General features: G+C 44.7%; 1 protein-coding gene across 1 annotated transcript; it reads right to left on the reverse strand.

The window, feature by feature from the left end:
* Positions 1 to 2,133: 2,133 nt before the first annotated feature.
* Positions 2,134 to 49,872, reverse strand: ATP6V0A4 (ATPase H+ transporting V0 subunit a4). Its single transcript, XM_049774419.1, is given in 27 exon segments — positions 2,134 to 2,351; positions 3,632 to 3,780; positions 3,782 to 3,804; positions 5,284 to 5,389; positions 5,391 to 5,432; positions 8,792 to 8,859; positions 8,862 to 8,922; positions 10,495 to 10,596; positions 15,357 to 15,383; positions 15,385 to 15,527; positions 15,530 to 15,579; positions 16,110 to 16,231; positions 21,749 to 21,766; positions 21,768 to 21,843; positions 22,369 to 22,526; positions 25,675 to 25,814; positions 26,760 to 26,787; positions 26,789 to 26,911; positions 31,094 to 31,306; positions 35,457 to 35,550; positions 36,595 to 36,677; positions 40,407 to 40,533; positions 42,779 to 42,873; positions 43,723 to 43,848; positions 48,381 to 48,475; positions 48,719 to 48,797; positions 49,756 to 49,872. Coding segments are annotated over 27 exon segments (2,562 nt in total). The 3' UTR covers positions 2,134 to 2,254.
* Positions 49,873 to 55,717: the final 5,845 nt, after the last annotated feature.

Raw genomic sequence — 55,717 nt, forward strand, 5'->3', positions numbered from 1 at the left:
AACCACTTAGAGGCCTGTGAATGTGAATTATTTTGAAGATCAAACAGTGTATACTGATAAAGCTTCTGTTAACAAGAGAGGTATGTTTTACTTTGCAAAGAAACAAATGTGAGAATTTTTTACATACCATAAAAAACTGTGACTGACAAAAACCCTCCATATATACCCAATATTTGTGTAATAAACCAGAATGTTGTTCTCCTGCACAACTGTGTATGGCTCTTGTTATTCATTATCTGATGATTCCGTGCACACACTTTCCTGAGAGAATTCCGAGAAATTCTTGAACCCTTCTGGACTAACACAGCCATAGCAGATGGAGACCAGAAATGCTCTAGGGTAAGAACAGGAATGCTTTCCTGAGCACCCCTTGACTTGGGAATCTCTAAGGGACTCTGAGTGATTTGCTACTGCTAACTAAATTTTTACCTCAGATATAATATCCAAAGTTTGGCCTGGAAATAGCAATGGATTGTTAAGAAAACTTTTACCAAGTATAAATTTGCAACTCTTTCATATAAATTTGTCTTTGTTTGTTTGTTTTTGTTTTGGGGTCACACCTGGCAGTGCTCAGGGGTTACTCCTGGCTCTGTGCTCAAAAATCACCCCTGGCAGGCTCGGGGGACCATATGAGATGTAGGGATTCGAACTGCCATCTGTCCTGTGTTGGTTGTGAGAAACAAGGAAGACCTGCCCAAAACATCCCTTTGATTTTGATCAGATCTTTTGGAATCTTCTTGAGAACAAGATACATGTGAAAATGCTTGGTAAACTATAAAGTACTACACTGATGAGATCAACAACTTCATTCCACCAGTGAGGTTTGCCTAAGCGATTATAAGTAAGATGGATGAAGGGGCCGGAGAGATAGCATGGAGGTAAGGCGTTTGTCTTTCATGCAGAAGGATGGTGGTTCAAATCCCGCCATCCCATATGGTCCCCTGTGCCTGCCAGGGGCGATTTCTGAGCATAGAGCCAGAAGTAACCTCTGAGAGCTGCCAGGTATGACTCAAAAGACAAAAAAAAAAAAAAAAAAAAAGATGGATAAAGTTTCTTCAGGTAGTCACGGCCTATAGTTGGCCAACTCAGGTGCTGTGAGACAAAACTTTGGGCAGAGTAGTTCAGAATTTCTGAGGGTAGACTGTAGTGATCTCCTTTCTGAAACTCATTCCTGGGACTATTTTCCAGAACTTTCTCATGTCAACAAAACTTTCTTCAGTGCCTTCCATCTACTGTGCAGTGACAGAAAACAGACACCATGAGCGGGTGGAGGAGGAGGAAGACAGGGGTGGGGGGGGTGGTATTGGTGGTAGGAAGATTGCACTGGTGAAGGGGGCTGTTCTTTTCTATAACTGAAACTCAACTACAAACATGTTTGTGTTCATGATGCTTAAATAAAGATATTATAAAAAATAAAAAAATAAAAGGGGCCGAGAGATAAAACAGCGGTAAGGCGTTTGCCTTGTGTACAGAAGGACAGTAGTTCGAATCCCCACATCCCATATGGTCCCCCAAGCCTGCAGGGGGCGATTTCTGGACATAGAGGCAGGACTAGCCCCTGAGTGCGGCCAGGTGTGACCAAAAAACCAAAAAAAAAAAAAAAAAACAAAACAACAAAAAAGGCACCATGAAACTAAACTGACATTCTGTGGAGCTGAACGATACAGACACACCTTCAGAGCCAGCCCATTTCACAACAGGGCCCATTCTCCATTCTTCCCTCACCTGGGGTACAAATCCCTGAGAAAGTTCTAATGTGTCTAATTTAGCCCCCTGACAAGGAAAGGAGGTGTATGAGGAAGGAGGAAATGAACACAAAGAGCATGAGCCTCCCCCAAGATTAGTTTCAGTAACTCTATTGTTCAGCCTTGACCAGCCATTATACGTGCTAAATTTCACAAAAAGCAATTTTGAAGAAAGGTGGCTTGAAAACACACACAAAGAATCCAGAAGTTTATTTACTTAAATACTGCAAGAGATTACAGAAAACATCAGTTCAGCCTCCCCCTCCTTAAACCCTCCCCCCAATTTTTCAATCCAGTTTAGAATAGACTCTGAAGGACCCCCCTCCCATGGCTGAAATGAGTAACTGGCCAACATATCTCGACATAGTTTCTCCATGACATAAATAAGTCCTATCAAATCCTCCGGCTTATTCTAGTAAGACGTGACTTCCTGCCTCCAGTCCACGGAGAACAATCATTCATTGATGAGCAGGCATAAAAGGCAAGACTGACCACTCCTCTCCGTGCAGCTATTCCTCCTCCTCAGTCTTATCCAGGATGAGTTTGAAGGAGAAGGGAGAAAACTTGTAGCCAGCTCCAGCATAGAACTTGTTCTGGAACTCTACCCTGTTGTTGGAGGGCAAGAAAAAGCAAGTGAACACATATCAGCTGGAGGTTGCTGCCAGAAGGAAGTAGCAGAGCAATGGGTGGGTTCAAACACAGGCCTGGAAAGTGTCGGGAAATTTTCTAACAATACCTCTTCCCTCCTGACTTCCTCCCAACCCTCTGCCAGTGGCTCCACAAACCACAGAAGAGTCCACCCCAACAGCAAAAAAGCCCTAAATGCAGAACTATCTGATGAGCTGGGGAGGAACAGAGCCATGCTGGACCTGGTTTCTCATGTCCACTTGACCTCACATTGGGGCATTAACATGTCTGCAGCTGAACCTTGGCTTCAGACCCAAGAATCACGGATGCTCATTTGTGTTTGCTGGGTGATGGGCTTCCTTTGATGCCAGGAAGATGAGGACGATGTGATAATTCAAGGTAGCAGAGGCTGAAAGTTCCTCAATATGATGTGGAACTTGTGATTCAGAGAGAGGGGGACACGACAGTGTAAATGGACACAATTTGCATAGCTGCAAGCTCATGTCAGCCCCAGTGGAAATCTGCAGCTGAAAGTTGACTTGGATCAGAAACAGAAACTTTGATGGCCCACAGTGGACTGACATGAGTGTTCCATCACTGGGGGAGCTTTCTCCATATTCCATGTCCATTTTCCTATGCTATTGGTAGAATGTCCTGCACTCAGCAACAATGGTCAGAAACTCTAACTGGGGCTAGCATGTCCTCTGTAAACCAATTTCAGAGTAAGTTTTCCTGCCAGCAATGGTCCCGGTCCATTATTTGGGGCCAGTTGTAACAACAAATGAACAGATGCAAAATGGGAAAATGGGAGAAGGGACATGAGAGGTCAGAGAAACAGTAAGTACATGGGTGAAGGCACTTGCCATGCATGTAGATGACCCTTGTTTAATCCTTAGCATGCATATTGTCCCTTGTCACCTCTAGTGTGAACCCCCAAATCATATTCTGGAACTTTTTTTCCCCTCTAATATCAATGACATCCTTTGTAGCTAATCAATGTGAAAAAGAAGATGTGGAAAAAAGAGATGCTATTAAGGACCTACTGCATATATGTATATCCATAGACATGTGTGTATGCATATGTATATCCAATCATTTAATAATGCACCGACAGCTGACTAAACTAAGGTTCAAAAAAAAAAAGAGTACATTGCTGCTATCACACCACACCACAGGGGAATGGAAACCAGCTGGCTGGCCCTGCAACCCAGATTCCCTCTCCCAAGCACATGGAGTGTCTCTTGGAGAGTTTGACTTACCAGTGCAACCGCAGAGCATGCAGGAATGCAGAGAGACCCTCCATGACAAGAAGGATGGCCACTGTTAACACAGCAAAGATGGCAAAAATAATGAAGACCCAACGAGTCCTCCCCCAACCCCGCTGGCTGAGGCCAATGTTCATCACCACTGGTCCAGAGCACTTCAGACAGTTCTGCAAGAGGCAAGAGACACATTCTCAAACCGGGACTTCTCTTGCCAGTACAGATGATCCTCTAGGACTCTAACTCTGAATCTATACATCCAATAAGAGAACAACTCTCACTCCAGGTGAAAGATGCAGGCATGTAGACCTGAATCACTTGCACAAAATGTCCCCTGGCAGCTTTCTTCACAATGTAGGAGTTTCCCACAAGGGGACAGAGACATGGTAACATAATTAGTCACCGATGTAAGTGAACCAACTGTAACTATATTGGTGGCAAGGAGAATATATTCAATTAACATAATATTTTTTTCAAAGAAAAAGCATGTAAAATGACCTTAAATGAATTCAACATTTACGTTAACTTCCACATCTCAAATTCACATGTCAAAGACCTGAACCTCCAAAGCATTAGTGTTTGGAGATGGAACTCCTGGGAGGTGATAGATTTAGATGAATATCTGAAGGCAGAGTCCTCAGAATGAAAATGATGGCCAACAGATACCCAGATAGTTGGTCTATCTTGGTGAAAATTTCCTCCCACTTGGTAGGTCTTTCAACATGTATCAAAAGTAGAGCACACTATAGACTGGGCAAGCAGGGTTGACCAGCCAAGCAGAGCTCACCCTGAACTGAGCACAGGGCTGAGGGCAAGACTCTGGGGCTTGGTGTAGCACCAATGAAACAGATGTGACTAAATTGTGCATTTACGTTGTTTTTAAGCAGCTGGGATTTTAGGGGATGGTTGTTTCAGCAACATTTTTAGCCGACACTGACTAATACACCAAGCAAAGTGCTAGAAACACAAAGCCAAGGCACACATGTGTTAAGTGAACGACTAGTCTCTCAGCTAAAGTAGCAGAACAGAAGCAAAATGAAAATCAATCTATGGTTTTCCACATAAACTACCTTTATGTTTGGGGCTTAGGAGGGAGTCTAGTCAACCCCTCTCCCTGCAATGTCCCCATTAAAGCAGGCCTATAATCAAAGAATCAGCACATTTTGATATAAACCAAAGATAGAAAGAGATTGTGTTGGATTAATCTGGGTAGTTTACATGCTCAAACCCACTAGTGTCTTTATAAAATGAAGGACAGAGTATTAGAGAAAAAGAAGATGTGATGATGGATGCTAGCAAAGATGGCCAAGGAGACTCCCAGCTAAGGAAGGTAGCGCAAGCTCATAGAAATCAAAAGAGGCAAGAACTGACTTTCCCCTGGAGCTTTTGAAAGGTTCACAGCCCTTCTTACTCCCTTGGGTTTTGTACACATTGTAAGATGGTAAATTTTGTGCAATTTTAAGCTGCTGAGTTTGTGGCAACTGGTTATAGGAACACTACACAAAGAAAAAACATTTGCAGCAATATAAAGCCAGACACACTGAAAAAATAAGTCTTTCCTGAGAAAGAGAAATGCCATTCTCTTTCACGCAAACAGGACAGAAGGAACTTTAAGAAGGCACTTTCCCTACAAGTACGATGCATCTGACTTGGACCCCCCAGGGGCAGCTTCACTCCGTGCATGGGGCCAGGCTGAGGGCCCCAAAGCCGCAGGTAAGAAGCTGTGTGTGAAATACAGCCCAGACTGTACTCAACTTGTGTGGATAGCTTGATGCACAAGACGTCTCCAAAGGTTGAACTGCAGAAAATAATTTTAAGTGTTATTTTCATTAGATCCTTTCATGCAAGAGACATGAAAAACCGATTCCCGATGATAAGATCTAGATTTTCAACTTCTAGTTGAAAATAATAATATACTGCTAAAAGTGAATGGCTAGTACATAGATTCACATCTTTTGGTGTTTTCCCTGGGAAGAGTTGGAAGTGCCAAAGAGCCAGCCATGACATTCTAGCTCCTATACTTTCTCTTCTCTCTTTCATGAATGCCCCACCCTCCATCTTTCCCCAACCCCCCCTAACTCAATAAAACTTTGTTTGGAAGAGAGAGTCCTGGCCTCTCATGAATTTCTCTTCTCTTGAGAGTCACAATGAACCTGAGTATGAGAATATATTGGCGAGCCAGCAGGAAAAAAGGACCCCCTAAGGAAGAGGAAAAAGGAAAAGGAGGGGGTGGAAGCAGAGAAGGAGCTGTAGAGAAGTAGCAGGAAAAATCAAAATGGGGGTGAATAATAATCAGCTAGCAAAACTGCATGGCCAAAGGGATAAGCAAACACAGCTAATCAGTTGGTAACTCTGAATCCAGGCATGATGGAAAGAAAACATGCCAAGATCACAACTGATTCTCTTTGTCCCCCATGCACTTGGTGCTGCCCTGCCACTCCTGTCCTACAATATAGGCCAAGGAGTCCACAACAAAAATTGAGAAGGCAGCAGTGGGCAGTGGTGGTGGTGGTGGTGTAAGAGAGGGATTTCTTACCTTAGGGATACAGTCACCCCAGGCTTCTTGAGTCTGAGCAGGGGAACAAAGTCCAGGGGACCCAAAATGGACAAAATGGGAGTCAGGACAGTATGGCCATCTCTCAGATGTGCCTACTCATATATATATGTATATATATATGTATGTAAGTATCTATCTACACAAGCACGCCCCATGACTCAGGCTAGGAGAAGTGGAACAGGCGAAGAAGCCAAAGACCAGGAAAAAAATGGAACTGGGAACTCCCAGTAGGAGAAAGTGATGAGTCCCAGAAGATATCCTGTATCCCCGGAGCACCTTAGGAGAAACTCAAGAAAGAAAGGGCAAGAATTTGCAGAGAAAAGAATGGGGGGGGTGTACTGGGGGAATAAGAGGGGCACTCAAGCTCCATGAAAGAAGAAGCCCAGCACTGGCTGTTTATCTTCTGGGCAAAGCCCAGTCCTCTGTCTCTCAAAGGGGTGGTGGGAGAGCAAGGACGGGAAGCAGGGCCAATGTGGGGGAAGAGCCTTTTCCCAATGAGGCGTCCTGGCTTTGTCCTGACTCTTGGGAGGCCCATTTAATCCCTCAGTATTCTCCCACAGGAAAGAAATGTCCCCATGATTCCTGACTATTACCCCCACTCACCCAGCCCACCCCACACACACACCACACACACACACACCTGCTCCTTCGTGCCCAATGTGGTGACTCATGGCAGACACCTGATATCCAATGGGGGCTGGTCACCCCCAAGAGAGAGCAACCATGTGGTAAGAAAAGGGAGCCATGGGACCAGAGAGCGAGCTGGAGTCCAGCCCATCTGGGGGACACTGGATCCAGCCCTCGCCCACACAAGACCCACCAGTCTCTTGGAGGACAGCATAAGAGAGTTCTAATTGAGTTTGCCTTAATCCTGATGATGAGAAAACCCTGAGGGTAAGCAGGTTCAGCCTGTATCTTATTCTGGTGCGAGGATCAGGGCAGGGCTATTGCTGGGAAGAATAAGAGCATCTAGAACATGGCAGGGCAGCAAAGGAAGGGATTTACAGGAGAAAGTGGGCAGGATAGATTCCAGATGATTCTGGAAGATCCTCAGTACCAAAGATATGAGGACAGCTGCCACTGTACAGGGTGGGCCTTGAGTCCAACAGATACATGGTTGCTTCTAGATAACCCCCCTCCATTCCAGTAAGGTCTACTGGTTAAGTCAATAACTACAGTTGGGAATGCAAAGAAAAACTTTTCCCACCTGGAATGAGCTGAAATTTCATGATTTTTCAGTAATTCAATTGCCCCCCCATCTCCCCATCAGCATACATGGAACTATCAGAGCTTAATCAGGGCTTCATGGGAGCTTCTCCTGTCCCCACCCCAGAATTAGCATGGGCCACATCTGGGCCCATACTCCTGTGGGGTCCTCCTCTAGGGGGGTTTAAAAAAACAGCTGCCAGGGCTGGGCAAGGACCACAAGGGGAGGAGCTACTTCCGGAAAGAAAAGAAAACAGAAACAAACCCAGAATTAGGGGAGAAGCAGATAAAGTTACAAAGAAGGTGAGACAACAAACCCCAGTGGCTGGGTGTGTGTGTGTGTGTGTGTGTGTGTTGTGTGTTTGTATATATATTTCATGTGTTTGATGTGTGGTTTTCTCTCTCCTTTTTGTTTTTGTTTTTGGGTCACCACCCGGCAATGCTCAGGGGCTACATCTGGCTCTACGCTCAGAATTCACTCTGGCAGGCTTGGGGGACCATATGGGATGCCGGGGATTCAAACTTCATCCTTCTGCATGCACGGCAAATGCCTTATCTTCATAATCTCTCCAGCCCCTCTTGTGTGTGGTTTTCACTTGTTTTACTCTGTATTTGTATGTCTATGGTGTGTGTGTTTGTGTATTTTGTTGTTGTTGTTTTTTGGGGGGGCACATGCAGCTTCTTGGTGGCACGAAGGGGTTATCTGGCTTTCTGTGCTCAGAAATCGCTCCTGGCAGGCTGAGGGGAACATATAGGATACCGAAGATCCAAACCTGGTCTGTCCCAGGTCAGCTGCATACAAGGCAAATGCCTCTGCTGCTGTGCTTGTGTCTGGCCCCGTGTTGTTTATATATTGAGTGTGTTCTGTGGTATGTTTGTGTGTGTGTGCTATTTGTGTACAAGTTTAATGTGTTTGTGTGAAATTTGCATTTGTTTTCTGTGTATTTGTGCCTGTGTGTGTGTGTGTGTGTGTGTGTGTGTGTGTGTGTGTGTGTGTGTGTGTGTAGTTTGGTGTGGGGGAGGGGGCTGGGCCCCAACCAAACCCATCCTTTCAGCTTCTTCCCCCTAGACTGTTATTTTGTTGCTTTTAGAATCACTACTGGAAAGGACCTGAGGTTCTTCTGTGTCACTGGCACCACGGCTCACTTCTCTATACTGATCAGTGAGGATGGGGCCTTCAGGGACACTCCCAAGGGCAATGTAAGTAGCTGCTGTTCTAATCCCTGAAGGTGGTCCCCAACCCTGGGACTTCCTCACTTCCCAAGACATAACCAGAAGAAGACTTTCCTCAACTGTGTCACCCAACCCTCCTGACCCCAGTCCATGTTCACTGACAGTCTCCATGAACCATCCACAGACCAGTCTCTGCCTGGAACTTGCACAGTCCCAAATACCTCTCCTTCGTGCTCGTTGTCCTGGTCCCTGTGGGCATCTGCTGAGGTTTTCTGAGCTGAGTTCATGGTGGGCTGGAATGGTCGCTCTCCCTGCCCTCCGTGGTATCCTCCTCCATCACAGATGCTTGTAGCTGTGGGCAGGAAATGCTACAGTCATCCCCTGCATTATAGAAATTGATGGGAAAGGCCACATTCACTAGAACACTGGCTCCCTTCTCTAGAGCCACAGACCCTTCACTAGCAGCACTGTGATCAACTCTTTTTGTTTGTTTGTTTGTTTTTGGGTCACACCTCGCAGTGCTCAGGGGTTACTCCTGGCTCTGTGCTCAGAAGTCACTTTAGGCAAGCATAGGGGACCTTATGGGATGCCGGGATTTGAACCACCATCTGTTCAAATCATCTGCATGCAAGATAAATGCCCTACGGCTGTGCTCTCTCTCCAGCCCATACTGTTTTTTTTTTTTTCTTAGCAGTTCTACACCTAAACTTTGAAGCATCCTGGCTTCGTATATAAGGTGAAGTCACATGCTTGACAATCTTAAGTTATATACCATTCTATAAAATTCCTAAGAGGCCAGAGAGATAGCATGGAGATAGGGCATTTGCCTTGCATGCAGAAGGATGGAGTTCAAATCCCAGCATCCCATATGGTCCCAAGCCTGCCATTTCTGAGTGTAAAGCCAGGAGTAACCCCTGAGAACTGCTGGGTGTGACCCCCCCAAAAAAACAAAAAATCCTAAATAAAATTTGTCCTACTCTCCTGTCTTAATAAATAAATCTTCAGCAGAACTTGTAAAAATGTATGTTTAAATTCAGAGTCCAATGCTAGGACATAGTAGCATAGGGCAGCTTGCGGTAGTCTATAGATCTGTGTTTTTAGCAGACCCTCGTCATCAAGACCCTATTCAACAGTCTCAAAAACCAACCAATGGTCACACATTCCACAGCCAAGGAGGTGGCCCTCCACACAAGCTTTGGAGTTCCTCTTACCCAGAGTTCATTTAAGAGATCTCATCCAAGATGGCAGCCTAAGAAAACCCTCTTGATTTCTTTTCACCCCAAATAAGCCATCAGGGGGAAAGAAGAAATCTACCGTTTTGAAATAAGCAATTATTGAAACAGTTCTTGTATGTAATGCAAAGAGCAAGGCAAGCCACTGTTCTAGAATCCTGGGTTTCAGGTGAGTCAGCAGTGCCCTAGCCTTTGAAGTAAGGACAGGCCGAGTTTCTAAAGACAAAGAATCCTATCAGTGCTACAAAGGCTTGTACCAGTTTGGAAACACCTGAGAAACACAGGTGGGGGAGTCATTTCCCACACTGGGCAGAACAAGTGGAAGCCAGGTGTCGTTTGATGGCTGCCTCATGTGGCTGTGAGACATGAGGTTCTGAATGGTGCAGGTCCTCGTAGCACATTTATTTAAGTCCTAAATTTCCCCCAGGCACTTCCCTAAGAGAACAAGGTGGGAGAAAGAGAAGCAATAGACTTTCAGTCTTTCTCAAGGCTCCTGCCTCTTCCCTACCCCACTTCCCTTCTCAAGGTTGCCCTCCTCTCTCTCCACTTCATAGTGGAGACTCCTAGTAGTAATCACACCTTTCTCCAGCAACAAGACTCTTATGTGTCCAAAATTCTCTTCATGTTCTACATTTCTCCACAAGGAGCCCCAATCCTGCCCACAAGAGCAAATTGAAATGAATGTTCCTTACCTGGGATTTCCGATGATTGGCTCTAAGAATAAAAGGCTTGATCAAAAGCATCCAGGGCACCGAAATCAAAGCCATAACAACTAAGAAACTTTGGACTTCTTGCTGCAAGATCAAAATGTCAGATACTGTTAGTTAAGGCCTTGATGCTGCTTATCTTAAGTGTAAAAAGATCAATGTGTGCTCTTCTGACTTTGTACCATGGTGAGAGAGCTAACACATGACAGAGTTCATTCCACCATCACCATTTAAATATTTTTACTGCTGAAATACCAGGCGTAATGCCACCAATACTGTGATGGGGCTCTAGAAACTCACTTTTTTTTATTCTTTTTCCTCCCCTTAAGCAACTCCACCCATAGTCCTTTGAAAGAGAAGCATTCCCGAGACACACCATAAGGCAAACTAGATCTGTCCCATGGGGGTCATTACACCCTCCATGAACCCAACTGGTCACTGTATAAATCCAAAGTCACTATCAGTAGGGGCACCTTTAAACCACAAACAATATCTCCAATTCTAGATCATTATCAGAGCTCTCTTGCTCTCTCTCTCTCTTAAAAACAAAAACTACTCAGGGTCCGGGCGGTGGTGCGCCTAAAGGTTAAGGTGCCTGCCTTGCCTGCCGCTAGCCTTGGACGGACCGCGGTTCGATCCCCCGTTGTCCCCATATGGTCCCCAAGCCAGGAGCAAATTCTGAGCGCATAGCCAGGAGTAACCCCTGAGCCGTCACAAGGTGTGGCCCAAAAACAAATCAAAACAAAACAAACAAAAAAAAACCCTACTCAAACAAAACAAAAACCACGCACACAAGAATGAAAAAAAAAAACAAAACTACTCACACTGTCCCCCCTCATACACTATACTACAGAGTGAATGGCCCTATAGATATATTCTTCTCAGGTCTACTCTCCTGCATGTGGGCTGCAAGTGTACACTTTTTTTTTGGTAGGATTTTTTAAATTATGATAATGCATGATTTACCATATTGTTCCTAATACAGTTGTTTCAGGCATTTAATGTTTCAACACTAATCCCACCACCCAATTGTGACACTTCCTTCCATCCACTGCTCCCCAGTTTCTCACCCACCACTCCAGCTGGCCTCCTTGCAGGCACAAATTTACTTCAAATTGTTTTGGTATATCACAAAGGCAAATGAGATTATCAAAAATTATCAAAATTTAGACAGAGTGAGAGGGCCAAGCATATATATTCAATTCATTTGGAGATATAAAAAATAGTTAAAAAATAGTGTGAAAACTGGGGCCAGAGATGATAGCATGGAAGATGGAAGCTAGGGTGTTTGCCTGGCATGCAGAAGGATGGTGGGTTCGAATCCCCAGCATCCCATATGGTCCCCCCGAGTCTTGCCAAGACAATTTCTGAGTGTAGAGCAGAAGTAATTCCTGAGCGCTGCCTGGGTGTGACCCAAAAAACCAATAATAATAATAATAATAATAATAATAATAATAATAATAATAATACCCAAAGGACAAAGAAAATGAGGGCCAGAATGACTGGTCCAAATTCTTACTGCTGAAATGCCAGGTCCATGTTTAATATACTGAGGGCTCTGGGAACTCACTTTCTTGATTCATTCCTTTCTAAGAAAGTTAACTGTAGTAAGTAAGAAACTTGTAGGGGAATGCAGGGTAGGGGTGCTATAGAGACCTTGCTTATACATCTTGGCATTATAATAATAAACCTGTGATGACTCCAGTTGAGGCAGGGGAGGAAGAATGGAAGGAGAGTGACCAGGAGGCACATACCTCTAGAACTAAGTCCCGTTGGATGTCATATATAATGGGGACATTATATAATGGAACATCATATATAATGGGACAGCCACCTAACAAAGATGAATGATAGATAGGAAAGTTGCTCTCTAGAAGAATAAATCTTGGGGAATCATAAGGAAAATACAGTGGGTAAGGTGTTTGTACTTCCGCTCGCCACAAACCGGTTCTATTCCCAGTACCACATTGGTCCCCTGAGTCCTATGAAAGAGTGGTCCCTGAGTGAAGAGCCAGCAGCAAGGCTGAGCACCATCGAGTGTAACCCCCACAAACAAAACAATGACTCTTATGGGTTCTCAGCATCAGGTGATTTCCCCCCCACCTTTATTTACTTCTTATGATTGTAACTTTCTTTTGGGAGCAGGGACTATAGGGATGGTTCCACACCCCTGTGATGATGCTCAGGGTTTAATCCTGGCTCTGTACTCACGGAAATCACTCTTCTTTTTTTTTTTTTTTTTGTGGTTTTTGGGTCACACCCGGCAGTGCTCAGGGGTTTTTCCTGCTCCGTGCTCAGAAATTGCTCCTGGCAGGCACGGGGGACCATATGGGATGCCGGGATTTGAAACCGATGACCTTCTGATGAAAGGTAAACGCCCTTACCTCCCATGCTATCTCTCCGGCCCCAGGAATCACTCTTGGCTGGGATCAGGGGACTATATTAGGTGCTGGGAATTGAAGCCAGGTTGTGTCAGCAGATAAGCACCCCTACCTGCTGTACCTATTTCCTCTACCCCCCATTCTTACTGCTTCTGAGGAGATAGTGTATAGCTGAACTACTGGCTAATGATGATCTATTAAGCAATCAGTGAGCCTATGCTAATTATTTATATGTAAATCAATGTATGCAAATCACACTCTGGACACCGTATATCTTAAAACCTATACAATGATGTTTGATCATCATTTCTCAATAAAAACTGGGAGAATAGATGCAACTAAAGATAACTAAAAACACTGATGTTTAGGGGGGGAAATTCCTGCGGAGAATTTTAAGGGGAAAAATTATGTTAGAGGAAAATAATTCTAGGGGAAGCATGATTTTAACTAGGATCCTAAGTTGAAGAACTGAAGTGGAAACAAAGCTTAGAAGCATCCTGGCCAAACATTAGCTAGCCAGGAAACTACAGCTGAGAGCAGAGACTTTCTATAGGACCTCTCCTCTCTGAAAGTCTATCTGCAACCACTATTATCAGGTCACGTCTGGGAGAGCGTTAGAGAGGAAGAACTATTTGTGTCACAAAAATTTACAGAGCTATTTTGTTGTTGTTTTGGGCCACACCAGCGGTGCTAGGGGTTACTCCTAGCTGTCTGCTCAGAAATCGCTCCTGGCAGGCATGGGGGACCATATGGGATGCCAGGATTTGAACCACCATCAGTCCTGGGTCAGCTTGCCAGGCAAACGCCCTACTGCTGTGCTATCTCTCTGGCCCAACAGAGCTTTTTTTTTTTTTTTTTTTTTTTTTGGTTTTTGGCCATACACCCATTTGACGCTCAGGGGTTACTCCTGGCCTAAAAGCTCAGAGAAATCGCTCCTGGCTTGGGGGACCATATGGGATGCTGGGATGGATCGAACCGCAGTCCATTCTAGGCTAACGCTTGCAAGACACTTTACCTCTAGCGCCATCGGCAGGCACCCCCAACAGAGCTATTTTTAAAACAGATTCCACAGATAGACAGTGAGATTGGATGAGGCAGAAGAGCAAGAGAGCTACTGCAATGAGATAGATGTTTCATGGAAGAAGAGCTGAAAAGATAGAACTATTTAACTGGGCTTATAGAAGAGCATGGTTCCCAATCTATCGAGAACCCCTGTGCCTGTGTGAACACAGGAGATCCCCTTCTGAAACTTGGTTTTCTCTCCTAGGGAGACTGTGACCTTAACTGGAATTTACATCTGTTTGTTTGCTGGGAGACGTGGAGGCCATGCACCCCTGCATTACTCAGGAGCTCAATGCTCAGGTGAAACTCCTGGCAATTTTGGGGGGAACCAGATGCATTGGTAAGAATCAAACCAGGGTCAGTTATGTCCAAGGTACCTTACAGCCTGTACTACCTCTTTGGCCCTGAAATTTATTTTTAGAATCAAATAAAAATTAAGATATGGGGCCGGGCGGTGGCGCTCGAGGTAAGGTGCCTGCCTTACCTGCGCTAGCCTAGGAGACGGACCGCGGTTCGATCCCCCGGCGCCCCATATGGTCCCCCAAGCCAGGAGCGACTTCTGAGCGCATAGCCAGGAGTAACCCCTGAGCGTCACCGGGTGTGGCCCAAAAAAAAAAAAAAAAAAAAAAAAAAAAAAAAAAAAAAAAAAAAATTAAGATATAAGGGATAGTTAGACCCTTTGTAGTTTTGTTTTTTGGTGGGTTTTTTTTGGGGGGGTGTTGGGCCACACCGGTGACGCTCAGGGGTTATTCCTGCCTATGCACTCAGAAATCACTCCTGGCTTGGGGGAACTTATGGGACAGGGGGATCGAACCGTGGTCTGTCCCTAGGTTAGCGCATGCAAGGCAAATGCTCTACCACTTGCACCATCTCTACGGCCCCGACCCCTTTGTAGTTTTAAGTCATTCCATGGGAATTATTTCTGTCTCTTTTTTCATACAAACAAATCAAATCCAGCCCAATAACCTTCCACTCATGTATCAACTCCACTGGGGAAATGGCTGGGCAGCCCCAAAAACTCTGCCTCTGAACATGTGAGTTCACCTAATAAATAACTTTCTGAAATTTATATTTGTTTGTCTTTATCTCTTTGGTTTTTTTTGTTTGCTTGTTTCTATGGACTACACTGCTTGTGTTCAGGGCTTACTCTGGCTTTACACCCAGGGATTATTCCTGGCAGGCTTGCAGAACCATATGGGATGGTGGGAATCAAACCTGGGTCTGCTCTGTGTGAGGCATGCATCCTACCCACTCACTGTGCTATTTGTCTAACTCAGAACTTTCTGGGATTTAAAGGAGCAAACACCCAGTCTTGCACAAACCTACTTTGTGTATGATCCCCAACGTTTGAGAGAAGTTGGGTACAAGCAAGTGCGTAAAAGGGGAAAATAATCCCATACATACCTGATGTGAGTAGAGGGGTCCATTGGAGAGGGTCGTTATAGTTAAATAGAAAACATGTTGATAAAGTGGATGAGATGCTGGGGGCATGTTGGGACATATAAACATCATAGTGACCACCCATTTGAAAAAGGATCATGAAGACCAGGTATCCGAACAGGCACAAAATAAAATCATCTCAGGGATGAATTGCAGGATGATGCTTGATATAAATCTCCTGAAATATCTGGAGGTGAGAAACATGAGGTTAGCAAGTAACTAATTACTCTTGAACTCAGGAATAAATCTACCCTAACATCGTTCTACTCCTCTAGCAAAGCGGAGAGATTCGAGGGGGGATGAGAGGTTAAAGAGGAAGGAAGGTGTCTGCATAAAATATTCACAAAGAAACCAGGATTAGAGGGAAAAAAAAAACAAGGTAGGAGCTGGGATTATAGCTTCAGCTTGTAAAAGTGTCCAACTTGCAAATATGAAGCCTTGCAGAGGGAGGGAGGGAGGGAGGGGAGGGGAGGAAGGAAGGGATGGGAGAAGGAGGGAGGAGACTAGGGAGGAGGGAGGAAGGAAGAAGGAAGGAAAGGAAGGAAGGAAGGCAGGAAGGAAGGAAGGAAGGAAGGAAAGGAGGGGAAAAGGGAGGAAAATGGAAGGAAGGAATGGAGAAGGAATAAAGGAAGGAAGGGAGGAAGGAAGGAAAGGGACGGGAGGGAAGGAGAGAGAAAGAAAGGAAGGAAGGAGAAGAGAGAGAATTGTGAAACTCACAATATGATTGAAAAGGCTCGAGAAATAACTCCAAAAACCATGTGAACAATTCCAGGACAACAGACATCTTCCATCTTATAAGAGTTCCAAAAGGTGAGCTTGTTTGTTGCCAAGTTCCAAATCTGGTGGAAGAAAAGGTTGCAAGAAAACACCTGAGTCAGCAGTCTCCCTAGTTCTACTCTAAACTAGGGGGCGAAAGGGTGGGCAGCTCTAGGAGTGCGGCCTGCAGAGGGCGCTGTGGAGCCCATGTCTGAGCTACAACAGGACTACCCTGGCCCACCTGGCTGGCTGACCAGTCCCTACAGGTTCACTGGGTAGTGGTGAGGGCAGGGGGGCCAGCCTATCTGCCTGATGACCTTCCCTCCCTGTACTATCACTTTAGGCCTAGAACTTATCAGATCCAGGGCCTGTCTGATGGCCTAACAGAGCTCACATTTAAGGGCCAGGTACAGACTAAGTTTTGGCATGCATGTTCTCATATTATTCTAATTAAAGCCTATATGAGATAGACATACGTATTCCCATTTCACAGATAAGGAATGTTCAGGTAGGGTAATAAATTAAACACACACATTGGAAGAACTCAGATAACAGCAAATACAGATTCTCTATTAAAAAAACAGACTCTCTTCTGGGAATTTAACATGTAAAACTACTTTGATCAGAGAAGGGCCTCTGGGTGAGTACTATGACATTCATTTTACAGATGAGGGAACAGAAGGAGGGAAAAAATAGCAAGCAACTAGAAAAGCTGAGATTTAAACCTAGGCTGCCTGGGGCCAGAGACATAGTACAAGCAGGTAGGATGCTTGCCTTGCCTGTGACTGACCAGGGTTCAATCCCTAGTAACCTACGTGGTTCCTTGAGCAAAGCAGAAGTGATTCCTGAGTGCAGAATCATCATTAACCCCTAAGCTTTGCAGGTATCACCCCAAAATAAATCAATTTATCGAATATAATTTAATTTAAAAAATAGATAAACTTGGGGCCAGAGAGATAGCATGGAGGCAAGGTGTTTGCCTTGCATGCAGAAGGACAGCGGTTCGAATCCCGATATCCCATATGGTCCCCAGAACCTGCCAGGAGCAATTTCTGAGCATAGAGCCAGAAATAACACCTGAGCTCCGCTGAATGTGACCCGAAAACAAAAAAAAAAAAAAAAAAATAGATAGGGCCCGGAGAGATAGCACAGCGGTGTTTGCCTTGCAAGCAGCCGATCCAAAGACCAAAGGTGGTTGGTTCGAATCCCGGTGTCCCATATGGTCCCCTGTGCCTGCCAGGAGCTATTTCTGAGCAGACAGCCAGGAGTAACTTCTGAGCACCGCCGGGTGGCCCAAAAACCAAAAAAAAAAAAAAAAAACTCATGTTGCCTAAAACCCAAGTTGATGGCACTTCAACCTCATGATATGTTTTAGTACAAAATAGTCGTAAATACCTACTTGATGCTGATACCCAGCACAGGTGGTGAATTGATTCACAACTAGATGATGAACTGAGTTAATAGAGGCAAGCTGTGGAAATTTAGATTCTGTCCAAGTCAAAGTCTTCTAGAGGCTTTTGCTAACAGACACAGAAATGCTGTCTAAAGGATCTCTCTGGGGACCAGGATCTCAGAACAGCAGGAGAGGCAGATCTTCCCTTTCATATGATTCTGAGATGAACATGTTGACATCAGCGCTGCAATTTGTGTTAATTAAGCCACAGTTAAGTGTGAGTCACCAGTGGCATACGCCAGCACCAGTGTGTTAAATGGATTTTAATTAACAAATGAAGTGATAAGAGACAAGCACTTAATTAGATCAAATTAATAAATATGGTTTGAAACCGCAATTCATGGACCTGCTATTTAAAACAATTCTAGGGAGAGTGTCAATGTTACAAAGAAGTCACTTGTTTTTCCCATCATCCAGACTGGTCTTTTACTCTCACGTTTTCTCTTTCTTTTCTAGCTGGTGGACAGATGATAAAATTGCACACAGAGAAGAAATGGCACACCACTCCGTTCTGAAATGTGAAATGCTCCGACCTTTGTGAGGCAAACTCGGGGAATAGAAGTTGCTGGTGATTAGGTGCAGGCAGAGGGAGGAAGAACAGAGGAAGGGGTGAGATTCTATGCTGAGAAAAGTCCACAAAACCCTAAAATCACCTCCCCTCTCTCCCTTGCCAGCTGCTGTGCCAATTATTAAATTCCTCACACCAGGTTTACCTATGAAAATAATCCCTGCTTATATGTTTATGCCACTTTTTATGCATATGCTACTTTTATTTTATGTATATATTAATATGTATATATTGTATATATTTCTATATATTATATATAAACACACATATATAATATATAGATATTGTATATATTATATCTATGTATTATATATAAATATTTCATATTTTTATTTATTTTATATTGTATACTTATTTATATGTATTTTACATTAAATAATAGATAGTATGTTATATTATATATTATTTTATATATTATATAATATATGATATATTATGATGATATAATATATTAATATTATATATGGCATATAATTATATATTATATAGTATATAATATATTGCTATATATTATACATGTGTATATGTTTATATTTTTATTATATACCACTTTTATTTATGTATTTATTTCATGTATATGCCACTTTTCTACTACTTTGCAGCTTTCAAGGACTTCACTGACAGACAAAACTCAGGATGCCATCGTTCCTGAGTAGCAAATATGAACAAATCCTGAGGATTTGGGGGGGGGTGTTTTCTGATTCTAGGCACAGAGAAGCTGGCAGAGAGGAGACCTGTGGGGAAATTGAACAGGAAAGGACCCATGGTAGAGAGACTGGAAAGCAATGAGAGGGCCAGCCCTGTCTTCACCACAGACAGCAATTTTAGCTGAGGTCTCGGGTTCTTTCCCACAAAGACCTTGGAAGAGACAGTCATGGACAACCCTTTCCTGATGAGGTCTAGGCAATTCATATTCATTTGGAACACAAGACTGCCACCTGGTGTCAATTTGTAACATAAATCTGAGTGAGAGAGAGAGAGACAGAGAGAGAGACAGAGAGAGAAAGAGAGAGACACAGAGAGAGACAGACAGAGAGACAGAGACAGAGAGACAGAGACAGATAGAGAAAGACAGACAGAGAGACAGACAGAGACAGAGAGACAGAGAGAGAGACATAAACATGAGTCCAGTGAGTGTGTGTCAATTTATATGTCACTATATATAAATATAAATCCAGTGTGTGTGTGTGTGTGTGTAAACTCAGATGCACTTGAGATACAATAACAAACAGAAACTAACACATACTTTAAAAAAATTTGTGTCAATGATATGCAGTAAAATAATGTGAGAGTAAAGAGGAATCATTACTTTACAAGGAAGAAGGGAAGAGTACCCTCGGGGTCTCAAACTCAAGGCCTGCGGGCAACAAACGGCCCTCCGTACAACATTTTGTGGCCCTGCCCTAGAGGAATCTTTTTTTGTTTTGTTTTGTTTTAGTTGTTTGGGTCACACCCCCCAATGTTCAAGGCTTACTACTGACTTTGCACTCAAGGATCACCCCGACTTTGCCTCCTGCAGCCCCCAGGTAAATTGAGTTTGAGACCCCTACCTAAAGGAATCGCCAAAGCCAGAAGCTGATACAAGGATGATGTTCCACTCTGGGATGCCTTGCATCCCTTCCAAGGATGCATCAGTCCTTTCTGTCACTCCTTTTATTTCGGGGGGGCCCTCTCCTCACTTTTGAGAACTCTGAACTTTGTTGCCTTTCTTATTACATACAATCTCTCTTGTTCACTAGTTGACTTCTTCTAGAATTCTTTTCTGCATGAGACCATACAATTGAGATTCTTCAGTCAGAAATCAGGACTTCTTTGCTGCAAAGAGCAATTTTTGCTCCTACCTGAGATCATGGATCCCTAAACACCAGATCCTGGGGACCAATTCTGAAGCCTGGAAGATCCCATGGGTCTCAGGTACAGAGTGTTGACTGTGTCGTAGGATGAGGTGACCCTATTGTCTGCCCACACAGGGGTTCTTAGTGGGCTTTGAACAGTCTAAATAAATCTCAGAAACTTCCTTAGAGAAACTATGGAGGTGGGGAAGGGAAAAAGCAGTAGAGTGCCCATGACCTTCCCACTCCCACTACAGGAATGTTAAAAGGATAATAAGGGAACCCACAAAAATTCTACCTAAGTTGAATTTAAATGAATAGTCTACTTTTTCTTTAAAGGAAAAAGTACCAAGTAGCACTCAATGTGAAATGGATAATTTGTTGATTTGTATTTGTTTTTTTTTATAGGGGATGGTGTTCAGGGCTTATTCCTATTGAGGTGGGGATGGAACCAGGATTAACCTCTATAAGGCAAGTCCCTTAACCCTGCACTGTTTCTCTAGCCCAGTTTATTATTTAATGGAGGTGAGAATTTGGGGGTAGGGAGGCATATAATGCGCTGTGCTCAAGAACACTAAAAAATGCCCGGGGCTGCCAAATCAAGATTCTGTCCATTAGGCCAAATGGTTTAATGTTGTCTGGTGATAGCCAGGGCTCAGGTGAGCTGTATTGGAGTCACCAAGACAATACCTAGAGATGCTCAGAGCCTACAGAGCTCTGTATCCAGAGCTACACCTGTCTCTTGGGGAGTGTATGGTGTTAGGTATCTAAGCAGGGTCTTACACATGCATTGTTTATTCTCCATGCTTTCTGAGTCACCTCCTTCTGAAATTGCTCTTTTATTTATTTTATTTTATTTATTTGATTTGGGGGCCACATTTGGCAATGCTCAGGGTTACTCCTGGCTCTGCACTCAGAAATCCCTCCTGGCAGACTCAGAGGACCATATGGGATTCTGGGAATTGAACCCAGGCCCCTCCTGGGTTGATCTCGTGAAATGACTCTTTTAAATCACCTTGTAAGTACTGAACAAATTAAACCTGTAATGCTAAAGGCTCCTGGGGCAAAGAGCAGGCAGAAGTTAGACTGCTTATTTAATTTGCATACTTTCCAGGTAAACAAGAGGGTTTCAAAGAAGCACCCATTAAGTTTGATGCATATATTTTGGGAACTGTAAGAAAAATAGTGCCAGAGTGGGGCAAAGGGTACTGGTAGGACTTTTGCTCCAATCCTCTGCAGGGTTGTTCCCAGAGACTGAGAGACAGGTCATTTCTCCCTCCTGCCACATGGGCAAGCTCTGACCCAACCCCTAGAAAGTTCTTTCCTAAATTTGTTTTGTTTTTGTTGTGGGTGGGGCACATCCAGTGGTACTCTAGGGTTACTCCTGACTCTGCACTCAGGGATCACTCCTGGTAGTGCTCAGGAAACCATATGGGATGCTGGGGGTCTAACCAGGTCCACTGCATGAAAGGCAAATGTCCTACTCATTATACTAATGCTCTGCTCCTCTCTCATGAGTTTTTTTGTTTGTTTGTTTTTTGTTTTTGGACCACACCCGGCAGTGCTCAGGGGTCACTCCTGGCTGTCTGCTCAGAAATAGCTCCTGGCAGGCACAGGGGACCATATGGGGACACCGGGATTCGAACCAACCACCTTTGGTCCTGGATTGGCTGCTTGCAAGGCAACCGCCGCTGTGCTATCTCTCCGGGTCCTCTCATGAGTTTTAAACCCCAGAAAATGTTCTTACCGGATCAATCCCAAAAGGGGTATGGATTTCCGGAGTACACCCCAGGCACAGCTGGATTCAGCTGCAAATACTGGTTGGATTCCAAGTCATGCATGCTGCAGAGAGGAAGGAGAAACAAACACAAAGCTGATGATCAGTCACAGCTCTGACAAGCCCTACAAGGGCCCAGGTCATAACCTGACTATGGGGACTGTCCCCCACCAGTCTAGCCCAGTAATTAGGTAGTGGGGTCCTATCTACCAGGTACAGGATCATCTCAGGAGCAGAGGCTACAAATACTGTTATTCGGTGCCCCAAGAGTTCTCACTCAGAGTTTCCCAGATTCTCTCAGCCTTAGCCTAAGGAACATAAGTGGGGGAAGGGGACACATATGTAGCAATGGAGGCTGGGTGAAGGGTACAGCTCAGAAATAAAGCCCTGGGACCAGCCTGGGAAAGCTGTTACTTGCAAAACCCTGACTTCTGTGTCCTCAAAGGTCTTACATCAGTGTCCCTTTCTATTTGTTTGTTTACAGAGGTTTTGGGGGTCACATCAGGCAGTGCTCAGATTTTACCCTGCCTCTACACTCAGAGATACTCTGGACAGTGCTTGGGGAACTATATGGGGTACCGCTGCCTTACTTCCAGGAGCCATTTCGGAACATGGGCCGGACACTCCAGGAAGAGCCGAAGATGTTGAGAGACTTGGAGAAGCAGTCGTTGTAAATGAGGCCCGTGTAGATGGAGAAGATCCCCATGAGCAGGATCAGATAGCGTCCGTGGAAGAAGGTGTTCCAGATCTGGCCTCAGGGGGGACAGAGAGGAGCAGGTCAATGACACCCCCCCATCAAAGGACATGTGTTCTATAGAAGGCTCCATCACCTCTCAGCTCAGAGTGTATTTGGGGCTCTGTACAGAGGGGTTGGGTACAACGTTTTCCTAAGAAAATGACTTTACAAAGCACCACAATCCAGGAATGATGGGGGATAGGGAGGCATGAAGCCCAAGACTGGTAAATGTGACAGCTGTTGCTGTGACAACAATGACAGATATCATGGGAGTTTTTTGGTTTGTTTGTTTTGCTTTTTGGGCCACACCCGGTGATGTCCAGGGGTTACTCCTGGCTCTGCATTCAGAAATCGTTCCTGGCTTGGGGGACCTTATGAGATGCTGGGGATCGAACCCAGGTCCATCCTGGGTCAGCAGCATTCAAGGTAAACACCCTACCACTGTGCAATCTGTGCTCTGGTCCCAAGGTATCATGTTTCTGATTAGAATATATAGGCAGGAGCCAGAACAATAGTCCAGCAGGGAGGACATTTGCCTTGCACAGGGCCAACTTGGGTATGATTCCCTAGTTCCCATATGGTTCCCCTGAGCCTGCCAGGAGTAATTTCTGAGCACAGAACCAGGAGTAACCCATAGGTATCACTGGATGTGGCCAAAAAAAAAAAAAAAAAGAAAGAAGGAAAATATGGGTCAGGGTGATAGTACGAGAGTAGGGCATTTGCTGTGTATGAGGCCAAACTGGGGTTGATCCCAGCATCTAAAATAGTCCCCAAGCACTGCCAGGAGTAATTCCTAAACGCAGAGCCAAAAGTAACTCCTGAGCTCTGCCAGATGTGGCCAATAAATAAATAAGTAAATAAATATAAACCAAGCAAGAAAGAAAAGAAAATACAAGTAAAAGTCGAAGCTGCTAAGGAAGGGATCTGAGGGCCAATGATTCCCATGGCTCTCAGGAAACCATCCCTGGGCTGACCTCATGTGGCTGCTAAATTGAACAGTAAAGTCAACTATATTCTCTTGGGGGCTGGAAAGATTATCCAGTGGGTAATGCTTGCCTAAAACATAGTCAATCTGGGTTTGATCCTCAGCACCACTTAGGGTCCTTCAAACTCAGCCAGTGGCAGAGCCAGTAACAAGCTCTGAGCATTACCAGGTGTGGCCCCCCAAATAAAACGAACCCTATCCTCCTGGGAGAGGGGTCTTGTCTTTCTAAAGCACCACCCTGAATCTGTCCCTTCAGGAGAAGGAATTGCCTTCTGGGATGAGTGCAGGATATAGAGTAACCACTGTAGAACTGAGACTTTAACTATTTTTTACAGAAATGTCACGGGTATAAATGCTTGTCTCAGAAAACCTCTGTGGGTGGATGATTAACTCACAGGCATACTGCTGACTACCCTCAGACTCCACCACTGACCCTGCTGTACATTGGGGGAGAGGGGGAATATGAGGGGGTGGGTGTTAGTGGGAGGAAGGAGACAAATTCCTGAAATGCAGAAGTCAGTCCAGTGCAGGTCTCCACTTTGTAAAAAAAAAAAAAAAAAAAAAAAAAAAAAGGCACCAGCTAACCTGAGTGAGAAGTGACACAGAGGAATTAATTTTGAAATAATGGACACACACTCTGGGCTTTCTTTCCTTTCCAAGACTCTCTCTTCAGAGACCCTATGGATTGGAAGGCAAGGCAAACTGTGTTCTCTCTATCTCTATCTCTCTTTGTCTCTCTCTGCGTCGCTGTATCTCTTTCTCCTTCCCTCTATTTTTCTTTTGCCCCTCTCTCAATCTCCTCTGAATAAATTTTCTTTTTTTCTTTTTTCTTTTCTTGGTTTTTGGGCCACACCTGGCAGCGCTCAGGGGTTCCTCCTGGCTTTGTACTCAGAAATAAATTCCTGGCAGGCACAGGGGACAATATGAGATGCCAGGATTTGAATCATCTATTCTGGATTGGCTGCAGGCAAGGCAAATTCCCTACCGCTGTGTTATCTCTCTGGTCCCCATCTGAGTAAATTTCTTAAAATAAAACTTTTACTTCACTAAAAGAAAATAGGTCTTGATATTCAGGATTTTTTTTAGTATATTTGGGCTGGAGATACCAAGCAGTGCTCAGAGGCCCCAGACACAACAGAGACTACACACAGAGGTGCTGGGGGGGGGGGGGCACAGGTGTTTGGAAGCAAACTTGGGTTTTGCAGGGCAGCTGCGAGCTCTGCTCCCAGGGCTCTCCCAGCCCTTCTCAATGCTTATTTGTAGGGAAGATTTGAAAAGTGGAATTAGCACTACTCCCAGTTCAGGATTTAGGAATTACTCCCAGCAGCCTCCAGGTTAACCTGCAATGCCAGCGATCTCATTTGGATCTCCGACATGCCAAGCACATGCTCCTGCCTTTCAAGCCATCTCTAGATTCTCTTCTCAGTATTTGCTAAAACCAGAAAGAGTACGGCTCCATCATGAAAAGGCATCTGTGGTATTTTATGTCAAAAAGGAAAGCTACAATTTCTATGTGATACTTGATACCAACATTTGAAGATGTCATTGTTGGGCATACAGTCAAGAAAGCATTGGAAAGACCTACACACGAATTCATTCTATTTGAGTCTCCCTAGGTAATTAGTACATTAAAATAATACCAATATGTTTCATAATGAACATATATTGCTTTTATAATTGGGAGAATTGACTTGGGGGGCTTAAAAAAAAGAAAAAGAGCAATGAATACCTATCAAGTCCCATGCAAAAATTTAAGATATGTGGGTCAGAGTAGCAGTTCAGCTGGGAGGGTACTTGCCTTATATGCAGCTGACCCAGGTTTGGTCCCCAGCATCCCATATGGTCCTTAAATCACCTTCAGGAGTGATTCCTGAATAACATCAAATGTTACCCCCCCCCAAAATAAAACAAACAAAAACAATGATAAGGACAGGGGCCATGAGGAGGCTTGACAAAGCAGAAGGTGGGCAAGCATGTGTGTGTTGTGTGTGGACAAGTGTGTGTATATGTTTGCAGGATCCTTCATGCAAAGACCCATCCCTTTGAGCAAGTGATTTTCTGCTTACTCTGTTCCCCTCCCCTTAGTTTTCATGAGCATGGTGCTCTGTATGGTGACAATCTGCACTTAAAACTTAAAAACCAAAGAGACCAGGCATGACCTTAACTGGTACCCACCTCGTTGTTGGATTTCTGGGCTAGTAGCTGCCTCTCATTCAGCACCATCCACAGTGCAGCCAGGAGCATCACAGTTCCATGCCCACAGTCTCCAAACATCACGGCAAACAGGAAGGGGAAGGTGATGATGGTGTAGGGAGCTGCAGAGCAGGACACAGCAGTCTGAGTGTTAGCATCCTCCAGGATACCCCTGCAGATTTCTCTCTCCATAGCTCTGGCTCCTTGATTGTACCCTGGGATCTCTATTAGACCCTCCTCCTGGTTAGCTCGTGCAAGGCAAATGCCCTATCACTTGCGCCACCACACCGCCCCTGGTCTACCCCTTTAATAGCACAAACCAGGCTACCAAGATCAACGATATAAATGCCCACTATGACTCCTGCCTTTCTACTTTGGGGTGTTCCCATCTCTCCCACACAATCATGGGGCTGTGAAAATTTCTAGAGATTATCCTCTGTGATTTGGTGAAGGAAACAGAAATTGAATTCAGCTGCAAGACCAGGCTACCATTTTCAAGGAAATCTTGACAAAGAACCAGTTCTTCCCGAATTAAAGAAGAACATAGGGCCCGGAGAGATAGCACAGCGGCATTTGCTTTGCAAGCAGCTGATCCAGGACCAAAGGTGGTTGGTTCGAATCCCGGTGTCCCATATGGTCCCCTGTGCCTGCAGGGAGTTATTTCTGAGCCGACAGCCAGGAGTAACCCCTGAGCAATGCCCGTGTGTGGACCAAAAACAAAAAAAAAAAAAAAAAAAAAAAGAAGAAGAAGAGCATAAGGGGCTGAAGCGGCACAGCAGTAGAGTGTTTGCTTTGCATGCTGCTGACCTAGGATGGACTGCGGTTTGATCCCCTGGCATCCCAAGCCAGGAGCAATTTCTGAGTGCAGAGCCAGGAGTGACCCCAAGCGTCACTGGGTGTGGCCCAAAAACAAACAAAAGTTTAGAAAAAAAAGAAGAACACAAAAGGTGAGCATACCAGAATGTTACAGATTTAGCCATTTACTTTCCATGTGATTTCGGAGGTCCATATTCTCCAAAGATTTACCTGGATGCCACCCAGCCCAGAACTACCATCAGACCCTTTACCTGGGTTTATCTCCCGGTAACTGCCCACAGCCATATGCATCGACGATATTCTGGAAGCCTGCAGTGAATTTATTGGTCCGGTTAAAGGTAGGAGGATCTGCTTTCGTCTGTACTGCAGTCAGGATGGGGGCCATGGAGGAGCCGCTCATTTCCTGCAAAAAAGAACGATGGGATGTTGTGTTAAAAAGAAAAAAAATGATACTCAAGTAGGGCATGAGCAGAGTTCACAGTCCAACTCTTCCACCACTGACTCAGAACTTGGGGCGAACCCTAGATCCTAGTCTCATGGTTGTGTATTTAAAAGTTGATGCTTCTCTAGGACCTACCACATGGACTTTACAGGAGCTTTTTCAAGGGGAGTTGCTCCAATTCTCCTGCTCCTGAAGTTTCCCCAGGTATAATTTCTCTATTCCAACATTTCTCAACCGTAAGTCAGATGGCCCATCTGTGAGTCCCTGGGATATTCCAAGAGCGTCACAGGTGAAAATCACATAAGTGGTAGGGGAAGGATGATGTGAGACTATGGGACCAATCATGAAGATGAAAATAAGGGGGACACACAGAAGAAAGCCAGGGTTGGAAAAAGGTTGAAAGAAATCCACATCTTCGCAATGCTAATTTTCTGTGTTCCAGACAAGAGCCAGTCCACAGGTATAGGGTCATATCTCATTGTGGTTTTGTTTACATATCCTTTTTCCTTATTGTTATGGCAATGACCAAGGGCCACACATTTGGTTGTAGTGTTCACATATGTCTAGTTTTGCTGTTTTTGTCATAGTTATGGCACTCATGTTGTTATGGTGCCTAAACAGCTGAGAGCCAGGAGTGCTGGAAACAAACTCGAGGGTTCATACTTGCAAAGTAGGGTGCTTTCCCACTAAACTATCCCCAGCACCCTGCAGGTTTTCTTCTGTTTTTTTTCCTTCTCTCCACTTGCTTCCCTCAAGAGCTGAGAGATAGCCCAAAGGAACTGAGCACATACTTTGCATATGGGAGTCTTAAGTTGGACTTCATGCAAAAACATAGAAACTCACCCACTTTTCTAATTTCCTCCAGGTCTTCCAAATGTCCCCAACCCTTCTTCTAATTTCATATCTTCTTAATTACCTCCTTGAATTTCAAATTTCACCCAATTTTGCACTTGATCTTAGCCAAAAGGCTGAGAAGCGATCAACCCAATTTTGGATCTACAGCTGAACACATTAATTCTCCCCAAAATCTGGGCCTCCAGTCTACATTCTCCAGATTCCCAAAACTTAGGAATTATTAGACTCAACTTTTCCTCTGACCCAATGAAGCACCAAAATCTTCCAACTTGTTGCTTTCCTTTCTGCCTGCCAGTTCCCACCTCAGCACCCCAGCCCACATGAGTGACTGAGTTTCACCATCTTCCTCCTGTCTATCCAGTTTATGCATCTTTCACTCCACAGGGTTTAATCCTGTCTTTAATAAAAAAAAAAAAAAAAAGCTCAATTTGATCACATAACCCTCTTACTCACAACCCTTGGAGTGTTTCCTGTTACCTGAAGAATGAAATCCATCTCTAGTCCTGTAATCCAGACTCCTTTATAAAGGTGACTTAATCCTCCATTCCCATCACCACCCCCACTGATTCTCGATGGAAATCTGCCAACTCCACCCAGCTGCCTCTCTTCCTCCTATCTGAGATGGGCAGTTCTCCAGACTTAGCATCCAGAAAACTCTGGTCACTACAGACCTCAAACACCTCTGATCATTTGAATCTTGGTGGAACCAGCTAAATAGTTCCTAATCCTCACCCTAGGTGGGCACCGTCCTCCTATTAGTACCATGAGAGAAGTGTGACCACCAACACCACAGTGCAGAGGAGGAGAATAAGATACAGAGAGGTGAAGTCACTTCCCCAAGGTCACACAGAAAGTGGAGGAGTTTCTTATCTTGCTGTTAAGTATGATTACATGTGTCATTTAAAGACTATAATTTTCTTTCTTTCCTTTACTTATCCAAGCTAATCATAATACTATTCCCATAAGAATATCCTCCTCATTTCCTACCTGCATTTCCTTCCAGACCTATCTCATTCTATTTTTTTAATATTAGAAGGCTGAAGAAACTACAGCTAGTTCTAGAGTGCCTTATAAAAACATGGCTCCTGGAGCTCGAGCAATAGCACAGTGGGTAGGGCATTTTCTTGCACATGGCTGACCTGGCTTCAATTTACAGCATGTCATATGACTCTTTGAGTACCACTAGGAGTAATTCCTGGGAAAAGAGCCAAGAGTTACCCCTGAGCATCCCTGGTGTGGCCCAAATACCAAATAAAAAAAAATGACCACTACCACCACTACCATCACCCACCACCACCACCACCACCACCACCACCAACACCAAAAAAAAAAAAAAAGAAAAATGAAAAAAGAAACATGACTTTTGCCCAATCACAGAACAGTGGTCTGCTTAAAGCACAAATGTCCCAGTGCTCCTGTGTCATTAAGACACCTACACCTGTTACTTCCCATTTAAGGAAAGCATGCACCACATGTGGATTTTTCCTTCCCTGGTGCAGTGCCTTTCCTCTAAAAGAATTATTTGCCAAAAGGCCCGATTAGCAAAGTCAATCATTTGACCCTTTGCGTGGATCATTGGCGGTAATTCCAACATGGCTGTAACATTACATTTTTCTCTCTATGTGGCCACTATAGAAATCCAGCCTCAGCTCTCCTACAGACAAAGAAATGTCAGTACCAAAAGCCCGTCAAAAGTTCCCTGCTGGCTAGTTCGTATAACCTGGCACCAACAGTTTGTTTTTCTGAGTCTAGCTCTATGATGGTAAAACAATTATTTCCGTCCTCCCTAAAATCTACTTTCCGGCTACTACATAGACATCATAAATATCTCTGTCTCTCTCCTCCTAGTTTCTTGAAAAACCTGCTTTTTGCTAAACCAAAAACATCCCCAGCTCTGATTTCACTGCCCTCCAGCAGAGTTCTTTCTCACCTGAAGAACAGCCTTTTAATATGTAAATTTAAGGCTTGTTTCCCCATTGTATTGCTCTCCTGCTCTTTGAGAACACCTTGCATACTGTGCTTATAAAATGTCATCAGCTGAAAAATAAATTTGTCTCTCATCCCTTGGACGAGAGTCCCCATACAATGCATACAACAACAACGACAATAAAAGGGCCAGAAATAGCACAATAGTAAAACATTTGCCTCGCACATGGTCAACCCGGGACACACCCAGCATCCCATATGGTCCCCCGAGCCAGCGATTTCTGAATGCAGAGCCAGGAGTAACTCCTGAGCACTGCCACGTGTGACCCAAAAACCAAAAAAAAAGAAAGAAGGAAGGAAGGAGGGAAGGAAAGAAGGAAGGAAGGAAGGAAGGAAGGAGGGAAGGAAAGAAAGAAGGAAGAGAGGAAGGGAAGGAAAGAAGGAAGGAAGAGAGGAAGGGAGGGAAAGAAAGAAAGAAAGAAAGAAAGAAAGAAAGAAAGAAAGAAAGAAAGAAAGAAAGAAAGAATGAAAGAAAGAAAGAAAGAAAGAAAGAAAGAAAGAAAGAAAGAAAGAAAGAAAGAAAGAGAGAAAGAGAGAAAGAGAGAAAGAGAGAAAGAGAGAAAGAGAGAAAGAGAGAAAGAGAGAAAGAGAGAAAGAGAGAAAGAGAGAAAGAGAGAGAGAGAGAGAGAAAGAGAGAAAGAGAGAAAGAGAGAAAGAAAGAAAGAAAGAAAGAAAGAAAGAAAGAAAGAAAGAAAGAAAGAAAGAAAGAAAGAAAGAAAGAAAGAAAGAAAGAAAGAAAGAAAGAAAGAAAGAAAGAAAGAGAGGAAGGAAGGATGGAAGGAAGGAAGGAAGGAAGAGAAAGGAAGAAAGAAGAAAGAATGGAAGGAAGGAAGAATAAGAAAGGAAGGAAGGAAAGAGGAAGAAAAGAAAAGAAAAAGATTAAAAAGAAAACAGAACAGGGCCCGGAGAGATGGCACAGCGGTGTTTGCCTTGCAAGCAGCCGATCCAGGACCAAAGGTGATTGGTTCGAATCCCGGTGTCCCATATGGTCCCCTGTGCCTGCCAGGAGCTATTTCTGAGCAGACAGCCAGGAGTAACCCCTGAGCACCGCCGGGTGTGGCCCAAAAAAACAAAAACAAACAAAAACAAACAAACAAACAAAAAAACAGAACATTCAAAAAGATCCTTCCAGTGGATCTCTTGCCTTGTTTGTATTACCTTAGAAGCTAACTAGCTCCTGAAAGTCTGACTGCAGGACTGGTGGGCTCCAGGCCTGGGGAGCTGCAGCACTGTGGGATCTCTGTGCTACAGCACTGCCTGGAACTTGCACCTTCCTGCAGGTTCACCGAGCCTCTCACTCACCATGCCTTGCTCTAAGGCCTTCTTGATGCGTGCTGTGTCCACCACCGGGAACCAGATCTCAGCGATGATGCACTGCTGGGTGACATCTATGTTGCACATGTTGAGGACGTGGTAGATGGCCTTCATCTTCTGCACTTTGATGGCCCAGGAATGCCAGTTGGCGGCCGCTTCCTGCAGGAGGCGCTGTCGGTGTGACTCTGTTTGCGTAATGACCTGAGGGAAGAGGGTGGGAACCACACAAGTGGAGATAACTATTGGGCCACTTCCTAGGGACCAAAGTGTTCCTCCAGGGACAAAAGTGGAGATTCTGTCCTGGCTTCCACCTGCTGGGCGCCTCTCAGAATGCTGCTAGGGTTGAAAGTTGTAGGCAAAGATGAGGACCGAACACAGACTTCGCATTCAGGAGGTGGCCTATGCTCTGCCAGAAACGACCCCTAATCCCCAAACTGAACACCCAAACACAAAGAAAAAAATTCTCTTAATTCCAACCCCTCAGTGTTATGGGTTCAAATAGGCCCCTCACAAAGTTTATGGGGCCAAAGAGAGAGTAGAACAGGTAAGACACTTGCCTTACCTTGCATGTGGCTGACCCAGGTTCAATCCCCAGCACTGTATATGTTCCCTGAAGCCCAGCCAGGAGTGATCCCTGGAGTGCAGATCCAGGAGTAAACTCTGAGCATCATTGCTTATGGCCCCAAGCCAAAGCCAAAACAGAGTAAAGTACTATTGACTCTATAACTGGGAACGTGATCTTACTGGGAAATGGGGACTTTGTAGATGGCATCAGGTTATTAGGAAAGGTGGGCCCGCTGGAAGCATGGCAGGGCCCTTATTTTAAGATATTTGGGTATTGAGGAGCAGAGGGAGAACATGTAGAAGGGAAGTCGAAATGAATGGAGTGCCCCATTCACAGACCCATGTACATCTGGCGCAAGTGAGAACCCTCATAGTTAGCTACTGTAACAAAATCACAAAGCCAAGCTGGCTTACAAGTAACAACGCATGCTTTCTCCAGCCACTGGGAATGCTGAGCTGGGGAGCCAAACTCAGAGCATCTCGGATACCATCTAAGACAGACTCTGAATCCAGTCTTCATGGGATACAGGGCAAATAAGCTTTCTTGTAATTCTCATCTGAAGGCAAGTTTTCCTCTGTCCCAATGCCCAGTGATTTTTATTTTTCTGGACTACACCCAGTGATGCCCAGGAGTTATTCCTGGCTATGCGTTCAGAAATTGCTCCTGGCTTGGGGAACCATATGGGACACCAGGGAGTCGAACCGTGGTCTGTCCTAGGTCAGACGCATGCAAGGCAAATGTCCTATATGCTGCGCCACCACCCAGCCCCACAATGGTTACCTCTTTAAGGGCCAGAATGATAGCACAGCAGTAGAACATTTGCCTTGCACAAGGCAGACCAGGGACAGACCCCCAGTTTGATTCTGGGTATTCTATATGGTCCCCTGAGCCTGCCAGAAGCAATTTCTGAGTAAAGAGCCAGGAGTAACCCTGAGCATCGCTAGATGTGGCCTCAAAGCCAAAAACAAGCATGCACACACACACACACACACACACACACACACACACACACACACACCTCTTTTCAAACCATTCCTTGATACATCAAGTGTTCAATATCCAGACTGAAGGAAGCATCCAGACCCCAATATTAACAAAGAAGGCACTTTCTAAGAGCCTGCAAGGGAAATTGGGGCCAGTTTGGAAGTCAAACTTGCTTTTGGTTTTGTTGGGTTGGGTTGGATTGGGGATGGGGGTGCATACCCACTGTACTCCTGGCTCTGTGCTCAGTGATTACTCCTAGTGGGCTTGGAAGACCATATGTGGTATCAGGAATTGAATCCAGGTTGACCGAGTTCAGGAGAAATGAATCTCCTACTCAGAATGCAGAGATGAACTCCCCAGAGATGACCAAGGGACTGGTCATCAGAAGAGACAGGACTGCTCTGTTCCCCTCAGAGCTGACTTGATGAACTTTGTTATGACAAAAGAACAAAGAGGGGCCCTTTGCAGCATCTTCTCTGGATCATCCAGATCCTACACACAGAAATACAAGTCTAACATCTCTCTGATCTTATCTTGGAGTTTTCAAGCTTGAAATATTGGGAGGAAAGGTCTTCAATGGGAATTGCTTCCAGGGAAACTCACTCATACTAGACACAAATGTAAAGGAAGAGAGGCTGCAATATATCTTAGAAAGTATCTTCAAAACATGAACAATCCCCTTTCCAAACACTATTGAGTATGTCCAACCATGTTCTGTGATACAGCAGACACATGCCACCACTAAGATTTAATTTGATTCAGGTTCAAGAAAATTCTGTTCTCCAGCTGTGCAAGTCATGCTTTGTGTAAAAGGGGACATGTGTGGCACAAACTGATGGTACTGGGCTGGCAGGTGAGTAAGGTTTGCAGTCACAGGAAGTTTTTCCAGGCAGCATAGAGCTAGAGGGTATATGATGATACCACTGAGCTGCTATAGAGATGGCTCTCGTGATGCTGCCCAGTGCAAACACTACACAGGAGCCGGAATGATATATAACTGGTGGAGCATTTGTCTTGCACAAGGCCTACCAGTATTCTATTCCCAGCATCCCATATGGTCCCCCAAGCCCAACAGGAGTATTTCCTGAGTATAGAGTCATGAGTAACCCCTGAGCACCACTTAATGTGACCCCTAAAACAAAACAAAATATTACAAAGAGACTTGAGGATAGCTGGTCAGGAGAGCAACCAGCCTTGCAGGGGCCTTGAGTTTAATCCTCAGCATTGCCCCAGATGCCAACTGTGATCTCATAGGCAATGTTATATGGAATCTCTAGCATGAGAAGTATGTGATTTTTGGCATATTACATTCAAGTATGTTAGCACTATGCCCAATCTCCCAGGCACTGCAATTGCACAAATGCTGGGGGAATTATGGGGCCGGAGAGATAGCATGGAGGTAGGGTGTTTGCCTTGCATGCAAAAGGAAGGTGGTTCAAATCTTGGCATCCCATATGGTCCCCCGAGACTGCCAGGAGCGATTTCTGAGCATAGAGCCAAGAGTAACCCCTGAGTGCTGCCAGGTGTGACCCGAAAACCAAATAAATAAATAAATGATGGGGGAATTAAACAGAGTAGATAATCAGTCAAAGTGCTGTAGCTCAGTGGTAGAGTAATATTTTGCCTATAAGGGGCCTTGGTTTTGATCTCCATAATTAGAAGTAAAAGAATTCAAAGCTATATACCTGTGTATTAACAAAAGAAGGTTAGCAGCAGAGGAGAAGGAAGAGACAGAAGCAAAAGGAAAGAAGAATTTTGCTTTTGCTTTTTGCTAGTCAATGCAATTACTCTTCATCTCTGAAGCCTGTATAATATTACAAAGCAAGGTGACAACCATCAGAAATTTTGTTTTGCTTTGTTTTGGGGTCACACCCGGTGGTGCTCAGGGGTTATTCCTGGCTGTGCTCTCAAAAGTCGCTCCTGGCAGGCTTGAGGGACCATATGGGATGACAGGATATGAACTGGGTCCACCCTGGGTTGGCTGCTTGCAAGGCAAATGCCTTACTGCTGTGCTATCACTCCAGGCCCCCCATCAGAAATTTTAATTAAAATTAGTAAAAAGGAATTTATTGGGACCAGGGAAATAACCCAAGTGGTAATATACATCCCTAGCAAATGCAAGGCCCTGAATTTGATTCCCAGCATCACACAGGACCCTAAGAGCACCACCAGCTAGAGCACCACCAGCTCTTGATGGGCGAGCCTCACTTCGAGTGGCTTCGTCTCTAGTAACTGGTGGATGTTACAAGAGTGTGTTGATTGCCTGTGAATTTTAGGATGCCCATGGAACCTTTAGCATTGCTGTTCTTCCTTCCTTCTTTAATTGACTTTGTATTCAGGTACAGTTTAGTGAGTGCATGTTTTATGCAGATGGATTCACAACTCTTCAGACACTGGTGACCACACTAACTAGTTGTACAAAGTTCACTGTTCAACTTCCCCAGCCAACCATAGAATCAGACAGACTAGTCGTCCAACTGCACTTTTTTGTGTCCATCTATAGCCCTGGACCAGCTGCCAACATCAGGCTCTGTGTATGTTTATCAGAGGGAAGGGTTGGAGTAGTGGAGGGTTGGGGCAATTCTAGGATCAGTTCTAAGTCTCTCAAAACATGCCTGACATACAGAACCATCCCCTCTAGTGTACTTCTGAGTGTGCTTTCCTGATTAGGACTCGACTCGACTCTCCTCCGGGTGCTTGCTGGAGACCCTGGGGAGCATTCCATCCAGCCAGGGAGCAAGGGCCCTGGGGCCAGGACTCTTACCTAGAAATAACAGTGCACCCCGTCACCCCTGCACCTACCGTGATTAGATCTTCCAGCCGCACTGTGACTCCAGCCAGGATGTCTCTGCGCTCCGCTGCTGGCTCAGGGCAGGGATAGATGGTGGCGCGAAACCTGCATAAAAACATTCCAAAGACACACATGAGCTGCTGCTGAATTGTATCTGCATGCCCTTGTCTGTTGAACTAGCCACGGTCACCTTCCTTTCTCTAGAAAACAAAATATTTCTTTGGCATTTAGAAAATGAGTCCCAGCCTGAGGGGACCCTCAGCACATGGCTTGCAAGACAGCTGTGGGTCCCTTATGCAAATGTGCTTCACTCAAATCTATAAAACCTGCGCTGAAAAAAGAAAAGACTGCTTAGGCCTTGTTTCTGCCCACTCCCCCATCCCCTCAAAGTATTAATACCTCAATGTTCTCTACTGAGTACTTCCTGCTCCTAGAGGACTGGAGATAAGGCGATTTGTTCTAGATCCTTCTGATTTTACTCTGGATAAAACCAGAAGCAGTTGAGTGGGGGAGTTTTTACTATTCTTTAGATAACTCTGAAGGATGGGAGATTGCATAGAAAGTGTCTACTTTCATCTACCTTTTTGTTTGTTTTGGGGGACACACTCAGTGATGCTCAGGGATTATTACTGGCTCTGCGCTCAGAGATCACTCCTGGTGGGGCTTCGAGTACCATACAGGACCTTGGGTATTAAGTCTGGGTTGGCCCCATACAAGGCAAATGCCCAACACACTCCAGCCCTTACTTTTATTTACCTTAAAATGTGTTAATACATGTTTTCTTAGTTCCTATCCACCACCTCCCCGTTATTCAGCAGTTGCATTTTTGTTTTGTTTTGGTGTAGTTTGAGTTGGTTTGGTTTACTCAGCTTATGGTAAGAGCTGAGTACTTTTTTGTTTGTTTGGGGCCCACACCAGTAGTTACTACTGGCTCTACATTCATGCACTCAATGACCACTCATAGAGGGCTCAGGGACTCTTATGAGGTGCTGAGATCACTGTCCTATCTTTTCAGCCCCCATCAACTGCATTTTTAACACCATCATTTCAAGTGTGGAAAAGTTTTTCTGAAACCTCCAACGGATAACCAAGCCCTAACTATGTGCAGTGGGCTCAGAGCCAGCCCAAAGCATCAACTGTCTCTCTCACCCATCACAAATCTTCTTGATTTTCTTCCTGAGTTGCTCTCCTTGATAAAATATGATGAAGATATTCTTCTTGAGTTCTTCTTTCTGGAAAATCAGAACCAGAAAAATAAAATTGACTGGTAAAAATATGATAACGATATAATACATGCTATAATGTTAAAGTTCTGGTATTTTCTACAAATTAGAAATGTAACAGTGGCAAACAAGTTCTCCCAGTTGATCTACATTCCTAGTTCCTTTAGTTTAGGACAGGCTGGTGGATTGGGACTTGGGGGAGGGGGCTTAAAACCACAGCCTTGCATTTGCTCCAGGATCCACTTTCAGCTTTATCTGTACTTAGATAACCTCTGGAAGAGACGCCCATTGTATGATTTAGATAACTTGAACCCAGCTCCTCTGACTTAACTTCTATAGAATTCCTCCAGTTCAAGCCTAAGTAAGTGTGTGTCTGGCATTTAGCAAAGAGAAAGTCGTGTCGAATATCTGACTCTTGGTCACTCACTGTTTGCCCAGAAGATTCATCTTTGAAGTCCAAATTTGACAATTCACCAAAAAAGGAAAATATGTATTTCAGATGCATTATGAAAGCGTTCAGGAGCCAGAGTGATAGATAGTGCAGTGAGTAGGGTGCCTGCCCTGCATTCAATTGACCCAGCATCCCATATGATCTCCTGAGTTCTGTCTAGAGTGATACCTGAACTTGGAACCAGGAATAAGCCTTGAGTACTGCCAGGTGTAGCCCAAATTAAAAAAAAAAAAAAAAAAAAAAGTGCTCATTTTTTCCCATAAGCTGAGATAGGTGCTCTTTATTCTTTGGTTCAGGGCTTCACTCTTAATTTAAATTCATGGCTAGAAAAGTTAAAATTAATGCAACAGGAAGTTGGAGAGATAGCATGGAGGTAAGGCATTTGCCTTTCATGCAGAAGGTCATCAGTTCAAATCCTGGCATCCCATATGGTCCTCCGCGCCTGCCAGAAGCGATTTCTGAGCATAGAGCCAGGAGTAACCCCTGAGCGTTGCCGGGTGTGACCCAAAAACCACAACAACAAAATTAATGCAATAGTCTCTGTCTACTCTCCAAGCTTTGGAAGAAGGTTTCAGCACACTAAACAGCAATTTGTTAGAATGGACAAAGCATTGTGAAAATACCCAAACCCCTGAAGTCAGCCAGCATATTTCTTTGCATCCATATCATAAAAGCAATGCAGAAGAAAATTAAAATGCAGAGACACTTTTCATAGCATCTATATTCCTGGTGATGTAGTGATACAAAAACAGATAGTGGAGGACAGAACAATAGCACACCATGCCTTGCATGCCGCCAAGCTGGATTTGATTCCTGGCATCCCAAAGGGTCCCCCAAGCCTGTCAGGAGTAACTCCTGAGTTCCACTGGGTGTGACCTCCAAAAAAATAATAAAATATATAGTATCCTATCAGGTCAAGGGAAATATTAGGCATCAGTTGAAAATAATGTGAAATGAGTTATCTCTTTGGTACTGAGCACTGGAGCAGGGGAGAATGATTTAAGACTTGGGGGCTCTCCAACATCCACAAGTCCCTTTTAATCCTTTCTTTTGGGGGGCATTACACCCAGCTATGCTCAGGGGTTACTCCTGGCTCTGTGCCTAGAGCCCTGGCAGGCTCGGGGACCATATCAGATGCTGAAATTCCAACCACCGTCTGTCCTGGGACAGCCACATGCAAGGCAAATGCCCTACCTCTGTGCTGACACTAGAATGAAGGATCCATTCTGATCTTCTATCCCTACTATGACCTTTAACATCCAACAGACAAGTAATTATTTTCAGATACCTGTTTTATAATATATTCTCTCCACAGTGAATATTCTATTCAAGTCAGAATAGAGAAGTAATGAGTCAATGTCATATTTTTAAAACATGGGGGTTTTTTTGTTTGGTTTGGTTTTTGGGTCACACCTGGTGGCGCTCAGGAGTTACTTCTATCTCTGCATTAGTGACTCACAAGTCACTCCTGGCAAGCTCCTGGGACCAAAAGGGATGCTGGGATTCGAACCTGGGTCCATCCTATGTTGGCCACATGCAAGGCAAACGCCCTACCCCTGTGCTATCGCTCCGGCCCCTTTAAAACATATTTTTGGGGACACATAGTGACACAGATAAATTTTTATGTCGTCTCAAGAAAAAGCAAAAGAAATACTTTCTATGCCATTTTTACAACTATGTTAAATCATAACTGTCTGAGACAATAGAGGAAAGAAAAACAGACTATTTTAAATAAATTAACAGCATGGCGGGTGGAGTGGTGCTTATATAAGAAGTTTTCTTTGAGGGACAGCAGGTAGGGCACTTGCCTTGCTAGTGGCTGACCCAGGTTTAATCTCTGGCATCCCCTGCTGTACTTTCTCTCTGACCAAAGTGTCTTTTTCTTTTTTTTTTTTTTGGTTTTTGGGCCACACCCATTTGACGCTCAGGGGTTACTCCTGGCTATGCACTTAGAAATCGTTCCTGGCTTGGGGGGACCATATGGGACGCCGGGGGATGGAACCGAGGTCCGGTCCATCCTACGCTGGCACTTGTAAGGCAGGCACCTTACCTCTAGTGCCACCTTTCCGGCCCCCGAAGTGTCTCTTTAAAAAAGAAATGGTGACACCAGAGAGATAGCACACAGTGGTAGGGCGTTTGCCTTGCATGCAGTTGATTTGAACAAATCAAATCCAGGCATCCCATATGGTCCCCCATGACTGCTGGGAGCAACGTCTGAGTGCAGAGCCAGGAATGTGGCCAGGTGTGACCCAAAAACCAGAAAGAAAGAGAAAGAAGAAAGAAAGAAAGAAAGAAAGAAAGAAAGAAAGAAAGAAAGAAAGAAAGAAAGAAAGAAAGAAAGAAAGAAAGAAAGAAAGAAAGAAAGAAAGAAAGAAAGAAAGAAAGAAAGAAAGAAAGAAAGAAAGAGAGAGAAAGAGAGAGAGAGAAAGAAAGAGAGAGAGAAAGAGAGAAAGAATGAAAGAAAGAGAGAAAGAACGAAAGAAAGATTAAAGAAAGAAAGAAAGAAAGAAAGAAAGAAAGAAAGAAAGAAAAAGAAAGAGAGAGAGAAAGAAAGAAAGAAATAAAGAAAGAAAGAAAGAAAGAAAGAAAGAAAGAAAGAAAGAAAGAAAGAAAGAAAGAAAGAAAGAAAGAAAGAAAGAAAGAAAGAAAGAAAGAAAGATGGGCCAGAGAGATAGCAGGGAGGTAAGACATTTATTTGCCTTGCATGCAGAAGAACAATGGTTCGAATCCCAGCATCCCATATGGTCCCCATGCCTGCCAGGAGTGATTTCTAAGTAGAGAGTCTGGAGTAACCCCTGAGTGCTGGCAGGTGTGACGCAAAAACTCCTCCCCCCAAAAAAGACGAAAGAAATAAATGGAGAGCTGGCTCAATGGGCTGGAGAACAAGCTTTCCTTGAAGGAGCCAGGATTCAATCCCATCACAACATGACAATCCCCCCTCCCCCCCCCCAAGCATTTCTGGCAGTGACTTCCAAACATCAAGCCATTTAAAAGAGAGAAAAAGGGAGAGAAACTATGGGGTCACATAAGTAAACACGGCAAGTAGGATGTTTGGCTTGCACGTGGTGACCCGGGTTCAATCCTGGCATCCCTGACACCACCAGGAGAGATCTCTGCAAAGCCAGGAGGAAGCCTCGAGCAATGTTAGGTGTGTCCCCAATAACAACAAAAGCAATAATAAATGGAAAAACTAGACATCAGCTTCATAGAACTTAAGGCTGAGCTTGAGGTCTGACATCCTCAAACTCATGAAGACTATGGGGTCCTTCTGTTCCTCAGATGCCCACCGTCACAGGGTCTTCCAGCACCACATTCATCTCACTGAACTTCAGGTACACATTTCCTCGGCACACTCGCCAGAGAAGCCTCTCGAAGGAGGCCATCCTCTCCCTGTTGATCACACCAGCCGTGAACCTGGACGATTGGAAGAGGAGACATAGTTGAGGCTCAGGCAATGGGTTGTATGGAGAAGCCTACAATAGGAGTGAAGATGTGTACCCCCAGAATAAGACCACTCATGTGAAGCAGAAAGCAATGACCCAATTCAACTAGGCAGGGGGTCACAATGCCCTCCGGTACCCTGGTCCCAATTGCCCTGAACCTGTTTGACTTCCTGTTTTCTTTTTGATTTATTGGACAATCCTTGATCATTCAATGCCACTTGTTCATTGCGATTCAAAATCAGACAGTCATTAAAGAAAACAAATATTTCCAGTGTCCCAGTGGATTTAAAATGCATAGTATGAGAATAATGCCAAAGACTATAAAGACAAAGGCCAGGAAAACTTGTCCATGGCAGGAAGCTTGCCATAAGAAAGGATGGAAAATGCAGTTAGGACAGAGAAGGGACTAATATGACAATGATAGTAGAAAATAATCACTCTGGACAAGAACTGGGTGCTGAAAGAAAGTAAAGTGCTTTCAGTATTTCAAACCACAGTGCCCAAAAGGAAAAAACGAGAGAGAGAGAGAGAGATAGAGAGAGAGAGAGATAGAGAGAGAGAGAGACAGAGAGAGAGAGACAGAGAGAGAGAGAGAGAGAGAGAGAGAGAGAGAGAGAGAGAGAGAGAGAGAGAGAGAGAGAGAGAGAGAGGAGTCTGCTACAGAGTTGTGGGAGGATAAGAGGGAAACTGGGGACATTGGTGGCAGGAAATGTGATCTGGGTGTTGGAACACTGTATGACTAAAACTCAATCATAAATAACTTTGTAACTATATTTCATGATAATTAGATTTTAAACATTTTGATTTTTTAAATGCCCCAATGTTTGTAGCATTTCTACAATATGTCCTCAAAGTGGAACCTGTTTGTTGATTGCTATACACCTCTATTTTTGCCACTTTCCAGATCTTTTCTTTTAAGGTTTTGGGGCCTCACCTGCCCGTTCTCAGGGCTTCCTCCTAGCTCTGTACTCAGATATCACTCTTGGAAGTGATCAGGAACCATAAAGGGGTTCTGGGAAAACCCAGGTCTGCCACATGCAAGACAAGCACCCTCTGCTTCCTTCCCTGTGGCACTATCTGCTTTAGCCCTGCAGATAATTAGATAATTTAGATCATTTCTAAACCCAACTTTTTTTTTTTTTTTTGGGGCCACTCAGGGGTTACTCATGGCTATGTGCTCAGAAATCGCTCCTGGCCTGGGAGACCATATGGGATGCCAGGGGATCGAACCATGGTCCATCCTAGTTCAGACGTGTGCAAGGCAAATGCCTTACCGCTGAGCCACCACTCTACCTAAACCCAAATTTTTATATTAGCTAAAATGATTCCTTTCTTTGGTATATGACTTTCAATGTATAATAAACCTGTATTGGCTTCTGATTAAATCTATTCTGCACATTTTTTTTCTTTCTATCTAAAATAGGCTCTCTTAGCAGGCCTAACATAAAAACTTAGAACTCTACAATTTACCAGATTATTAAGTCATCAATTTTACTTGGACACTGAATGAAATGCTACCATCTTGAATCACCACACTTTTTTTTTTTTTTTGGTTTTTCGGGCCACACCCGTTTGATGCTCAGGGGTTACTCCTGGCTAAGCGCTCAGACATTGCCCCTAGCTTGGGGGGGACCATATGGGACGCCGGGGGATCGAACCGCGGTCCTTCCTTGGCTAGCGCTTGCAAGGCAGACACCTTACCTCTAGCGCCACCTTCCCAGCCCCGAATCACCACACATTTTGACAGGAATAATCCCATCTGATTTCCAGTACTGTGGCTGACATAATTGCACAGCTTCAGATATTATTATGCTTCAGATATCACACCTATTTTATTGCCACAGTGATCATCCAAAGATGAGGGGGAAACCAGCTAGGAAACAGCTGACAAAGACCCTCTGAATGATGTCCCATCTTTCCCATATGGAAATATAACAACATTGAACCATGTGGACTAAAGAATGGTAGTGTTACCATTCACAGGGAGCTAATACTACCTTCAAACTTGACATCCTGGCCATAATGAAAGGGGATATTTTTGTATAGAGCACCTATGCGAAAAGTTCTTTCTCCTGTGAACATTCATTGATTCATTCACTCATTCATTCGTTCATTCATTCATTTCACTCAGAAATATCTATCCCACACCAAGTACTGGTTAAGCAATAGATGAGGGTCCTGGGACAGGTTGCTTTTGAAATATAGAGTTGACTAACCCCAGCTTTCCAGTCATATATGCAGGCATTGTTCTTAACTCCAGGAGACCGGAAGTGTCTTCAATAAAGAAGTCATCTGCTAAGTTGGCCTCTGTCTGAAAGTCAAAGAATCAGTATTTTCATTTCATTTTTTGGGGAGGTGGAGTAGGAGAGTGTTTGGGGCCATACTTGGCAGTACTCAGAAGTTACTTTTGGCTTTGTGCTCAGAAATTGCTCCTGGGCCATAGAGATATCATGGAGGTAAGGCGTTTGCCTTTCATGCAGAAGGTCATTGGTTCGAATCCCGGCATCCATATGGTCCCCTGAGCCTGCCAGGAGTGATTTCTGAGTATAGAGCCAGGAGTAACCCTTGAGCATTGCCGGGTGGAACCTCCCCCCCCAAAAAAAAAAACAACAGAAATTGCTCCTGGCAGGCACGGGGGACTATATGAGATGCCAGGAACTGAACTCTGGCCGTCCGGGTTATCTGTGTGCAAAGCAAATGCCCTACTCTGTGCGATTGCTCTGGTCCCAGTATTTTCATTTCTTTTCATATATTGAATCTATCTAAAAGTGGTTGAGCCACATCTCGAGTTTTAGTCTGCTTTAAATAAAGTGTTAATTTGCCACAAATCATTAACAAATTTTAAAAATTAGAGTACTCCTTTGTCTGGTAAAAAAAAAAAAAGCCTTCCAGATACACTCAAACTAACTGTTCTGCTTTGTTCTGAATTTGACCTGTCTGGTTGCTCTGTGACATAAATTTCCATGAAAATGTTTTTGCTTTTAATTCAACCAATGTCCGAAGAATTCTACCTATGACACACCTCCCAGCCACCACCAGCTTAGACATGGGACAGAAAGAACTGATTCCTTATTCCTATGCCAATCCAACTAGTTTTCTAAATGGAAATTTAAGGTTCTGAAGTGAAGTGTTTATTTGTCATCAATTCTTAAATAATGACCTCAAAGAAGTCTTGGGTCTTCTTTAGGAGATATTTGAGCTCAGTTAATTCTAAGAAACTTTTCTTCAAGGCCTGTTGGTTCTGGCTGGCTTCCTGCAACTCTCCTTCCAGTTTTTCTAGAACAGTCTGTGGAAGAAGGAAAAAGAGGTAAGTTGAGCAGAACATGAGAAGACATTGACTATTCACCACAACAGATAAGTAAATATCAAAAGAAAATATTCATTGCATCACGATGGAACTGGCAGCTGAGTGGCCTATTGTACTCAATACAATCGCAGAGGTATGCACTAGAGTCACATTCATTCTGTTCAGAGTTCTACCATCAAATGAGAAGGATTAGGAAACAAGGGAACACAGAAGTAAGCCTCATGAAGGAGGCAAACATTTAGGCGAATTGCATGTCTCTCCCCAATTTAAAATATAAAGTAGGGACTAGAGCAATCAGTACAGTGAGTCTGCTAGAAGTAATCTCTGAGTGCAGAGCCAGGAATAAGTCATGAGCACAGCTGGTGTTATCCAAAAACTAACTAAAGAAAGAGAATACAAAGAACTAGGGTACGTACTTTGCATGCAGGCAATCCTGTTTTCCATCCCTGGAACCAAATGATCCCCCAAATATTGGTAAAAATTATGTATATGAGTGGGCCGGAGAGATAGCATGGAGGTAAGGCATTTGCCTTTCATGCAGGAGGTCATCCATTCGAATCCCGGTGTTCCATATGGTCCCCCGTGCCTGCCAGGAGCAATTTCTGAGCATGGAGCCAGGAAAAACCCCTGAGCACTGCCGAGTGTGGCCCAAAAACCACAAAAAAAAAATTATGTATATGAAAAGAACTGGAAATAGCCCCAGAGGATTGTCAGGTGTGGCTCCCAAATAATAATAAAAGAACAAACAAATATACAAAATGCTGGGGTACTAAAGCAGTAGAACAGTTGTTTTGCCTGGATGAGACCCTGGGCTCCATCTCCAACCCCATAAAAGAAAACAGTCATAAAATAAAATATGAAAATGTTAGATTCAGATACTATGAATTCTTTCTATTCCAAATACATTGTAATGGTCAAATCCAAATACATTTCATAATAATGCCTAAAAAGTAAATTCCTTAAAAACAAAAATCACTAGTTACAAAAGTTTCCACAGAAGCAAGGACTTAAAAGGCAAGTAAACAAAACAACATCAACAACAAAAGAATAATTTCCTTTCCAAAATGGGCAGAAAAATGAATGAACCTCATTAAGATATCTAAAGAGCAGAAAAATCGGGGCCGGGCGGTGGTGCTAAAGGTAAGGTGCCTGCCTTGCCTGCGCTAGCCTTGGACGGACCGCGGTTCGATCCCCCGGTGTCCCATATGGTCCCCCAAGCCAGGAGCAACTTCTGAGCACATAGCCAGGAGTAACCCCTGAGCGTTACCGGGTGTGGCCCAAAAACCAAAACCAAAAAAAAAAAAAAAAGAGCAGAAAAATCACAAGCAAAATCAATAGACATAAAGTCACAGTGGTGAGATTATTTTTGTAGAAGAGTGCTTAGCGGGCCCGGAGAGATAGCACAGTGGTGTTTGCCTTGCAAGTAGCCGATCCAGGACCAAAGGTGGTTGGTTCGAATCCCGGTGTCCCATATGGTCCCCCGTGCCTGCCAGGAGCTATTTCTGAGCAGACAGCCAGGAGTAACCCCTGAGCAATGCCGGGTGTGGCCCAAAAAACAAAAAAAAAAAAAAAAGAAGAGTGCTTAGCAAGTACTTATTGGTGGTGGTGATGGTGGTTTGTTTATTTGTTTGTTGTTTAAGCACACTGGCTATCCTTAGGCTCTATACTCAGGAATTACTCTTTTTTTTTTCTCTTTTTTTTTTTTTTTTTTGGTTTTTGGGCCACACCCGGTAACGCTCAGGGGTTACTCCTGGCTATGTGCTCAGAAGTTGCTCCTGGCTTGGGGGACCATATGGGACACCGGGGGATCGAACCGCGGTCCGTCCAAGGCTAGCGCAGACAAGGCAGGCACCTTACCTTTAGCGCCACCGCCCGCCCCAGGAATTACTCTTGGCGGTGTTCAAGAGAGCTAGGTATCAAATCAGATGCTAGGTATCAAACGTGGGTCAGCTAGCCAGGTAAGCACACTGCTCACTTCCTATCACCCTAGTCCCAAGATTTTTTTTTCTTTAAGTAAATCAAAAGGTATTGTTTTCACTGCAAATAAAGTTTAAGGCATTATTCCACAAATATTGGGTAATTGAGGAAAAAGATAAATTGAAAAATCTTAGAAATGTAAAACATAGCTTTGAAACTTAAAATCCAAACAATTAAATCTACTCAACTAGGCATCATTTGTCAACACAATTCCAGAGTGAGTGTAGCATATAATTTAGGGAAGGCACTTCCACAGTGCTCTGGGGCTACTCCTGGTTCTGTGCATGGGAATGACCTCTGAGAGTGCTTGGGAGCTATAGGTGGTGTCAAGATTCAAACCACAGTTGGTCACATGCAAAGAAAGTATCTTAACTTCCCCCGTACTATCTCTCTGACCCCTGTAGAAGATCATTTAGACTACGAAAGTTCATTTTTCATATATCCAAATACCCATCAACAATGGAATGGTTAAGGCATGATGTGACTTCCCAGCCCGTCCCCTCCCCAACCCTCCACCCTTAACCCCAGGGGGCCATCATTACCTGAAATTTGAAACTAATTTCAGGGGCACAAAATTGGAATTCAGGAATAGGAGAATCCCATTTATTGTTTGTTTGTTTGTTGCTGCTCAGGGATTACTATGAGCAGTTATTCTGACAGTGCTCAGGGGATCATATGAGATGCCAAAGATTGAACCCATATCAGGCACATGCAAGGTAAGTGCCCTGCCTACTGTACCTGCTGTACATCATTTGCCCCCCCAAAAACACTTCTGCCAAGACACAGATGGGATAGGATTAAAGCATAAGCCAGAATGACATCTCTGAATCCACAAGGACTGGAGTTAAGGCAGATGAAGGGCTGTGGGGCTTCTAATGAACTGCTATTGGGAAACATGGGATAAGGCCAGAGTTAGAGATGGAGAGATTATCTGTATAGGTCAGAAGCTTTTTCCCTGGGCCTGCATGGGGCTCAGTGGTAGAGCACAAGCTTCTCAGGAGTGAGGCCCTGGGGTTGATTCTGGCACCAAGAAACAAACAAACAAACAAACAAAAAGAAAAAACCCTACCAAAATTTCTTCCCAGATATCCAGATTGTAAAATTACAACATTCAAGCTATCTCCTATGGCATTAGCAATCCATTATCTCTGCTGAAGTATTAAGATACATACAGTAATTGCTTCAAAAACTTCAAGAATTTAAGTTATCTTAAAAGACAAAGAAAACAGAGATAAGGCTCGGCTTAAGGAAATGCCTCTCTCCCTGCACACCCCCTTTAGCAAGCTCATTTCTTTTGGAAATTAGAAAAAGAAAAAAGATGGGGCCTGGAGAGATAGCACAGTGGCATTTGCCTTGCAAGCAGCCGATCCAGGACCAAAGGTGGTTGATTCGAATCCAGGTGTCCCATATGGTCCCCGGTGCCTGCCAGGAGCTATTTCTGAGCAGACAGCCAGGAGTAACCTCTGAGCAAAAAAAAAAAGAAAAGAAAAGAAAAGAAAAGAAAAACGGGCCCAAGAGACAATATGGTAAGACAGTACTTGCTTTGTACATGTCTGATCCAGGTTTGATCCCCAGAACCCCATGCTATCTCCTGAGCCTACCAGCAGTGATCCCTGAGTACAGTCAGTAGTAACCCCTGGGCATTGCCAGATGTAACTAAAAACAAAAACTGGAGGGGTATGTTGCCACACCTAGAGATTCTCAAGAGACCATGATGTTGGGTGCTAGGGATCAATCCCAGGGTTTTGCCATGCAGAGATTGTGGTCAGTCCTTGAACCCTTATTACAGACTCAAACTTCAACTTTTTATCAAGATGTCCAGGGCCTAGGGGGCTGAGCAATGACAACACAACAGGTAGGGTGTTTGTCTTGCACATGGCCAATCCCAACCTGACTTCAATCCAGCATCCCATATGACCCCCAAGCTTGTCAGGAGTAAGTTCTAAGTCAAGAGTAACCCTTGAGCACTGTCAGGTATGGCCCCAAAACATACAAACAAAAAGATGTCCACGGACTTTCATGATCAACTCAACCAACCCTTGGGCTCCTTTCCCCCAATCCCCTATTTTAGAAGCTTCTGGAGGCAGTCTTATTTCAGTTCTCTGCCAAACAACTCTATAGGCAAGCACTACAGAGGTTTGGAGACCACATCTGGCTGTACTCAGGGATTATTTCTGGCTCTATGCTTAGGGATCACTCCTGGTGGGGTACAGATTACACTGTGGGGACCTGGAAACAGAACTTGAGGCAGCTTTAGGCAAAATAAATGCTTTCACCTCTATACCAACACTTTCTAAAAGGAAGAAAACAGAGCAGGGAGGAGAGAGGCAGGTCCCATCAGCCAAAATGACCTTCCCTAGGAAAAACTACTGTGTCTCTAAAAGTTGCACACAGAGGTTTTCCTGGGGGGACGAGCAGGCAATCAAGAAATGTTCCCCACCACTCCTCCACAATAGAACACCACCCACATGATGGCTCCCCACAAGCTCCCCCATAATCTTCCAGCTGTCCTTAGCTCTGGGACAAGTACTTACCTCCAAGGCAATCATTTCTCGAGGTAGAGGGGTTGGAGGGACCTTCTCTGATGGTTGGATCGCAATCTCATCTTCCATCTCATTTTCAAGAAAACCTGCAGGATGACACCCCCACAGAGTCTCATAAAATTGCCTTTCCTCCTTCCTAAGAAGTGGGGCCCAGTAGGACAGCCACCCCTGACCTGCTGCAGCTCCCCCATCTTACCTCTCGTTCTCCCTACCCCATTTCCAGGGTCAGCTAGAGTGGTATGGCCCACTGGGACATGTTTGGCACTGAAGTTTGGGGTTCTGTCCCCCTCCCAGCCAACATGTAGGCATCAAGTAGAAAACTGGCTTACGGAGAATCCGCTCCAGGGACTCACATCTTCTCACTTCATTCACAAATTTCCTTTGGAAGCTGTTCACGTTCGCATTTAACTAGAGAAGAGAAAAAGGAACCATTGGATCCACACTTCAGTAGTAAGATGCAGCTTCTTACCCTGGTTTTCCTGTTGGAAACCAGGACTTGGCTGGAAGCACCTTTAGCCCTTTAGCATACATCTCCATGCACAGGATAGACCCACTATGCTGTGATGAGTTTATTGACTTATTCAATGAATATTATTGTCCAGAGATTAAACTGGAGTCTGCCCACTATGAAGTAAGCACCTTAACCCCTGTGTTAACTCTTTGACCCATATCATGATGACTTTATACTTAACATCCCACCCCTAAAGTCTTCCACTCCCTGTGCTTCTAGAAAAAATTTTCTGACAGCTAACATCCCCAGCTCAGGGTGTTGAGAAGAGTCATCCCCTGCCAGACCTGGTGCAGGGAAACAATGGGGGTCCAGGCACAAGGCCTGATCCTTTTCTGCAAGAGCTGAATGTTGCCTTTGATGAACAAGTAAAGAGCCTAATTCTCTGCTCTAGGCTCTCAAGCTTAGTGAGGATCTATTTACTCACCAACCCTAGAACTAACCCCCAATGCACCCACTAGAGCAACTATCCTAGATGGCCCCTCGAGTCCTCAGGCTGTTAGCCCTGGAAGTAGAGTAGTCTGTCCTGGAACCCAAGTTTGGTCACCTCGCCTTAGATGACCATGGTTTTTTTCCCAATGTTCTGTCAATGCAACTCAGGAATTACACATCATGGCCTATAGCACTTCAATGCAATGGTGTCTATAAATCATCCAGCAAATGTGGAGCAACTGCATTAGTGTCAAAACATTTTGGTGGAGGTGGCCCAAATGGAGGATGAATGCTTTTGCAAGTCATCGGTCCAATCATATCACCAACTCTGGTCCAGACCAGAAGAAACATAGATGCCCATCCAGTTCAGCTCAAGCTCGTCTTTGAGCACATCTTCACTTTGTCTCCCTTGAACCTGGCACTTACATCTTTGAACTGAACTAGTCCAAGTTCTCCCAGCTCAGCCACACAGCAGTAGGCAGCCTCCACCTGGAGAAAGAGCTGTGACAAGCACATCTCCTCACTTCGAAACACAGAAGTCATCTTGCCTTTGCGGTGGTCTGTAGAAGAAAAGGAGCTTTTTGAGGCCACATGGGTGAACAACTTGGTCCCAGGGATCTCCTGCATCACAACCCGAGATGTGAACTCAAGGTTTATTCCCTTTGGAGAAGCCTGTGTTCTCTCTTAGACATGTGTCTGTCTTTGTCTGTTTCTTTATCTAATAGAACTATTTTCCTTTAAAAAAAAATTTAAGGGGATCAAAGCAATAATACAGCAGGTAGGGTACTTGCATTACATGTGACCACCTGGGTTTGATCCCAGGCATCCCATATGATCCCTCAGGCTCACCAGGAACGATTCCTGAATACAGAGCCAGAAGTAACTCCTGAGCATTGCTGGGTATGGCCCCAAAACAAAACAAAACATAACAAACAAACAAAAAAGTAAATGTGGGCCATAGTAATAGGACAGCAGGTAGGGTACTTACCTAACACATGATCAACCTAAATTCAATCCTGGCACCCCATATATCACTTGAGTCTGCCAAGAGTGATCCAGAGCACTGAGTATGCTCCCCCCCAAAGTAATAATTAAATGTACATAGCACTAAGGGTGAAAGGTTTTATCAGTTAAGTTAAAATTTCAACCGAGTGAGTGAAAAACACAGAACCAACTCCTGAGGGTTTTTTGTTGGGGGAGGAGACCACATCTAACTGTTCAGGGCTTACGCCTGGCTCTAGACTCAAGGAATACTCTCAGCAGATTTGGGGGGACTAAATGGGATAGTGAAGTCCAAACCCAGGTCGTCAATGTACAAGGCTGAGCATCCTGCCTTCTGTACATTGTTCTTGCCCCTTCAGATATATTCTTAGCAATAGCACTATAAAATGTACTTCTTTTCCATAGAGCGATGTGTTTAATATCTATCACAGTTTGTATTATTCATGTCCAGAGCCCCAGATTTTCACCATTATATATATTCAGATAAATGTGGTAAGATATATGAGGGAAAAAATTGATGCACAAGAATTAGTCCAATAACATATGAAAGAATAAGAAATAGCTCTCAGTTGGGGGCTGGAGAGATAGCATGAAGGTAAGGCTTTCATGCAGAAGGTCATTGGTTCGAATCCCGACATCCCATATGGTCCCCCGTGCCTGCCAGGAGCAATTTCTGAGCACAGAGCTAGGAAAAACCCCTGAGCACTGCCGGGTGTGATCCAAAACACACACACACAAAAGAAATAGCTCTCAGCTAAATAACCTAACAAGGGTTGTAGTTGGGTTAATTAAATTTTTTTTGTGAGGGCCACACCTGGCAGCACTCAGGGATTACTCCTGGCTTTTACACTGAAAGTTCGCTCCTGGCTTAGGGGAACATATGGGATGCCAGGGATCGAACCCGCATCAGTCCTGGGTCAGCCACGTGCAAGGCAAATGTCCTATCACTGTGCTATCACTCTGGCCCCAGGGTTAATTAATATAGGCAAGGCCTTGCATAATAAGATCCACACCAGTTTCAATCGCTGGCACCTCATATGATCCCCATGTTCCACCAGGAGTGAACCTGAGAGCAGAGTCAGGAGCAAGCCCTGAGCACCACTGGACATGGTCCCCCCAACAAACAAAAATAGATCTAAGATCAGCAAAAATGAAATCGTCGTGACTGTCATAAATTGGGAAAAGGACTGTCTATGGTCCACCTGCTCAAAGATTTTTAGAAAACCCTTAGAAGGCCTTTGTATTCCCCAAAGCCAAACTAGAAGCTCCACCAATCAATCAGGCAGGGTGAATATTACCTTAACTTCTGTCCACACTCACAATGAGAACAAGATTTCCACAATGAGGACACCGGCAGCTCCCTTCTGGGACTCAGGGCCACCAAGATCCCTGTATCTCCCAGGGATAAGAAACAAGCCATTGGCCTCCCCTCTCCATGCTCTCCCTCCTTGCACAACTCTGCAGAAATTTCTCCATCCAGTCTCTGTCCCCTGTCCACACTGCTCTCCCCTAGACTTACACCCTCCCCTGTGGGCACCCTTCTCCCGTCCTCCCCTCGCCTACAAGTTTCTCCTTTGAGTTCCACAACAGGGTCCTAACTTTATAGCAACCTTTCCAAATGCCCACTCCCACTCCCCCATAGCCCAGGTGCAACCTCCGCCTGTCTGTGTAACCAGATCACAGCATGGTCAGAGGTGGCCCCGCTGTACCTCAGTCCCCAGCCAGTTCAGAATTCACTTCCGGACTCAGGATTAGAAGCTGAAATACATCCCTTCTCCCAGAAGCTTCCTCCGATCTTGGGTCCTCTTTTGCACGACTTCCTACAGCCAACAGAACCTCTCATGCTGCCCTTTCTGAGCAATAAGGCTGCATTTTCCTAGACAAGAGACTAGCCGAGCAAGCTGTTTGCTCCACACACCCCAAATTCCCTACCCAGACTTGGTCCAATGGGACAGGAGAAGCCGGGAGCCTCGGGGCTGGCTGGCAAGTAGCAGCCAGGCAGGACCGGCCGAGACTCCCCGGGCTCCTTGTCCAAAGAGCCCAGAGGCAGCTCTGTTGTATCAACACTGGCTGGTCCTCGGTGACGCCTGGAACCTGCCCCACCGGCCAACCCTGTTCAAACCCCTCTCTGACCCAGCTGTGTCCTCAGCCACGACCTTGGGGTCCCCACCTGCAGCTGGACTCTCCCCAGGAAAGGTAATTCATACACACCCTGCATGCACCCCTCTTATCTCACAGCCTCCAGGTTTGGGAAGATAGATTCTTGAGGCTCCAGAAGGATCCCAGAAAAGCTGCCTGTGTGCTGTGCACAATAGAACCTTCCTCAAGATAACCAGGACATTGCCCGGGAGAAGGAAACCTCGCCAGATTGACAATTAAGTTCCAAAATGCTTCACTTGCACAAGAGAGTTGGCAGGTGGGGCCTTATTATGATCCCATGTGGGGGCGAAGAAACAATACAGTGCATAGGGCAATTGCCTTGCAATCTGCATTTGATCCCCAGCACCACAGACAGTCTCCCTAAGTCTCACTAGGAGTGATCTCCTTTATGCAGAGCAAGAAGAAAACCCTGGGCCCAGAGAGATAGCACAGCGGTGTTTGCCTTGCAAGCAGCCGATCCAGGACCAAAGGTGGTAGGTTCGAATCCCGGTATCCCATATGGTCCCCCCGTGGCCTGCCAGGAGCTATTTCTGAGCAGACAGCCAGGAGTCACCCCTGAGCAATGCTGGGTGTGGCCCCAAAACCAAAAAAAAAAAAAAAGAAAACCCTGAACATTTCCAGATGTATCCCCACTTCCCTGGCCCCATCACAGTTTCTGGGTTGATCCAGTGACTCTGGACACCCCATAAAGTCTGACCTCTGGGCTTCTCATTTACTCAGTTCACAGGCTCAGGAGAACAGGCTGAACTGAGGGCAACGAGCTAATCAGATGCCTTCCATTACTGAGGTTTCACAAAGCTGTGTCTCAGGAAGGGTGCTCAGATCCACCACATACACACATGTACCCATGGGGTACCCACAAAATCTCCTAGAAATCCTAGGAATATACCCTAGGAATACAAAAATACAATTCAAAAATCTCTTCCTCACACCTATATTCATTGCAGCGCTATTTACAATAGCCAGATTCTGGAAACAACCAAGATGCCCTTCAACAGAGGAATGGCTAATGAAACTGTGGTACATATGCACAATGGAATATTATGCAGCCGTCAGGAGTGATGAAGTCATGACATTTTCCTATACGTGGATGTACATGGAATCTATTATGCTGAGTAAAATAAGTCAGAGGGAGATAGACACAGAATAGTCTCACTCATCAATAGGTTTTAAGAAAAATTAAGGACATCATTGTAATAATGCCCAGAGACAATAGAGATGAGGGCTGTAAGGACCAGCTCACAATATGAAGTGCACCACAAAGAGTAGTGAGTACAGTTAGAGAAATAACTAAACTAACTACTATCATGAATACCTCAATGAGTGAGAGTAGTAAAATGCCTGTCTTGAATACAAGCAGGGTTTGGGAAGGGTGGGGGCACTGATGGTAGGAATGTTGAGGGGGTGTTCTGCTTATGACTGAAACCCAACTACAATCATGTTTGTAATCATGGTGCTTAAATAAAGATTTTATATAAAATAAAAGAAATAAAAAAAATTACTCATACAAATGATATGTCAAGGGGCCGGAGAGATAGCATGGAGGTAAGGCATTTGCCTTGCATGCAGAAGGTTGGTGGTTCGAATCCCGGCATCTCATATGATCCCCCGAGCCTGCCAGGGGCGATTTCTGAGCATAAAGCCAGGAGTAACCTGAGAGCTGCCGGGTGTGGACCAAAACAAACAAACAAACAACAACAAAAATGATATGTTAAATAAAAATCTCCTGGGGCCTGAGAGATAGCATGGAGGTAGGGCGTTTGCCTTGCCTACAGAAGGACAGTGGTTCGAATCCCAGCATCCCATATGGTCCCCTGAGTCTGCCAGGAGCGACTTCTGAGCATAGATCCAGGAGTAACCCCTGAGTGCCGCTGGGGTGTGACCCAAAATCCAAAAAAAAAAAAAAAATCTCCTAGAAAAATCCATTTCGTGGACTTTCTGCTTTGTTATTTTGCAGGTTTTATTTGTTGTTGCTTTTTCCTTTTTTGTTATGGAGAAACTTAAAGTATGTGCAACACTAGGAGAAAAAGATAAGAGTTCCAAGGGTCATACACTTACCTTCCTCAGTAGTTAAAGGTTTGTTTTGGTTTGGGGCCTATATCCAAGATTAGTTCTACACTCAGGAATCACACAGGAATCACTACTGGCAGGGTTCAGGGGACTACGTAGGGTGCTGGAGATCAAACCCCAGATTGCCCCCCACCACTCTGTACAAAGCAAGTGTCCCCACTCATTATACTACGTATTTTTGCAGCCCCAGTTGTTTTGTTTTTGGGACCCATCCAGCAGTGTTCAGGAGTTACTCCTGGCTCTATGCTCAGAAATTACTCTTGGCTGGGGCCAAAGTGATAGCACAGCGGTAGGTCATTTAACGCCTTGCATGTGGATGACCCGAGACAGACCTGCGTTTGATCTTCGGCATTCCATATGGTTCTCCCAAGCCTGCCAGGAGTGATTTCTGAGCATAGAGCCAGGAGTAACCCTGAGCTCTGCAAGGAAGGAAGGAAGGAAGGAAGGAAGGAAGGAAGGAAGGAAGGAAGGAAGGAAGGAAGGAAGGGGAAGGAAGGAAGGAAGGAAGGAAGGAAGGAAGGAAGGAAGGAAGGAAGGAAGGAAGGAAAGAAAGAAAGGGAAGGAAGGAAGGAAGGAAGGAAGGAAGGAAGGAAGGAAGGAAGGAAGGAAGGAAGGAAGGAAGGAAGGAAGGAAGGAAGGAAGGAAGGAAGGGAGAGAGGGAGGGAGGGAGGGAGGGAAGGGAGGGAGGGAGGGAGGGAGGGAGGGAGGGAGGAAGGAAGGAAGGAAGGAAGGAAGGAAGGAAGGAAGGGAGAGAGGGAGGGAGGGAGGGAGGGAGGGAGGGAGGAAGGAAGGAAGGAAGGAAGGAAGGAAGGAAGGAAGGAAGGAAGGAAAGAAGGGAGGGAGGGAGGGAGGGAGGGAGGGAGGGGGTAGGAAGGAAGGAAGGAAGGAAGGAAGGAAGGAAGGAAGGAAGAGGAAGGAAGGAAGGAAGGGAGGGAGGGAGGGAGGGAGGGAGGGAGGGAGGAGGAAGGAAGGAAGGAAGGAAGGAAGGAAGGAAGGAAGGAAGGAAGGAAGGAAGGAAGGAAGGAAGGAAGGAAGGAAAGAAAGGAAGGAAGGGAGGGAAGGGAGGAAGGGAGGGAGGGAGGGAGGGAGGGAGGGAGGAAGGAGAGGAAGGAAGGAAGGAAGGAAGGAAGGAAGGAAGAAGGAAGGAAGGAAGGAA

Source organism: Suncus etruscus, chromosome 1, assembly GCF_024139225.1.
Source record: "Suncus etruscus isolate mSunEtr1 chromosome 1, mSunEtr1.pri.cur, whole genome shotgun sequence".
In the NCBI taxonomy this organism is placed as follows: Eukaryota; Metazoa; Chordata; class Mammalia; order Eulipotyphla; family Soricidae; genus Suncus; species Suncus etruscus.